General features: G+C 38.8%; 1 long non-coding RNA gene across 1 annotated transcript; it reads right to left on the reverse strand.

The window, feature by feature from the left end:
- Positions 1-38,052: 38,052 nt before the first annotated feature.
- LOC124168308 lies at positions 38,053-40,740 on the reverse strand. Its single transcript, XR_006866901.1, has 4 exons — positions 40,592-40,740; positions 40,390-40,514; positions 38,733-38,872; positions 38,053-38,387 (listed from the first exon to the last, which is right to left on the reverse strand). It is a non-coding gene; the product is annotated as an uncharacterized LOC124168308 (long non-coding RNA).
- Positions 40,741-72,089: the final 31,349 nt, after the last annotated feature.

A 72,089-nucleotide genomic window follows, 5' to 3' on the forward strand; every position in this document is an offset into this window, starting at 1 on the left:
ACAACATTCCAGTAGACGCGATTTTTCTTGATTTCAAAAAGGCATTTGATAAAGTACCCCACGGAAAGTTAATAATAAAACTGAAATCTTATGGTCTAGACGAAGATGTCATTTCCTGGATAAGAGAATTTTTGAGCGACCGCGTCCAAAGAGTAGTATTAGACGGTGCAGTCTCCAATGAGGTTAGAGTCACTTCTGGCGTTCCTCAGGGTAGTGTCATAGGCCCACTCCTATTCCTTCTTTATATAAACGACATTGGCGAAGTAGTACACAGTAAGTTACGATTATTTGCAGACGACGCTGTAGTTTACAGAGAAATCCGTTCCAGCAAAGATGTAGATGAACTAACGAATGACCTTGCTGCTATCCAAGCTTGGTGCGATGCTTGGCAGTTAGAATTAAATTTGGAAAAATGCGTCGTAATGAATTTCTGGAAGAAGAATAACTCCCTACAGCGTAACTATATCATTCGGGGCACCCAGTTAAAGGCAGTTGAATCCGTGAAATATCTAGGGGTTAGACTCAATAATTATCTATCGTGGAATAAACATATTCGAGAAATAACCGGTCAAGCTAATCGTAAAATGGGTTTTGTTAAAAGAATATTAGGAAAGTGCGACGACAAAGTGAGAGAAATTAGCTACTTTTCCCTCGTTAGACCACATTTGGAATACGCTGCCAGTGTTTGGGACCCTCATGAAAAAGGCTTAATAACAGAGTTAGAACGCGTGCAAAGAAGAGCTGCCAGGTATGTGAAAGGTCGTTACGATAGTCTTGTTAGTGTAACTGACCTCTTAGATAAACTCGGATGGGAATCTCTGTCGGACCGTAGATTGAAAAATAGACTAAACCTTTTAGATAAATTCAAGAGCAGTGTCTTTTCTGACGAAGTTAACCATATCTTGCGGACGCCAACATACTACGGAAGATCAGATCATATAAATAAAATAAGAGAGATAGATTGCAGAACAGACAGATTCCGAATGTCATTTTTTCCACGATCGATAAGAGATTATAACGGCAGCAATATAACTCGTAAATAGATTGCATGACTTGTAGTGTAGCCTACTAACCTATGTAAAACTTAATGCATGTTTCTGAATTTCTATTCTATATTCTATTTCTAACAGCATATAGTAGTATAGTTTGTTATTATACGGGACGTTTTTTGGACGGTGTGGTGTGCATGTGGGAGTCCAAATGCATGCTGGTGATTGATCACCCCCTGCCAAACACCCTAGAGGTGGCTCGCAGGGTATTATGTAGATGTAGATGTAGATGAATAATTAGTTTGCGAAATACAGTAAGGAAAGACAAGGTTGGCCACAATATTGTTCGTGACGATAAAATTCAAGACGAAGATGCCGAGTTTGTAGCAGTTACATGTTTAGTGATAACCAAAAGTGCTATATTCATTTACATACTGATTGGTCCTCTAAAATGCATGAACAATACCAAGTTTAATCAATATTTTGGGTTAATTATATATTTGGGTTACAATAAAAGCGAATTATTTGCAAAAATAAAAGAGTTCCGAAAGAAAAGCAAAACGGCTCATTTGACCTGGGGAACTCCCAACGTTGCGTATACGCAACGTTTCACCAACCGCAAACTAAAAACAATAAAAATATTAAAATCGATAATTTGCCTTATTTGAGTCTGTTTTATTGCTAATTCATCAAAATATTTGGAATTTTTAAGTTATTACCATGCTTGGGATTTAATGGGTTAATGTACTAGTAGGGAATGTTTTACGTAGACACTCATCACTGGGCGAAATACCATTGTCGAGTTTGTCGACGGCTTCGGACCCCAATCCGTACGACTTGAGGCCAGAAGATTTTGAAGATGACATGGAATCTTTTTATTGAACGCCTCTTTCATTTATGTATTATTGATAATTATGTGTATTTCAATTTGTAATTTTCATTACTTCTCTATCTCTGTAATGTATTTAATATTATTTTTGTGCTATGTATGTTCATATTTTATTCATGCACACAAACATTCTTGAATAAATTTTAATTCAATGCAAAGAAAGAAAATGTTGTTTTACATCGAAAAAACTGACATATTATGTTTTTTTCACTTTCCGATAATCTTAACGTACAGAGAGCGAAAGAAGAAAGTGTAAGGAAGAGAAAACAGAAAAGTACAGCTCAAAAGTGGTTCTGATTTTTAGTAGTTTTTAGTGTTATTCATCGGAGAATTTCGCAGTTGTTCACAGCCCTGCATGTCTATGCCAAAAATGTCTCCAAAAACTATCCCATATGGCCCAAAAACTGCGCGGAATAATTTATAAGTGCTCTCCAAAAATGTTTCAAATATAGTTAAAGTTACTAGTCATTTTATATTCAAAGTTTTGCCATTTCTATCACTTCTACAGTTAACTCTTTCGCTGCTGTTCAATCTCCGAAAATCTTCTCCTCACATGCGGCGAAAATGTTAAAATGCGTTTCGTGGGCCCATGGAGCAGGTACTTCCAGGATGGGTGCGGTGCACACTCCGAAGGGTCGCTAATCCGCGGCCCTATCCTCGACGAGCTCATCCACGCAGGACCGTCTCCTCGACCCTATCAGCGGGGGCCTACCTCCCGAAAAATGACCACTCTGACTGCGATTTCTAATTCAATTACTCAATCTGATCATCAAAAGTAATTGTTTTCATCGCACTCCTGCCAATCAAGCAATCAAGTACGTCTTTGAACCGTGTTTCTACGATGAAAAATAACGATTTTGTTAACTTTTCTCGAAACGTGGCTGCGGACAACCGGAAAAATGGCCAATTTAGCAAAGTTAACAAAATCTTTATTTTTCATCGCAGAAACACGGTTCAAAGGCGTACTTGATTGCATGATTTTCGGGAGTGCGATGAAAACAATCATTCTTTGATGATCGGATTGAGTAATTGATTTTCAACTTGCAGTCGGAGATGTCACTATTCGGGAGGTAGTCTGCCTGCTCGTAGGGTCGAGGAGACGGTCCTGCGTGGGTGAGCTGGCCGCGGATTAGCGACCCTTCGAAGTGCTTCGGCGTAAGTGCTGACCGCATGTCTCCACTCTGTCCAGAGCTTTGCCTCATGTGCCGTAAATACTTTTTTTGTATTGCTCTAGCTCATTTGGGAGGAAACTCTTTTCGGAGGAAAGCCTTTTCATTCTCCTCTCGACATATGTTGGAGGAGAAAAAGAACTCTGGGAGTTTTTTTATTTCCTCTGAACAGAGTTCTCCTCCCAAGAGTTTCGGAGGTAAGGAGTTGGGAGGAATCCCTCCTGACTTTCCTCCAAGGAGGACTCCCAAACCCTGTATAAAACTACATACTTCCTCGTAAGCCGCCTCAAAAAGCGGTGTGGTGGTGGGTGTTACACCAGCTGCTGACAAAGAAAAAGGAAATGCTTTAACGGTGAAATTCGCATGGATTACCATGAAACAATATTCCTCTGGGATATATATCGGGAATCGAACCACGAACCTTTGGCTCTCCGGGGTTGTTTCCTTCAACATTTTGTGTCTTCGTGGAGGTCTTTTCTCCCTCGCGTTGTCATCTAGGATGGACAAGAATAGCCTAATATCAAGTACCATGGGCATCGGTAAAATAGAGTAGTTTCCTTCATCAAAGAAAACGAAAGGCATTGATTGCGTTTCGTTACCCACCATTAGTGTATTCAAAATATACAAATTACTTGGTTTTAGAAAACCCAGTCTAAATGAATGTTAAGGGTCAATTTTAACCGCGTTTGAAAAAGGCTATATTGGCGCCCATGCGATGCCACTCCACGTGACGTCACAGGGACTAAGTTTTTACACGAGTAGATAGGAGTTTTACATCGTCTGAGATTACCAATGCATGCATGAGTCACAGAGCTCAGGGAAACATCTCTTAATAATCACTTAATAAAATTGTCTAAGGTCGAAAGTTTTCTTCGTTTGATATGGTAGTAATAATCCTTATTGTAGGCAAGCGCTATCTGCTATCAGGGTACTCTGCTACCTGCTAGCAGCCTGCGTCGTATCAGCGCTGAAGCCTCGCTTCAAGGTCACCTCATAGGGCGGCAGCAGGAACCAGAAATACGTCACACGGAGTTTTCCCATCATTCGTACTTACCCATCGCGTTTTCGTGCGCTTGAAAATTTTCACTTTTCATTTAGTGGCGAAAAATTGATGTCGTCATTTGAAAATCTAAGAGGGTGAAATGCATACTCCTGGAGTAATAATCTTTCGTTGTAGGCAATAAAAAATAATAGGAAACCACCCTATTCCTACGGGAAATCAGGAATCTGGATAGAATAGTGCTCTGCCCAGCGACCCGTAAAGCCAAATGTCCGCGGTTCCCTCCATGATTCAGGGGAACTTTTTTCTCGAAGCTTTATATCCCATCAAATCGCTAGTTATCCTTATAACACCGGAGGCAATTCTATCCCACGTGATCTCTCACCATCCTGCGCACCTTGTATTTTCGTGTGCGTGTGTCGTGTCCACTTGTTAGCTGGACGGCTGGCGCTCCTCACTTGGCGACCGAGGTTAAATTGGCCCGAGGCTGGGACGGCGGTTTGCCGTGACGGCCGCGCAAGCGCTAATTGCCGCCCTCTCGCACGCGCCTTTGAAGTCGTGAGAACGTGGATGTGAAGGCACGCATGCACCTGGACCCAGCAGGGCAAGAGGATCGGGTCGTGGAAATAATCGCCTGTTCTAAATACCAAAAGACGGGGGATGAAGCTGTTGTTGAGCAGGCTGGCTTCTCTCGTTCACCGCCTCGATGAAGATTAAAAAAAAAAAACCTTTTGACGAACTATATCATGATCAAGGAAAAGATAAGTGATGGGAAAAGTACTGAACATATGTAATAGGTACCAATTAAAATAAAATTACCAAATTCGTTCAATTGTATTAGGCTCAACTATGTGGAAGTTAATGCTCGAAAATGAAAAGGAGACTTCGTTTTTTTCCACTAATTTATTTTGTCCGTACGACATGTTTCGAACCATAGAGGTCATTGAGGCAATATCAACCATAGAGGTCATCAAGAATTGATAATGACCTCTATGGTTCGAAACATGTCGTACGGACAAAATAAATTAGTGGAAAACATCTCCTTTTTATTTTCGAAATTACGAAATATTTAATTGATTACAATTACAAATTTTTCTATGTAAGAGTAATCAATACGACTAGTTTTTTTTTAAATTTTGCTTCTGTACATGATGCGATTGCTTTCATTATTTTACTCAAAGAGGGACTAATAAAATGCAATCCAGAATTATATCTAATATGTAATAGCTTCGAATAAAATAATAATCAAAATATTTGAATCAGATACTATAGGCGTAATTAAATATTTTATGCCAAAAAAATCACCTGTGGATGAGGTTAATTTAACTGCCTTCCGATCAGCCAGCAAGAAAATCAAATTTTCACCTTTGATTCCTAAAATTTAGAGATTACTATAACACGTTTTGAAGTAAATTGCAAGTGAAAATTACTTCTTAAATGTATCAATTACGAGTTAACAATACGTGTAATGTAACAGTTTGCAGTGATACGATTACTTTAATTCGTTACAACACATCACTGCCAATGACATGGTTTAAATATGACATAATTTGTGGCAATCTGGATCAGTAAATAAATAACAGTGGACCATAAAGACGTTTGTCAGTCTTTATGCTACCTGTTACATGGTTCCAAAAAATACTGCCTCCCTCTCTTAATTTCGCAAAGCCCGTTTTACACGAGTCATGGAAGAAAACATTTCTCTATCGAGAGTAAATATCTTTCGTGCTAAGCAGGCATTTTTAATTCAAATCACCACACTTTGTAACACTGTTCTGTCTAATGCTCATAGTGAATTGTGTTTTGGACTTCTTTGTCAGCAATGATAATTAAGCCAAACTGGGCAATGTATCTCAGGAGATTGCATTATTTAGTACCTAATTAATCAAGATTTTTTAAAACTAACTACCTAGATGATCTCTTCATTCTCTTCGGGTTTTCACCGCGTCCGTTGTGTTTTGACGACAACAGTCTCGCTGACATTGCATTCAGCGTCTTCAGGTCGAAGGTGAGGTAACTCGGAAAAATGTCCGCCTTATATAGGCGGAAAATTTCCAAAACACAGCGGACGCGGTGAAAACCCGAAGAGAATGCAGAGATCATCTAATCAACGCCGCGAAAATCTTCGAACCTACATTAACTAATACCTATGTATTATCCTTTGCATTATATATGTTATGCTTAAGTGCTTAGTGATATCTTTACCTAAAATTTGAATTGTTGACCGATTAAGGGTTAAGAATCAACTTAAACCTTTTCTTTCATGAGGTCTGAATGAGGCCTAAAGGTGATACCAACACAGTCCAGATGGGATGTTTGCCGATGAATAAAGTTCTTGGCGGGAGATAATAATAAAATGTGGAGTGGGTGAGGGGGAGACAGCGAGCGGAGACAGCTCGGATTATAATGTTTGAGGAGCAGATTGCGAACGAATGATGTGTCAGCCGGGTGCCGTGGAGGAGGGGAAGGGGGGCGCGGCAGACGGGTGCAGAGGAGCGAGGAAGACGGAGACACGCCGCCGCTATCAAGACACCAACTATGGAAGGAGGGAAGGAGTGTGTACACACAAATACGCCATGTTGTCGCTCTCGTGGGCCTATCAGCCAAAGAAGCGGTACGGTCATCCTCATTTCCTTCCAGACTTTAAGACGGGCCCCTGTCCGAAGCTACGCCATCACTAGAGACTACTAAAAGTCTTGAGATTAAGTCTTGAGTCACAAGTGGAAATGGCAGTGAGACCACAGCGTGTGACAAGTCTCTGAGACGTCAATCGAGTGGGCGAGAAGGTAAGGGGTACAAGTGATTTCATTATTCTAGACAGATTTAGGTACAGAAATTAGGTTACGAAAAAGAACGAGATCAATTGGATGTTTAGTAGTGCATTTTATTTTCCACTCGATGTCAGCACAGAGCAGACTCACTCGTATCCCTTGGAAACCAAGTTTTTGTGTATTTATTCTAACAATTAACTATACATAACTCTGTTTAGAAAAAAACTACTTGTATCACACGGTTTCTTAAACCCTCAATTGTTGCCAGTGGCAAAGCCACTAACCCAAGCGAATTAATTTTAGCAGCAAAATATTAACCCGCAAAACGAATTTAATTCACTCCACCAACAAGTTTTAGCAAAATAGCTTACCGACGACCACCGATCAATTGTGTAACTTTAAAAGACCATTAAATGTGATTTCTAGAGATAAAAATTTTCACATTCTCCCCAGTGGGGGGGGGGTCCAACCCTATGATCCCCCGGGTGGTGCCCTCCCAAAAATCGCCCTGGCTAACAGGGGCGCAGCTTGGAATTAATGCTGGGAAGGAGGCAGGTACAACTAATACCGAGGTGTGTGGGGGTATGGAATACCCACCAGGATAAGAGGTAGGTGCGAGATTAATAAATTGCGGAATTTTAAGATAAATGGTTAAAAATGCGATTGATTGCGATTCATTACCCACCATTAGTGCACTCATAATATACAAATTAGTTCGTTTTAGAATACCGGTTTAGACGAATGGCAATGGTCAATTTTATCCTCATTTGAAAAAGGCCAGATCGGGGCCTTAAAACCTATTAAAACCTATTAAAGATACCTATTAAAACTGGCTATGGTCGAAAACTTTCCTTCTTAAATAAGGTGTAAATAATCCTTATTTAAGCCAAGCGCCACCTGCTAGCAGGGTACTCTGCTACCTGCCAGCAGCCTGCGTCGTATCAGTACTCAAAGCCTCGCCCCAGGGTCACCTCACACGGCGCAGGGGGAACCATAACGACGTCACACGGGCTTTTCCCAGCATTCATACTAAGCCGTCGCGTTTTCGCGTGCTTGAAAATTTTCACTTTTCATTAAATCGCGAAAAATAGGTATCGTCATTTAAAAATCTAAAAGCGTTAAATATGTACTCCAGGAGTAATAATCTTTCGATTAAGACAATAAAAAAATAATAGGAAACCACACTATTTTCTGTATCCACTTTTAATGAGGAAACACACGGTAGCAATACGCGAGTGAGCCAATAAATCATATGAAGTACAAATCAAAGGCAAACGAGATGACTGTCAACTAGAAGAGACTACTTCTTCGCACGTGAATAGCGAAAGTCACCCTGAACGGGATACAGCTGCACAGTGGCGCCGCCGAATAAAATGCCCGCGAAACGGCAACTGATATAGAGGTGAACCACCACATTCTTGGGCCTCTTTTAATGGAGTTCCTTTTGGTTAGGGGCTACCGTGGTACGGAACCGTTTACGGTCGATGTTTTGTAAACCTTTTTCATGCAATCACTTACTCCAAGACAGGTCCTTGTGGTTTTGTTTTCAAAGCTATTACATCAACACATGTGCGTACAGAAATATATATCTATTTTTCCTCCATCAATAAGATAACTCCGACTCGATGAACTTACGTCGATTTTATCTCCACGATTCTTGAGGGCTTTCCTTGGACACGATTTTTCGACAGCTAATCAGAGTGATAGATGATGAGCAAATAGGCATTGGTCTATCTGTAAGTCAATCTTATCTCTGGAGTTGAACGGCAGCATATACTTTGAAGTGGTCGCCCCACACGAAGGAATAGAAACATCAGCGTAAGGACAGTCATGGTCGACCGGAAAGATTACCGTCGCATAGAGTAGCATCTTCCACGATCATGCCATTGAAAGGGACGAGACAGAGACGCTTTGCTGTGAAGATAAATTCTTAATCCTTTCCCGAACGCGCCAAACATTAACTTCCTTCGTATTTCGGATTTGAGGTTTGGGGACAGTCATTTCGCATGACACTTTCTTAGTAGATACCAGTAGCGATGGAGACGCCGCGTGACCATAGTAACGTAAAAAATCAGCATCGAAATGCTAACAGTATAGAAGTCAATTACCTAACGGATATTTGAATACGCTATCCTAACCTTCGTGACATTAGCCGCAGGTGACGAGGACCACAGGAATAGGGTAGTTTCCTTCATCAAAGAAAACGAAAGGCATTGATTGCGATTCCTTACCCACCATTGGTGTATTCATAATATAAAAATTATTTGGTTTTAGAAATCCCAGTTTAGAAGAATGGCAATGGTCAACTTTAACCTCATTTGAAAAACGCCAGATTGGCACCAATGCGATGCCACTCCACGTGACGCCACAGGGACCTAGTTTCTATGCGAGTAGATAGGAGTTTTACATTGTCTGAGATTACTAATGCATGCATGAGGCACAGAGCTCAGGGAAACATCTCTTAATAATCACACATTAAAAATACCTAAGTACGGAAAGTTTCCTTTGTTTGATAGGGGAATAATAATCCTTATTTAAGCCAAGTGCTACCTGGTAGCAAGACACTCAGCTACCTGCCAGCAGCCTGCGTCGTATCAGCGCTCAAGCCTCGCCTCAAGGTTACCTGACAAGGCGGCAGCGGGAACCAGAAATACGTCACATGGACTTTTCCCATCATTGCTACTTAGCCGTTGCGTTTTCGCGCGGTTGTAAATTTTCACATTTCGTTTAATCGCGAAAAATAAATATCGTCATTCGAAATCCTAAGAGCGTGAAATGCGCACTCCGGGAGTAACAATCTTTCGATTTAGGCAATAAAAAAATAATGTGAAACCACCCTATTAACTAACGGATATTTGAATTCGCTATCCTAACCTTCGTGAAATTAGCCGCAGGTGACGAGGACCACAGGAATTCATCTTTCGCTCGACCTTTTGACAGTAACCACGAATATTGCAGATAGATATTTTCCAGTCAAGCAATAAATATGCTGTTTATCTACCGGCATTTAATTAGATTTACATAGTTTCCACTCGCGTCGCTGATAGGGAGAGAGATCCGAATTTCGCAGTGAAATAAGCTATGATCAGGGCTGTTGACTAAGGCTTCCGCGGAGTGGTGCAGTAGGTCCAACAAGTTTACCGGGTTGTCCTCCTCGTTGATTAATCTTCGTGTCGACATCTTCGCCGGCGTTGCAGCAGGTGTCTTCAAGTTTGAACATCACCTGGTTAACAAAAGTCTCAAAAAGTCTTGAACTTCAAACCTGAAGATTCCTGCGGAAAGGCCGGCAAAACTGTCGTCATAAATCGACGCGGAGGTCAACTCAAAAACCTACCTACCCCTATAATCAGGGCTGTTAAAAAAATTATATTCGTCAAAACTAGGGATGGTCGGATCGGATACCTCGGATCCAAATATCCGCGGATATTGCCCTTCATCGGATGCATCGGATCCAAAGTCGCGGAAGACATCTGATCTGGATCCGAAATTTTAAATAATAGCTTCAGTGAATGCAACGCGTAATAAGGGTGGAAAGAGTTCCGATTCTATCTTCGAATGAGCCGACGCATGCAATTCTTGTCCTACTCATGAACCGTTTTGTTTGAAAGCTCTCGCAGAAGTTGCGTAGGAGAATTTCAGCCGCGGAAAATAAAAAAGGTAAAATACGACTGGCATATATCGTGACTCCTCCCAAGATATTTAATAATCATCGGGGGAATCTCAGCGTTAGGAATTTGAAAATGCATTTACATCCGAAAATATCCGATCCGAAAGATCCGGCTCCGAAAATCAAGGATCCGATCCGAATCCGTACCCGAAAAAAATACTGGATCCGTCCATCCCTGGTCAAAACGTGATCAACTGTATCCATATTTTGCCAATGCTATCAAACGCTACTGTGAATATGATATAGTAATGATATTGAGAATAAATGGATGGCTATGCTCTCATCGCCGCACTGCGCACATTTTTGAAAACGATTAAAATGCGCCAAAAGTATTACAAAAGTCAAGACTACAGGACGGTCTGGTGCCTCATCTACGAATTCCCCTTGGCAGTAACTACCCTAATTGATGCACAAAGGGTAAGAAATAAAAGACTTTGCTGTTCCACGAAATAAAATATATATTTGCGACCGGTTTCGATACGGTGTAACATCATCTGGCTCGTGATGGCCAGGCCAGATGATACGCCGTATCGAAACCGGTCGCAAATATATATTTTATTTTGTGGAACAGCAAAGTCTTTTTTTTCTTACCCTTAGTGCATCATGAAAGAGTTCGACCATGTTACGCGACCCACCATCGCATTTATCCTAATTGAATTTCGATGCTCATTTTTTTCAACAAGGTGATGACGCCGTGATGTCTTTTCCCATAGATTTTACATTCCTACATAAAATATTTATGTTTTTTCCATCGGGAGCACATAATGCGATAGCGTCACACGAGATGGCAGTCCTCGAGTCATATACGAACTCGAAAGTCAGTTTACTTGATATTCGGCGCTTTCGGAAACAGTCTAAGAGAGACTGAGCGAACAATCGATAAAATGGAATCGTACTGCAACGCGTCCACTGGAGACAAAATACTTTTCAGATTGAGTCTCAAAATTCGATTCATAATTTTAAAAAATGGGAGTGAGACCACTCTCGGAAACAACGTGAGATGGTTTCGGGGACTACAATTGTTGCCAAGCATGCTCCCCAAAACTCGAGACAAAGACTGAGCGTTCGGAACAAATTCGTTCTGTTGACAATGGTCTCAGAATAAAAATAGCAGTATTTTCAGTATTATTCCCCCAGTGAATTCATTGATGAAATTTTAGTCTCGGAGACCTCTCGGAGTCTAAGACTAGTCTTTAATGGACAGAGTTGTTAGATAAATCCCAAAATCAAGTCTCGATGTTAGGCCACCAATGGACACGTAGCTTAAAACATGTTCCGGGACTTTGAAAGTTGAGTTATTCTATGCCCTGTCGAAAAAATGGATTAAATATATTGTTGGATCGTTGGCAAGAGAAATTAGCAGAGAAGTTTTACCATTAGCGTAAATTTTTCGAAAAAAGTTCAAAAGTAAAATGAATGTCGATGAGATGACAAGACATATTCTAACAAAGGAAGGTCCTCGACACGCTAAAGCTCTCTTCAATTCCAACATCTCTCTTTGGCGCGTGGCGCCTCCAAGTGCGTCGACGCCAGCGCCAATTCCTTACGAGAAGGCGGGCGGCCAAGGAGGCAATCACTACCTCCCCCATTCGCCGCCACTGTTTACGTGTGGGAGGGAGGGCGCGCTGGCATGTTTGTGTTTTCTCTGTTTTTCACTCGCGCGCGAAAACGCAGAACGCAAAGAATCAATTACGTGCGTTCTTCCGCGCAAACATTTAATGAATCCCTATCGCGTTTTACTGAAACAAGCCAATTTGCGTGCGAACCGCTAAAGCAAACGCCATAGTAATTAAGGAAAACTTAATATTGGAGGTACTCGTTAAGACGTATCGCTTTGCTCAAGGAGGCGGAGTTGGCTCGGAGGGTTTCCTCGCGATGAATGCAGCGTGGGAATATGAATGGAATCTATCGATCGAGGAAAGGACGACAAAGGCTATGTACGACGCCTCCTCCAGACATCAGCTGATATAAACAAAAAGGAGACTAAGATATGCAGCAACAGGGTTCCCACTCTAACTAAAATATAAAATTCACGGCTTTTTCCAGGTTTTCACCGTCTAAATGTCATCAAATTCACGGTTTTATGCATTAAGCATAAAGCAAATAAGGCATTTTAGGCAGAAATATTGATCACGTAACAATCATCGGCCGCACGTAACCTAAAAATAAAAAAAAAACGCGGCAGACACTGAATGCAAACGCAGCAATGAAAGTTCTCTCTCTCCTGACGTCACATATCGTTTGCAAAATTCAGCTCCGGCAAAAGGTTGTGAGGGGGAAAATGGAGGGACCAGGGAGCCAGGGAAGTCAAAAAAGTGTTTGAATTTTCGCAAGTGCTAATGAACACTTTGGCTACCAGTCTTCCGGCTTTGGTACAGGCTTATGGTCAATGTGTCATCATGGCACACGGAAAAATAATTGCGCTTCAAATATACGTGTCCAGAAAAATCCATGGCCATATCTGCGGGTGACTACCTTGAAATATGATCGAAATATCCATTTTTCTTTTAATCTGTCAGTCGAAGTTCTACGATCGTAAACTCAAAATTGAGAGATTTTTAAGACTTCAGAACGAAATTCACGGTTTTTTTCCAGGTTTATTCATGGTATACGAAATTCGCGTCTAATTCACGGTTTTAAGGTTTTCAAGGTTGAATGGGAACCATGAGCAAGGATAGCTATGCAGCAAGAGAAAGGACAAACATTAAACTTGGAAAACAAAAGCTTGATGATGTACGTGAAAGAGTTTTGTTGTACAGAGAGCGGAATATCCAACCATGGACGAAGCAAGAAAGAAATAAGTTCAACTGATTCAGGGGTGATATAGCGTAAGTTTCACGCAATGAAATATTGTGCAGCCAGTAACTTATATTTCAATAGAAGAGAGAAATAGCCAGTACACTAGGACAAGTGAGGATACATTTATGCAGACATAGAAGTGAGACAACAATTCACCGACGATAAAAGGAGCAGAGAAGTCAAGATTGAAGGCATTCGAAAGGTAGTTTCATCGAAGAATGATGATCGACCGAATTATAATTGAGGATGTGTTAAGACGTTATTATATCTGCGGGTTTGAATAACGCTTAATGCTTCGGGTGGCACAGGATTTATTACCCACTTCACAATGCACTACAATTAACGGTCGTGAGCCAGGACTGCATCATGCGAGCCCGAAAGTTCGTTAGTCACTGCCACTTACTCCTGCTGGACAGGCTGGTATACATACATAAACAAATGAATATTAAAAAAACAATAAGCGAACATACATAACAGACGTGTTGGAGAAGAGAAGTTTTCTATATACCTTAAGCCTTCCTCAATAAAATTAAGACTTGCCATTGATCTCCAGGATGGTTGAAATAAGGGTGCCCATTTTAGGTAACTACCTTTAAATGAATAAATGAGTGACTCTTCTAAAATTTTAAGAAGAAGACGGGACACCTTAGTTAGCTATATTCTACGGCATGTTGGCCTGATGAAAATATTCGTAGGAGGACAGGTGGAAGGGAAGAAGGGCAAGGGACGCTCCCGAATGAGTTACATGAGACAAGTTATGCAGGACTTAAAAGAATGCGTCGCTATGAAAAAGCTATCGGATGAGAGAGAGGAATGGAGAGCTGCCTCGAACCAATCGTTGTATTGTTGACTTATGATGATGACCAAGCCACATCTTCTTAGCATTATCATAGGTCTAATGCGGCCGATCAGTCAAGGCATTGATTGCGATTCGTTACCCACCATTAGTGTATTCATAATATACTAATTATTTGGTTTTAGAATACCGGTTTCGACGAATGGCAAGGGTCAATTTTAACCTCATTTGAAAAAGGCCAGATTGGCGCCCATGCGATGCCACTCCACGTGACGTCACAGGGACCTAGTTTCTATAAGAGTAGATAGGAGTTTTGCACCGTCTGAGATTACCAATGCATGCATGAGGGAAAGAGCTTCGGGAAACATGTCTTAATTATCACCTATTAAAACTGGCTATATTATTAATACCTTATCAAACGAAGGAAACTTTCCGACCATAGGCAGTTTTAATAGGTGATTATAAAGACATGTTTCCCTGAGCCCGTGTGACGTCGTAATGGTTCCCGCTGCCGCCGTGTGAGGTGACCCTGGGGCGAGGCTTTGAGTACTGATACGACGCAGGCTGCTGGCAGGTAGCAGAGTACCCTGCTAGCAGGTGGCGCTTGGCTTAAATAAGGATTATTTATACCTTATTTAGGAAGGAAATTTTTCGACTATAGCCAGTTTTAATAGGTGATTATTAAGACATATTTCCCTGAGCTCTGTACCTCATGCATACATTGGTAATCTCAGACGATGTAAAACTCCAATCTACTAGTATAGAAACTAGGTCTCTGTGACGTCGCGTGGAGTGGCATCGCATGGGCGCCAATCTGGCCTTTTTCAAATGAGGATAAAATTGACCCTTGCCATTCGTCTAAACAGGGAATTCTAAAACCAAATAATTTGTATATATTGAATACACTAATGGTGGGTTACAAATCGCAATCAATGCCTTTCGTTTTCTTTAATGAAGGAAACTACCGTATTCGATTACATTTTCTTCAACGTCGACTATTTATCGGTCTCGTGCCGACGACATAATTTACAACTCATCATCAGACTTCAGACAACACGGAGGAAGGCCCGGACGACGTGATCGCATCAACTATCCGGAACGGAAGACTTTGCAAGATATCCCGACCTTCTTTTGAAAAGTTGGAATTGAGGAAATCTCTATGGAGGAGGTTCGGCTCCGACCTAGAGATCTTTGCGCATTCTTGCGGTCTCTTCCGGCGTTTTCCAAGTAGTCGACAACGCAATTAGCGATTCTCATCACGGACCGAGACTCTCGGATTCACCATCGGCTTCCAAATGAGGCGAGTTCTTCTTGTGTTGGGGGTCCACCTGGTGTTAATGGATGCTACTTCCGAAGGAGAAGCCGTTTTCGAGAGAGAGAGAGGGGCTCCGCGCCTGTCGCTGCTCTTTTGTCGTGGGCCGACTAACAGGTCCACCAATTATCGCCTCGATCTCGCCGCGCCGAAGTGAAGTCAGGTGACGGCGACCGAAGCGACGCGACGCCCGGTCGGCTGAGTTGAGAAGGTTTTCATCTCAGTACGGAGGCTCCCTCGATTATTTAACGACCGAACTTTCAAAATTTAATCTTTCTAAACGCCTTGCTAACCTTTTAAGTTCCAAATGCTTACAAATTCCAAATAAGTTACAAAAAAACTTTTTTTTTCAAATGTCGCATAAAATTTGGGAACGAAGGAAGATACGTTTAATATAAAACTTTCAGAATTACTTACGAAACGAAAAATATAGCTGATTTAATGAAATGTTTTATTTATCGATGCGTGCGGACAGACAACAAAATATTAGTGTAGGCAACCTGAACACCACCCACACACCCGTTTTAGCCCACTGTAAGTCGGTCATACAGGATAAGGTTGAGGGAAGATGGTAATGTTGGCAGCATTGGAATTCGTCCGGTCGCTCTCCGCTAATGTGGTGCCACAGCCTCCACCCACTTCGGTGTCGTCCACAAGACTAGCCTGACGTCCGGCGTCGTCTCCGAGTCGCGGCGGGCCGTCTCAATATCTGCTGCGACGGTGACAAACGGAATATCATCGAGAATTTTCAGAGCCCATTTACCCCAAGCCATGCTTCAAAAGCCAGCCAAGAGTCAGAAAAGGGGTAATGAGGTTTAGGGACAGTTATAATAGGTATGGTAGTTTCCTTCATCAAAGAAAACGAAAGGCATTGATTGCGATTCGTTACCCACCATTAGTGTATTCATAGTATGCAAATTCTTTGGTTTTAGAAATCCCAGTTTAGACGAATGGCAGTGGTCATTATTAGCATTTGAAAAAGGCCAGATTGGCGCCCATGCGATGCCACTCCGCGTGATGTCACAGGGACCTATTCTATACGAGTAGATAGGAGTTTTACTTTGTCTGAGATTACCAATGCATGCATGAGGCACAGAGCTCAGGGAAACATATCTTAATGTTCACCGATTAAAACTGCCTATGGTCGGAAAGATTCCTTCGTTTGATAAGGTATTAATAATATATTCTCGCCCCAAGGTCATCTCACTCGGCGACAGCGTGAACCAGAATGACGTCACACGGGTTTTCCCCTTCATACATACTTAGCCGTCGCGTTTTCGCGCGCTTGAAAATTTTCACTTTTCATTTAATCGCGAAAAATAGATATCGTTATTTAAAACTCAAATAGCGTGAAATACGCACTCCAGGAGTAATAATCTTTCGATCTAGGCAATAACAATATAATAGGAAACCACCCTATTGACAGTGGGAGCAAAAAAAACAAGAGAGAAAATGTGGTGCTACAGAAGAATGATGAGGCTCAAATGGATCAACCGAGTTAGTCATGCGGAAGTCTTGAGAAGAGTAGGAGAGCAGAGAAGCCTCATGAAAATCTTAATAATAAGACGGAACAACCTTAAAGGCCACATCTTGAGACATGAGGGCCTGATGAAGACAATCGTCGAGGGACAAATGGATGGCAAGAACGGAAAAGGAAGACCTCGAACCAAATATATGGAACAAGTGAAGAAGGATGTGAAAGAGAAGAAATACGTAGGGGTGAAAAGATTAGCTGATATGAAATTTGAGTGGAGAACTGCGTCAAACAAATCCTAGGACTCTTGAACAGTTATGATGATGTTGAAAATAAAAAAAGAGTATGCTATATCAATAGTGGTTAGAGGAAATGTTAGGGTGATTACAAATTCACGAAGTTACGAAATATTTAACCCTTAATCGGTTAATTATTCAGATTTTGAGGTGAAGATATCATTGAACATTTAATAATAAAAAATATAACTTGAAGGACACTACTTATTAGTTTATTTGTGAAAAAGTTGATTGATTATTAAAAAGTGCAATGCATTTCTTGAGATACGTGGCCCATTTTGGCCAAATAATCAATTTGCATTGGCGGAAAAGAACTTCGAAAGGGACTCCATAATAAATATGTGGCAAATGGGCATGACCTTTCGCATGTCCATATACGACATACCATAAACTACATTAAAAACCTAGCAATGAGTCACGAGGTAGTGATGTGGTCTTGCCATGTTGTAATTCGTGGATCATCAACGTAAATAGGGAACACTACAAGAGATGGCGGTTGTTTATTTTGACTTTATAGCACGTGTATCTTCCGAAATACATCGCCTATCAGGTTAAAAAAGTATTTGGGGATCCCTTATGCTAGCTAGATTGAATGGTCAATGGCAAGAGATTCAATTCAATTAATTTACTATCATGGGCCATTTGGCCCATGAGATTATTTAAAAGTGCACAACAATTAAGTTAAAATCATTGCACAAGGGTTCAAAGAAAAAAAGCACTACAGGAAGACTCAGTAACGGCAAAAATTAGAGAAAAAAAAAGAAAAAGAAAATATAAATCTATACCATGTATGCCTATACGTGCAATTGCATCCCGAATGCGGATACCAGGGTATTTAGCCACACAACATTTTCAGACATATTGAATATATTTGAAACAGTATCACTATTTATTCAAAGAAAAATAGAGATTGTCCCATTGATCGTGAGTCATTTTTTACCTCAACTTTATTCACTTTCCTTCGAACTAAATTCATAAAAATTGGTACACCCGTTGGAAAAGGTCATACGTTTCGTTGAGTGTAAGCTAGGTTTTACAATTTCGACCTTACGGCCTCACAATGTGGGCCCAAACCAAAATATGGAATTTGCCTTATGGGGTTTCATTATTAAAAAATTGAGATAGAAAAAAGTCTGCATTTCATTGGCAAATATGTCAATTCTTTTGTTTCCAGACACAAGAAAAACGAAAAAAGAAACAATTTTATTTACGAAAATTCAAACGTACTGAACGTTATACTGGTCCATACTCGTTTCCATACAGTGATCGACGCTTTTTGTTGAATGAACTCCAAGCATTGCGGTGAATTCATTCATCTTCTGTTCCTTACCTCTTTGTTAATCTTCCATTGTGTTTTACCTAATCACGTAAGTAACAGGGGAAAATTACAATTCTTTCCCCATCCGTGGAATGCTGCATAATGGTCATGACACCTCTTACGTTTCCTTATCATACGTCAAATAATGATAGAAGAATTGTGTATACTGCAATAAAAATAACATATTTTCCGATAAATTAGCTTTAAAATTTTTATGTTAGGTATCTCTAAAAATAAAGCTTGCATCGTAAAAATACACCTTTGAAAGTTGAAATATCAATGATTATTCGGAGCCCAACATAAAAAAGCTACCATTTTCTTTGTGTATCGTATAAAATGAAGGTGACATATCTCAAATACGATAAGCGCAAGTTTCGGATCCCTTCCATCACTGCATATTATGTTATTCAGTGTTTTCATGGTAACTCCAAAGTGCATCCAAGAAATTGTCTGTGTTACCATAGATCAGTAACTAAGCAGTTGTGTGTCCATGTTTATAGGACGAAAAATGCTTAAAAGTGTCTCCCCTGCCACCTTCTAAAGTATTGTAAATTCCTTCTGAAACGCCATTTATCGGATTAAGGGACTTTGTGTATTTTTTTTCAAATCTGCTAAAAAATAAAGATACAAAATTTGAGCTCAATCGGAATATGGTTAGAGATCACGGTTGTCGTCATATCGCAGCAGAAATATTTTTGAATCATCCGAAAAGCGGAAGACCCCTGATCGAATTCTGTCGCAAATTTACAGAAACAAATAATAAAAACGTCAAGTTTTAAAACTGCTATATCCTTGTCGTACAAAAATATGAAACTAGCGATAATGATAGATGTTTAAAATAGTCATTTTAAAAATATTCACAATTTTACAACGCAGCGGTCTCACAGGCCGATGCCTTGGTTACATTAAAGCTTATATGGCACGTTTCAATCGATTTATTCTAACGCGTGAAAAAACAAAACTCACACAAGAAATCTATTAGCGCGTGAAATGCATCCTCTTTAGTTCTTCAACAGGTTTGAGCGTAGCGAGAATCAAGGTGAAAAGGCTAATAAGCTACCTTACTCTGGTGCAGGGCCGGCCCTAGCAGGTGCGGGGCTAGGGGCGAACCTTCAGTGCGAGGCCCTTCACTTAAAATATTAAACTCCATACCCAATCTACAAACTCGAGCATTTTGAATCCCTACCACTCTCTGGCTAAGTATGTGTTCCCCTCCCAAATTCAGACTTCGTAATTACGCCGTCGTTCACATAAAAACATTGCGCAATAAAAATTACTGCATTATTGTTCCTTTTTCATAATTTTATTTTTTGTCTAGCACGGACTTAACAATACAGTAATAGTTGAAATTGCGTTTTCAAAACTATCGTATATTTTAATTTTTTTTTCACGAACGCGGGGCCCGGGGCGGTCGCTCCGGTCGCCCCGCACTAAGGCCGGCCCTGCTCTGGTGTTTAATTTGAGCTGCATAGAAGATACAGGGAATGCGAGCTTAATTGAATGGAAAGATACGCCAACTGCGGCCACTAACAGGGAATATTGAAGCTGTTTATTCGTGGAAATTGATGATTAGGTGATAAGAGGAAACTTTTAGAGGTGGAGGTGGATATATTTAGACCCGTGATGTGAATGACATTGCTGCGAGGATGATATTCTTTCAAGGTGGAACGAAGTCGTCTTCGAAGGATAAGGTGAGTTCTCGGCAGGATCAAAAATTTCATTTCTATTACTCATAACGTATATCAGTGAAGGTGCAGTATTTTTTTCATAACTTAACTTTTTCTTAATGTGCATGTATTAAAATTATTATTTAAGGCAATGGCACTAAATTTTAACCAAAATGCTGTATTGAAAGTTGGCACTCCTCGTTAGGGAAAATAATGACAGCGATTTTATCACGTACAGCAACACAATTAAATGTTAAAGCATATTGGAATCTTATGGATTATTTCTCTAATAGAGAATTGTAAGGGTATTCATTAAAAAAATTTAGGTGAAATTGTTATTGCCCTCGATAAACGTTTTTCACTACTTTTCCCATCGATGGATATATATGCAAGCAAAACTTTAAAATAAATGTGCCAAACCGTATTGTTTTGACCAATCCAGTAGAGTGTGGCTTATTTCATTATTTTTTCTCGGATTCTTCATTTCAACCTATGTTTTCTTTCAATTTCTGTATCTAACTCTGTTGAGAAAAAAATCACCTGTAGAAGAAATAAGAAAAGAAAATAAAGAAGTTTGTGAAATATTACGAAAGGAGTTATTTCGCAACACGGAAAAATGGCTTCAGGATGTGAAGGATGATTTGAAAGCTTGAATGGGAGTTAAACAACGGAGGGAAAAAGGAAGAAGACTCTCTGCCACATTGCTACTTTCTCAATTGTGCCGACGGATAATACACTCAGCTTATCCAGTAGCGCACACAGAAAAAAACTCGAGGGGGGGGGGCGCAAGGGATATCTTGAGTTACCTTTTCTTTTATCCTAATAAAAAATTATCAAGTCAAATGCAGAGTTTAAGAAAACTTTAATTAAATTTATATAAAACCCGCTGTAATAGTTTTGACAGAAATTTGGGTTAATGACACTGAAGTATCTATGTATCAGATAACTGGCTATCGGAGTTTTGATGTGTGTAGTAACAACTATAGGGCTGGAGGAGTTAGTGCATATGTGGTGGATGATTATGAGTGTTTTTCTATTGATTTGGGTGAATGAAAAATTGCTGATATAGTTAAAGTATCAGTAGGAATAAATGATTCTTCTTCGATAAGCATCATTGGAGTACATAGACTTAATTTTAACCCTGTTGAACATTTTTTGAGAAAATTGGAGAATGTACTAACCATCTCTCGAGAGAGGAATTTAATTGTAATTGGTGATCTAAATGTATGCATATTACAATCCAACGATATTTCCTTTGAATATCAAACCCTTATGGTTAGTCATCGACTGGACCAGCTTATTCGAGTTCCAACTAGAATTCGCAAAACGGGTAAAACATGTATAGATCATATTTTTTGCAGACGTAGAGATAACTATAAGTATAAGGGAAGAGCGGACAATTGGGGTTTAACTGACCATCTTGCTGTATCATGTAATTTAAATATTAATGTACCCATTAACATATACGAACGAGTTTATCGAAGCCATCGCCGGATAAACTTTAACTATCTAAATAACAGTTTGCAAAGATGCGACTGCAATGATGTTTATTCACAAAAAAATGTTGATGAAGCCTATGAAATATTTATAAATAAATTCAAATTCTGAATTGAAAAAGCTGAATATGTCTCAGACAGAAACAGATCGGGAGGGATGAAAAAGCCATGGATGACTTACGCTTTGTGCGTGAGAATTTCTAGTCGAAATTTTCTGTATAAAAAATGAGGAAACACCCTAATAATGAGAAGCTAAATAGGACCTATGAATCGTACACACAAAGATTAGAATGTGATATTGAGAATCACAAAGAAAAATATTACAGTGACTTTTTTGATAGCAATGTTAATGATACAGCTGCTCAATGGCGCATTTTAGATTCACTCACGGGAGGAATGCAAGGAAATGAGAATTATGTAAACATTAGATCTAGTAATGGTATCGTTGTCACTGAGTGTCAGGACATTGTAAACGAATTCAGTTCTCATTTTGGTAAAGTAATTCAAGCATTGACCCAGAACAATTATTTAGAAAGTAATACGAATAAATACAAAGAAATGTTTCCAACCTCTAATTCAATTGACTCACTGTTTTTTGTTCCCACTAATGCGAAAGAGATAAGCAGCATCATCAAGGAATTAAAGTCTAAAAAATCTAAAGGCGTTGATAATATTTCTGTACAAGTTATTAAAGCAGTTAATGCAAATATTTTGGAAGTCCTTGCTAATATTGTTAATTTAAGTATGTATACTGGAATATTTCCTAAACAATTAAAAACTGTGATAGTGATACCAATTTTTAAAAAAGGTCATAAAATGAACGTAAATAATTACAGACCAATATCCTTATTATCTGTGTTTTCTAAAATAATAGAAAAAGTTGTTAAAGTCCGACTTCTTAAATTTCTAAATCAGCATAGATTTTTTACTAAAAACCAATTCGGGTTTATGAGAGGAAAAATTACAGAAGATACATTATTAAAATTCTGTTCAGAGCTGAACGACGGACTGAATAAAAACTGTAGAGTTGCTGGCTTGTTTGTAGACATTACCAAGGCCTTCGACTCCGTTAATCATAAGATACTAATGAATCGATTATGTGAAGCGGGTATACGTGGAACCGCATATGATTGGTTTCAAAGTTATCTTTGTGGTCGAGATCAAAGTGTGCGTCTCAAAAATTGCTACAGTGAAAAGATCCGACTCACCTGTGGTGTGCCACAGGGTTCTGTGTTGGGAACAATACTGTTTTTAATATATGTAAACAATTTATTTGCTGGCAGGTTTTAAGGTCAATTAACGTCGTTCGTAGATGACACTGCACTAAGTTACTCTGTTAATAGTGTTGATGATGTATATGAACATATACAAAGTGATATTTTAACACTCAATATGTGCTTTTCGGCTAATTATATGTTGTTAAGTGAAAAAACGAAATATATCATGTTTAGCATGAATAAATATATCTCAAACAAAAATAAAGTATACTATCAATGTACCAATTGTATAAAAGATAATGTTACTTCCTGTGATAAATGTATTTTGATCGAACAGGTTAGTCACATAAAATATTTAGGCATATACTTTGACCAAAATTGTAAATGGAAGTCTCACATAAAAAAATTAAAATCAGAAATGATTTCCATTGTAAGAAAATTCTACTTCCTCAGATACATATGCCCTGAATCAGTGCTAAGAATGGTATATTATGCTCTTATTGATTCAAGATTGCCATACGGAATAGCCTGCTGGGGTGGAGCAGATTTTATCAACATCAAACCATTGATAGTGGCGCAAAAAAGGGTTATCAGGGTTATAACGCGATCGTAAAGGAAAAGCCACTTATTTCCTCTGTCAAAAAATTAGATATCCTCCCACTAAGGCATCTATTTATTTATAAAGTCCTTAGAGTTTTCTATAACCGAAGCGGTGAAAAGGCCAGACCACAAAATTATGACATCAGATCTTGGAGAAACTTTGATATACCTAGGCCGACGACTGAAATTTATCGACAGTCATACAAATACTTAGGGCCTAAATTATTCAGTAGGTTGCCAAGTAATGTGGCAAACTCGGAAAAAAGATGGGGATTTGCACCCGCTGTCAAAAAATGGCTTATGAGGTATGAGGAAGTAGAGTTTCTGTTAAGAAAGGTGACATAAAAAGTTTTCAATAAAAGGCATATTGTATATAGTATGTATGTAATTATGCGTTTACGTAGAAAGTTTGCTATCCTTGTGTACATTTTTTAAACATCACAAGTGAATGCAATCGGTAAGATAACAAATAACTGAATGCAAAGAAATAAATTTACTTCTCATGTACGTTAGCAACAGACCTGTGCAAAAAGTGTAAGATGACAGCCCCATAACTATTCAATAATGGGTACCTATATATTCCACAATTATTTAAGTGTTTTCTAATGTAATATATTTGAATGTAAATGAAATAAAGTTATATATTATATTATATTTGTTCGAATATCGCTGCGCAACTGTCTTCGGGCCACGTCACATGCTGCTCGACGGCAGGCAGACTGACCATCTCTCACTCGCTTACGTTTGCTCCGTGTTTAAGGTTGTGCGGAGCGAGAGACATACCTGTGGCCTCGACTACTCCGATGGAGAAGGCGTCGATCCGGTCACATAGCCCGACTCTTTCGTTGTGTTGCTTTGTGAACTTGTATCGTAATATCACGAATATGGTTGGTTTTTAATTAAGTGAAACGACGAATTTCATTCCGATTGCCTCAACCACAGAATACTAATTCTTAAACTATTCTAGCGTATTCCGAGATACTGGTTCCGTTTGCAGAACTTAAGATTCGGCGCGCACTATATTATTACACACGTATACAAGACAATGCCATCTTATGATATAAAAAAGCTATAATTGTGGTTCTGCAATGTTTGGCAATACGGGCGGGCCCGCAAGAGGGGGGGGGGGCGCACCCCCTGTGCCCACCATCTGTATCCGCCACTGAGCTTATCGGAATTGTCATCAATCACTTCAAAGGATTTAAAATGTCCATCTGAGATGATCATCTCCAATAACACTCGTAGAAGAAGAAGAAGTGAATGGAAGCAAATAACAGAGGAAGCAAACGCCCACAGCGCGCCGTAGAGCTGCTGCTGATGATGATGATGATGATGATGAAATGAAAGATATGGTGGGAGTTGGTGGATGCGATGGAAGGGGGTTCTCAGCAGTTATGTGCAGCAGTGATGAGAAGGCGTCAATTAGGAGATAACTGAACTGTGTACCGAAACCCCAACGTTGTTAATTTGCTCACTCCGAGACGCCGAAGCGGTTCCAACATCGTTCAGCACCGTCGTATGCAACAGCAACATTACAAGGAGAGGAAACCGCGCTACTTGAATTTTCGGCAGCAATTATCATTATTACACCCGCTGATAGATTGACTACACATTTTTTTCTTCACGCATTAGAATTAATAGCTTAAAATGTGCAATATTATCTCAAATCAGGGGCGCAGCTAGGAATTAAGGCCAGGGGGGTTTCAGGCGCAACTAATACTGGGGGGCTTGGGGTAATCCATACCCGCAAGGGTAAGCGGGAGGTGCGGAGGCCCTTCGCCGGAAAAAAATTAGGATAAATGGTTCAAAATGGTGATTTTTACGGCCTTCTGAGGGATATTTAATTAATCCTCTCACTATTCCTTAAGCAATAATAATCCAATTCAGTAAAATAGGTTTAACTTAAAAATTTCTATGAGGTCTGAGGTGGTTTTTTTATCCCCTAAAACGCCCCCCCCCTCTATGCGCCACTGTCTCAAATGACGTTATGTAACGCAGTAGAAGTAATCAAATTACTGTTGACTAAATCATCTTTGTTAATTTCACCTGTATTCCATACATTTTCCAAAAAATAATTTTTACTAGTAATCTATTCTAAATCTCGTCCCAGCAATAGTTACATTTAGTTAACTGCAGAAAAATGAGAGGTTAAGGACAAAACATGTACTTAATAACTCAAGAAATCCATGGAAAGCTGAGGATTACCATGATCGTTTCACCGAAATTCAATATATGCCAACCGTATACAGAATATGCCTTCAAATTTTAAATACAAAAACTGACAATTTTTTCACATTTTTCAAAGCCAATAGGGTGGTTTCATATTATTTTCTTATTCCCTAAATCGAAAGATTAGTACTCCTGGAGTACGCATTTCATGCTTTTAGATTTTTAAATGACGATATCTATTTTTCGCGATTAAATGAAAAGTGAATATTTTCAGTTTTAATAGTTGATTATTAAGACATGTTTCCCTGAGCTCTGTGCCTCGTGCATGCATTGGTAATCTCAGACGATGTAAAACTCCTATCTACCCGTATAGAAACTAGGTCCCTGTGACGTCACGTGGAGTGGCATCGCATGGGCGCCAATCTGGGCTTTTTCAAATGCGGTAAAAATTGACCATTGCCATTCGTCTAAACCAGTATTTCTAAAACCAAATAATTTGTATATTATGAATATACTAATGGCGGGCAAGGAATCGCAATCAATGTATTTCGTTTTCTTTGATGAAGGAAACTACCCTATTAGCATATTTGATGGTCTATCTGTATTTTTTACCTCAATATAATCTTCCAAAACAGTAGGAACTTATAAAAGCTATGGTAGTATGATTTTAGATTTATTTTTAATGTTCTACAGACTGTTTTACCATTACCTTTGCATTTTGAATATGGCCCTGATGATGTTCGCATTAAAGAACGAAACGTTGGCGATAAGTTAAATGTCTTTTTAATATTTCAGAACTTTTCTTATGCAGTAAGAATAAGGGCACATTAGCACACTGCCTCTCCATTTACCTATCCGACTCCCGCAGCTTCTTACGACAATAAAGCCTAAATATTCCAAGCGATATCTTTTAAATTTATACTCCAACGGTTTAGTTAGAGATGAGTTCTGACACAGCCACCTAGAGAGAAGGCCCGTTCACAGGCGTGTGACGTCACTCATTGTAGTGCTACCGCCAGAGCATGGCAGGACTGAAGTAGTCGTGGTGCTGCCTGCGACACTAGTTTAGCCGCCGTAATGAAAAGATAATTGATACCTAATTTACTCAGTCAATAAGAAAGTAGTCAGCGGGTTCCGAGAAAATACCTAAACGCATGAATAAGAATATTTTTCAATCTGAAATAATTCGTTAATATTGCGTCTAATCCACGATCCATATAACCCCACCGTTCTCCAGAAAAAAAACATATAATAACCGATTCATAAATTGTCGTTGTGAGCTAGAAGTATTACATAGCAGGATTAAAATCTGAAATAACTTTCTAGAAAAGGGATTTTGAATCCAAAGAGAATTGCTTCTCCGACACAAAAGTGCCTCGAAAATCAATAGCGTTAAGTGGTGATGTCAAGCATTTGATAAAACCTGGTTGGTGATAAACAGCTTAGGAATCTTGAGAGAACTTCACGCAAATAAAATAACGAAACTAATTTTTTTTTTATTATCGCGAGTTTGGAGAATCCGACGGTTAAATAATTTTATCGTCTTGTTGGTAAATATGGCCCAGAAGAATTTTAAAAAATTCAGCTGTATACACTGTTAACTTTATCCGTAGCAGCCTTAAAGGTTAGATGTGTTTTAATGAGCCGTGCGATTTTCGACTAACGCTTCATTTCTTGTTTGTGAACTTTTTGCTAAATTCAATACTGTAACGATCCTCTGCAAGCCTATGCAATCGCCAGGTTTGGCTTTTTGTGACTTTTTCATATTTCCTAAAGTAAAGAGAACCATGAAAGGCTTTACAAGTATAGATAGCATTCAAATAAATCGCTGACAGAGCTAAAGGCTATCACACAGTTTGAGAAGTGTTATGAGGATATGAAAGAGCGCCGGCATAAGTGCACAACATATAATGGGGACTATTTTGGAGATGACAAAATAAATATATGGAGATGAAAAAATAAATATTATTTTCAAAAAAAATTAAGTCATCCGTCGAAATGTTGGTGATACCACGAATAGGGTAGTTTCCTTCATCAAAGAAAACGGAAGGCATTCATTGCGATACGTTACCCACCATTAGGGTACTCATAATATACAAATTATTTGGTTTTAGAAATACCGGTTTAGACGAATGGCAATGGTCAATTTTAACCTCATTTGAAAAATGCCAGATTGGCGCCCATGCGATGCCACTGCACGCGACGTCACAGAGACCTAGTTTCTATGCCAGTAGATAGGAGTTTTACATGGTCTGAGATTACCAATGCATGCATGAGGCATAGAGCTCAGGGAAACATGTCTTAATAATCACCTATTAAAACTGCCTAAGGTCGGAAAGTTTCCTTCGTTTGATAAGGTATCAATAATCCTTATTTAAGCCAAGCGCTACCAGCTAGCAGGGTACTCTGCTACCTGCTAGCATCCTGCGTCGTATCAGCGCTCAAAGCCTCGCCCCATCGTCAACTCACTTTGCGACAGAGGGAACGAGAACTACGTCACACGGAGTTTTCCCAGCTTTCCTACTTAGCCGTCGCGTTTTCGCGCGCTTGAAAATTTTCACTTTTCATTTGAGCGCGAAAAATAGATATCGTCATTTAAAAATCTAATAGCGTGAAATACGTACTCCACGGGTAATAATCTTTCGATTTAGGCATTAAAAAATAATAGGAAACCACCCTATTACACCGGTGGAAACCCCAAGAAGACTTCACGCGACCTGTGTACGTCATTTCTGACCCAAAGCCTACCCGTACTACGACCAAGTATATATACGCTGTACTTAAGTCCCTGTGATTCGTTGTAAACGTCCCCTTCCCTGAATTCAAATCATCCTCTCTCCCAGTTCGAATGTTCTCTCCCCCCGTCCCCTTCCATGAAAGCGGAAGCGACGAGGACACGTCGAGGGGGATGAGGGGGTAGGAGGAGGGGGGGTAGGGTGCTCCGAGCAAACAGAGCTTATTGATTATTACGGCCTCCCTGATTGGCTGCCTCACTAATTTACGCCTGATTGGACTACACCCTATACCCCACCTACCTCGCCTATACTATACATACTATGCTCACTGTCTGCTCAACCAACTCACTGTGGAAGACGTATATCATACTATACGTACTCATATACCCGAATGCCCATGCAAGTATCATGTAGCAATGCTAATGGAAGTGATAACGACGAGGTAATTTTCCGCACAAATTTCAGTAAAGCCAACCGGTTTCGACACTTAATGTGTCATTTTCAAGGGTACAGTTCACAGTTGTACCCTTTGCTGACACAGAATGAAATGACCTGTCAATACTTGCGAAGATAGTGTGGAAACATGTTAGAAAAAATAAACGTGGTGTGGAAAATTAATAAGTCCTCATTATATCCATTAAAATGGTATTGTTTCTCAAAGTTGAGTCGGTAGCGATTGAATCATCACGTAGTAATCCAAAGAAGTTATAAGCCACTCCGTTAGAATAATCAGCATCACTGGTCAAAAATTATAATTTCTTTACGCAGTTCTCCCCTAAAATCACCCATCAACCACCCATCTTTGTACACTTACATATTTATTATCTTACATATTTATTACATCCTTTATTACCTGACTCATATGTTTTATTCGAGGTCGCCTTTTCCGTTCTTGCTATCCACTTGTTCCTCAACGATTGTCTTCATCAGGCCATCATACCTAAAAATATTGTTAAAATAAAATACCTAAAAATATTTTTAATAAATAAAAAATGTGTTCCGGCTTCTTATTAAGGTTTTCGTGAGGCTTCCATTCTCTCCGACTCTTCTTAGGACATCTTGGTAGCTCATTCGTTAATCTATTCATCACAATCACTAATCAATTAAAACAAATTTCCGAAGAACCCGCCGCCGAGAATACTGCCGTGATAGGAACATTTTACCGCAATATGTGTCCTATTCTCGTAGATTTTTCAAAAAGATATTTTCGGGAATTTTCAAAACTTTTCTTTAAAAGCTCGTTTTGGTGCGGTAACTTAGGCATTCGGTCAGGTAACATTCGAAAAATTCGTATGGTCATAAGTCGCTGGATATACGAGTAATTGCTTCGATTAGAGTGCGACAAATATTCTTGAGTAAAGCGATTCGGGTGCTTAGAAAGGCAAATGTACCCCACACAAGTATTCTAAAAGGAAAATCAACTAAAAGAAGGGGCCATATGACCTTGTTTACATTATTTCGAGTACTTAGATGAGTAATCGAATTTGCATATAGTGAATAGAGACCCCAAACAGGCGGGTATAATAGGCAATGTGCTGAATGTACTAAGGTATTCAAGCACAAATATATTGATATTATGAAACTAATTGTTACAAGTCGACCATGTGCTTGGGTGGAAACATGCAACACAAAAATATATTGAGTCCAAAGTACAGAACGTTAGATACAAAAAAATACAAAAAATTCCTTAACAATTCAGGGCTTCAATATTTTTTTTTCGGGTAAACCATTTCAGAGTTTTTTCCTCCCATGTAGGAACGCGAATCCCCTTTTTTCTTTTTTATATCCTTTTTATAGTTTTTTTATAGTTTATATTTGTTAAAGCTGCAGATTTTATGTTTTTTATTCAATGTGAAGGCTATTTTTGCTGTGTTTGAATAATTTAATAAACAAATGAATAAAATAAATAAATTGAGTGAATTTGAGAGTTACCTCGAAGGCTCTCTATCTTAAAACTATGACCCTTCTTCGCCAAATAACTAGGTTCTTTTAACCTGTTAGATAGTTCTCTTCACAAAGGATCACCAATAGATACCCTTAATTCTTGCTTCTCTTCTCCTTGACCCTGATGATCTCTTATCTCTTTAGCACTTGCCTCCTTTAAAAAATTCCCATAAAAAATCTTACAGCTTAGCGCTGACATTTTGCCAGTAGTTTTATCTTCCCAATCAGATTAAAGAAATCAAAAAGAAAAAGAATCAGAAGGATTCTAAACTGACTGTATTCTAATACAAGAATATCATCTACTACTTCGATACGAAGTAGTTTAGCGATGCAGGAGATATCATAGTGAGACTTGCTTCTTGGAAAGACCTTTTGGTGCTGTGCTGGTTTCGTCCACGGATATTTTTTTCCTACAAATTCCTTTGCATTTAAGGTAAGATTTCCCTTTACATTCCTTCATTTGCAAATTTTTAATGACGTATGAAACAAAATGAGAGTAGGTATCCGGTAGTTTAAAAAGTTGACGTGATAAACAAAAACTGAGACAATTTTCTTATTCGCAGGCGAAAATTTAGTAAAAAAAACAAGTCACTAATCTAAGACAACAAAACGGCTGTTCCCCAGTGATATCAAACTCATATCCCGATACGATCCCTCCTGCCTTAAGCACCCTCCTCCCTGCCCTTCCCCTGTTCATGATTACACCAGGTTTAATGGATGAAAATTTGAATATGTATCATATATGATACATTATGGTAATAGACGACTTTTACATCAAACGTGGGTATCAGGTTGGTGTGGTGGCTAGAGTGTTGGCTTCCCACACCACAGGCTCGGGTTCAAATACCGGCAGTGGAAGAGATATTTCAGAGACTACCCGATTCCAGCTTGAATGCTGTGAGGAGGGAATTAAAAACGCAAAACTCCGTCCGCCGGATGGGACGTTAAGCCGCAGTTCCCCTTCGCCCCTTTAATGGTATGTTATGATATTTTGGAGGAGGCGACCGACAGCTGAGGTCATTTGCGCCATGAGGGAAGGGTGGGCAAGGAAGGGTGGAGAGAAACCCGGCGTTGGCATCAGCCTCCTCTTAACGAAAGGCACCAAGGTGACCACGGCTTAACGTCCCATCCGACGGACGGAGTGTTGCGCTTGAAATGTTCTACACACAACATTCAAACAGGGATTGGGCAGTCTCTGAAAATTCTCTGCCACCACCGGGATTTGAACCCGAGTCCGCACGGTGGGAAGCCAATACTCTAGCCACCACACCAACCCGATCCCCCTGGCACCTTTCATTAAGCGCAGGCTAATACCGACGTCGGGTTTCTCTCCACTGTCCTTTGCATTCCCTTCCCTCTTAGCGCAAATGATCTCAGCTGTCGGTCGCCTATTCCAATATAACATACCATGCCAAGAATTAAGACATCCTGGAACTATGAAGAGTACCCGAAGATGACGCATGAACTCGTCGAAACTTTTCGTAGGAGTGAACATTAAAAGAGGTCAAAGGGGAATGAGGGGCAAGAGTACGCACCTGAAAAACAATTATAAAAATTATGCATTCAGGTTTCAGCAACAATTTTTATTTTTGCACAATTTGTTTGCTGTAACATGTACTACATTACTTATCTTCCATTTCTGCATAAAAAATAAAGAACTGTTGTTATTCATCAAAATGTAAGAGAAAAACAAATATGAATCTTGCCCCTCATGTGGGACAAGAGCCCTCCCCTGATGGGGCAAGAGTCCTAATCACAGTTTTCGCACGTGAACTTTTCCTTTCCAGAATATGTGGTGTAAGGTTCTTTCCTGCATGTTTTAAATTCATTACACTCTATCCAATCAACAATTGGGGGATCTGAGTACAATTTTCCTCAACCTCTGCGGTGATAATCAGTTTTTCCGGTGAAGTGAATGCCCAGTTTTCCGTCCACAAACCGCCGCCTAGTACCGCAATCCTTAACCTTGTTTTTAGATATTATCTTCATGCATAGTTTCTGGGAGTAGGGGGGGACTCGTAAGAATTTCAGAACGAGTTTTTACGCCGCTATTGCGCATGCCATGCTTTTGGATGTGGTCTAATTTTCTCAGGAGAAACATATGGCTGTATTATGCATATCTACGAATAATACGCACCTAAAATTATGGAATTGAGCAATATTTTCTAATCCCGATCATTACATTATACATTTTCTATTCCACATAAGTACCACCCTAAGATGTTCTCGCAGAAAAAAATTATCAATTTCTGGACGAGCTGCAATAGAACGTATGGATTCTCCATTGCTCCTCCTCAGTGTAGCTACCTCCAAAAATTTGTTGTCCTAATGATTTCCGATCGGCTTTTTTCCCTACATTTCCGCATTTTCTTTCAATCGAACAATCGATAAAGAAGATAAGATTTATAAATATATCTTCTTCTATAATTATATGATTTTATAAGGCTTGCAAGATTCATTATCATATGAAATAGCAATAATTACGCACCCAAACAACAGATTTAAAGCCCTTAACATGTAATTCATTAAAATTCCGTAGCGTTGGTAAAGAATGATTGTTCAATCACCGAAACTGTCAAGCTTAACCCGATATTATTAATGGATATATTCTGATATCTATGACGAGGAGACAATGGATGATTATCAATCAGGCCTCTAGATGGGAGCAGGGGGGAAGCTCTCAATAAAGTGGGGGCATGCGATGAAGCGTGCGTCGTTTTCCCTCTCCGTGCGACCAGCGGAAAAGGCGTCGAGGCGTCCAAATGACTGTTTTAATCCTTAATCCGCGCGGAGCGCCAGTCGGGGGAAGGGGAGGGGGTATAGTTTGCTTCGAGCGGCGCTTTTAATCAACAGCAGCCGCGCGGTAGGAGGAGGGGAGTGAGAGAGAGAGAGAAGCAGTCGAGGTTTGCATGTCGAACAGGTTTAACGAACTTATCGCACCGATTCGGCGGTCTTCGACTCTCAGAGAAAGAGAAAAAAGGGTTAATTACGCGAGGGTGGAAAGGAATAATTTTCCGTGCTGTCTTTTTTTATTATTCTCTTCACACCATCGCAACTCCGATGTCCTCCAATTCGTCCCCTTCTCCCATTCTCCAGCGAGCGAGCAGAAGAGGTTAACGAAGCAAATAAATCTCTTCTTTTATCCTCATACTCCCATTTAACTTCTCTTTCCCATCCCCATTTGACGACTTCACCCCATTCGACGCCTTAGTCGATGCAGTCAAATGGAGGACGCGATCAAATGACGCGAACTCCTCCACACTATGGACGCTGTTTCGATGAGGGATTTTCACCATTAAAACTAAAGAATTAACAATGTAAAAAAAAAGTTTTGGTACGTAGGTTTCCATGGTCATTTAATTCTTTAATGGGTTTAAATGTCAAATTAAACGTTAAGTTGTGCCTCGATTTCAATTTTATCTAATTACGTAATAACATAAAAAGCTATACTCAGCTCGAAGTCAGCTGTGTACGTGTATTGTTAATCATCAATAATGGTTGTCTTCAATTATGTATTTCTACATTCTTGGTATTAACTCAGTCCTAGCTACGAAGACATTTTCTTAGGGAGGGTATCTGTACCGGACATAACTCATGTATGAGCGACAGGGTTGACTCTAACTGCTCTCCATTCGAGGATATCGGAATTAATTGAGAGCCTAAGTTATCTCGCGGTTCAGGAGATATGAAAGCGATGTAGAGAGATGGTAAAGTACTCATGTCATTTGGATGTTAAATAAATTACACGAGAGGCGCAATGCAGAGGACGAAAATATAATCGTCAATATGTTGACGAAGAATTCATTTACATTTGAAAAGAAGTTGAATGATGATTAAAAATAAGTTACATACGGGTGTATGCCACGTGTCGTGTAATGTAGGATGTTACCATTCTTATCCGTCGTTCTTCTCACGTAGGGGAGGAAGGCTGCTTTCTTTCGGCTAATGATGTCTTCTGTGTCTTGGGAATAGGGTAGTTTCCTTCATCAAAGAAAACAAAAGGCAATAATTGCGATTCGTTACCCACCATTAGTGTATTCATAATATACAAATTATTTCGTTTTAGAAATACCGGTTTACACGAATGGCAATGGTCCATTTTTATCCTCATTTGAAAAGGACCAGATTGGCGCCCATGCGATGCCACTCCACGTGACGTCACAGGGACCTAGTTTCTATAGGAGAAGATAGGAGTTATGCATCGTCTGAGGTTACCAATGCATGCATGAGGCGCAGAGCTCAGGGAAACATGTCTTAATAATCACTTATTAAAACTGGCTAAGGTCGGAAAGTTTTCCTCGTTTGATAAGGTATTAATAATCCTTATTTAAGCCAAGCGCTACCAGCCAGCAGGGTACTCAGCTACCCTCTAGCAGCCTGCGACGTATCAGCGCTAAGCCTCGCCTCAAGGTCACCTCACCGGGCGGGAGGGGGAACCAGAAATACGACGTACGGAGAGATTTCCCGGCATCCATACTTATGCGTCGCGTTTTCGCGCGCTTGAAATTTTTCACTTTTCATTTGATCGCGAAAAATAGATGTTGTCATTTAAAAATCTAAAAGCGTGAAATACGTACTCCAGGAGTAATAATCTTTCGATTTAGGCAATAAAAAAATAATAGGAAACCACCCTATTGTTCCTGTTGTCCTTGTTGATAATCATTTTAAAATTGCGGGATATAGCTCCGTTGTCGTAACCATTAAGACGTAGGATGGATTTCAGCTTAATAGTTTCTGAAGATAGATTCTTCGGGTCGGGATATAAAAATTTTAGCAGAAAACTTATCATTAAAATCCATGAAAGTTGGACAGATAGTAAACAAATATGAAAAACAGTTTGCGGAAATATGTAAGGAAACGGAGAATGAAGTTAAAAATGTGATAATTTAATTTTTTAAACGGATTTAAATATTTAGGCGGAAAGATAGGTAGTAGTAAGAGAGAAGAATAAGAAATTCTAAACAGAATTAAAACAGCGCATACAAAACAAGATGCTGAGTAAAAATTACTAACATAAGTAAGAAGTCCAAAATCAGAATTTATGTACTACCATGTACAACTTTACTACACCTATAAAACGATGGACGTTTTTTTTCAACCTCCTTTGGCTCAACAAAAACACCATAGAAGCGACAGGCGGTTACTGCGCGCATAGGGCAACTGCGCATACTCCGCACCACACGCTCAAGTCATTTTTGGTCTTGAGTTTTTAGTTTAAGGTTAGTAGGAATCTCATTAACTACACTGCCTCGATGGATTCTACCGCCAAGTGTGCACTGCGGAGCGGCAGCCAGAAAACTCGCCGAATGGCTTCAGCATTGACATGTCTTTATGCCGATAAAAGAGAATTTTTCTTTAATGAAATATGGCTAGAGTGTGAAACAGAGTGAAACATTACTCCCATTCCCATTAAAAACAAAAGAGGGGACACGCTGCCTTCTGGAAGTGTTCTGATCCATGACAACGACCGTCATCTCAGCGCTGATGCAGCCCAACTGCTCCTTGAGCAATTTCGATGGGACATTTTCGATCATCCGCCGTGCAATGTCGACAAAGTGCCGTGTGACTTCTATCTTAACACTGAATTGAAGAAGTGGCCAGAAGGGAAGGGCCAAAGATTATATACTCTAGAAAGATGTGTATCTACGTGTTAAAAATGACGTAGCAAGTTTTGGCCGCATACAGTAGCGCCATCCTGTTTTTGCAGCGGCCAAAAAAGTAACTTCGGCTATGCTAGAGCGCGAAATTCAAATTGGATAGCCTTTTTCCCCGCCCCCCTTTCCCAGGGATTACTACTTATTAACAACTCGGCCCAATGACCCGCTATCATAGTTGATATCCATTAAGGTTCACTAGGGTGAAAACACTAAAAAAAAAAATAATTGAGTAATACTAAGCATATTTATTAAGATTTCTTGCATATTACATTGTGATCACACTGCAGTAGCCTTTGACACAGAACAATAAAATGATGCAAAACAATTATACAAAAAGATGGGATTATATCCACAAATGTGAAGTAACAATCAAATGTGCAACAGAAAATTTTGAGAACTGCACCTCAACATTAATAATGAAATGAATCCCTAAGGGTGCTATTCGTAGACGGCACTTTAAGCTAAAGTATACATTAGCTGGGCTAAAGTCTACTTTAGCCAGGCTAAAGTTGCTTTCTCTGTTTCATAAACACCACTTTAGAAGAAAAATGGCAGAATTGTCACTTTACCGTAAAGTGCCCAACCGGAGCTCACTTAGGGTAAAGTGTTCTTTACGGATGAATAAATATGGCTGCTTTTGAAGTTGAAATATGAAGATATTTGGGTTACGGAAATTAATAGGAATTAATTCTTTGGTGAGAACACAGCAGAAGACAGGCATATTTCAAGAAATAACCAGACACGTAATGTGTCTCTCTTTCCGGAAAATATATCGAGTCAGTATTGCTGGAGATGACCCATTACTTCTGCAGTTGAACTCTATTGGTCGTTATACTACCTAGGACATTTTTACGATTATGTGATAATTACAGCACAGTAAGTGGTTGAATAGGTTGGCATAATTTGTGTTGATTTTGAAAACAAGCTAATTATGTTCTTAGGTTATGCATGTGTTTATATTCTAGAATTTCCCTCCTAGAAATGATAGCAAATTTCTGTATATATTTGAGCCAATGGTCTTCGTAAGCAGACTTGATATTCATTGTATTTTAAGCGTTTTCATTCCATAATTGCTTTATGTACTCTTTCCACATGCCTCCATATCATGTTTAACATTTTCCTGTTTCTGTCATTTTGAAACTAGAGAGTTTTTGTTTCGTTTTTCGATTAGTCATTTGAATGTTTACAATGATGAAATAGTATCTTGCCATGAAAGGCAGCAATAAAAAAGTAAAACATACTTTCCTTCATAGTCATATTATCTGCAGCTAAGCAATATTTTATCGAGGATTTATATACATACAGCCGCATACATCAACATCCCAAGAATTAAAATACTGGTAAGAACAAAAAAATTCAATAAACACCCATACCTACTTCAAAATATGCGTCCACCTGAGGAAACCACTGATTGGAAAATCTTCAAATTGATTGCGTCAATTTCAAGTTAACGTGAGAGAATTTCACTATTTCACCCACCTTCAATGAACTTATACCATCAAACTTCGACTAACATGTAGTCCAAACAACCGTGTGCAGTTAAACATGCAAGATTATCATAAAATGATGTGAAAATATCAGAATTTGTATCTTTACTTTGCTGGAAACATGGAAGTGCATTTCCAATGCAGGAAGCTAATTAAAAGTGAGCTTTTATTCACCTAACTGTCATTAGCATACAAAAAAGTTAGTGGGGAAAAGCTTCCGACAACACAGTATTAATTTACATCTGCACACAAAATGAGAGAACGAGAAAATGCAGCTTAATGAAATCTTTGCACAATACAACAAGGAAACCTAGTCACCAAAAACCTGTAAACAACTTAGCAATTCATATCCTGAGTCAACTTTTTGCTAACCTTTACAAAGCGTTCATTGCCAACACTCAAAATTTCAATGCCTGATCGAGACTTTAGCAGCTAAAGTTCCACTTTATAAAGTGAGATCCTGGGGATGCCTTTGAAATGAACTTTAGCTAAACTCTCACTTTACCATAAAGAGATTTCGTAAAGTGAGCAATTTCAGTGCCTCTATGAATAGCACCCTTAAATGCTTTTTTACCTTAAAAACACTTTGTATGGCACTGCATAACATGATAAATAAAAATGTTAATGAAATGCAAAGATTTCTTAAAAATCTAATGGCACAATTAAGTGGTAATAATCACAATTGGTTATGCATCATTGTAATTCCAATTACACATAGCTACACCATTGATATAAAAACACTGGCTATAAGATGGCCTGTAGGCAAAGAAAAGGAATACCTTAGATGAACACCATGGCAAAGTCAAAAATTTTACTTTTGCATATTTTCCTATTGAGGTTATCAATTTGGTTAAGAGCAAAGCTTCATTTCCATGTCCATTACCGCGGGAGAAATCCACAGGTTGAACCACTTCAGCAACTTCAGTTTCAAGATACTGTCAGAGCAAACAAAAAATATATAAAAATATGTCACCCAATAAAAAGCAGGTACTAATATAATTAATCGTAGAGGGCGTACCTTGGTGGAAATCCATAATAGCACGAATACAACGATCAAGAACTTTGCTATTTCCACATAATATTTTATTAGCACCGACCATGGTTTCGTTACAGAGTAACATTATCAAGGTGTATAACACTGTTACTCTGTAACGAAACCATGGTCGGTGCTAATAAAATATTATGTGGAAATAGCAAAGTTCTTGATCCTTGTATTCGTGCAGGTACTAATAAATATGAATGCTAAGTACATTAGCAATCCCATCAAGTTGATTACATACCTCTAAGCTCCATCCCTTGGAATGTTAGAAATCCAATGGAATTTTTCAATATTCAATCCCATTCATCAGTTTTCCTGTTCCATCATCCTGATCTAGGGTTTCACATTGTACTTGGGTGATGAATGACATCAATTCAGATACTGTCAAGGTAAAAAAAAGATAAATGACAATATGTTATCTGGTAAAAGAGAGATGGCCATAGAGATGAATATCAAAGTACATAGTCAATTACATCAAGTTCAACACGAGCCATTCCATATCAATGCAACACACTTAAAATAAAGTGTTTACCTCACCATTTTAGATTTTGTAGAAATTTGGTACGATGATAGCAAGTGCTGGAGCAAAAATTAGCAAATTTTCAATTTTGTATCTGAAGCAGTTACAGAAATATGGCTAAGTAATATTTTCATAAAACCGACAAAAAAGGGAGAACAAATATTTTTAATCACTCTTTGTGCTGTCTTAATTGAGCTGCAGAGATGGGAAAGGTGTCATATACCAACATTTTGTATGCTATTTCCAGTGAGATACAAGTATTAGATAGGTTTGGCAGAAGGGTTTTGCAACATTCTTTCAAGTTCTCTGCTGTATTTATCCATCTGAATATGGCATGTATAACAGGCATTCCAGTCTGCTACTTCAGGCTGGAAGTCAAGGTTCAAATGAAAAAAAAAATGTCAACTGAATTAAAAAATCAGCTTGAGTTGACATAAATAAAATAGACAAGTGCCTATTTAGAAACACCTAAAGTGGGGGAACTTGAAAATTTGGAGAGTGAGATGTTTCAAATTTGATGACTCTCAACATTTAAACAATATTCTTTTGACAGGTGGAATATCTAAATTAAGTCATAATTTAGGAGTTTGAGACATAATGCAATAGAACCTCTGATGATAAAATAGATGCACATGACTATGGGCCTATCTGAGGAGAGTAGCGTTATTATTACGTACTTCACAAGACTTAATCTACAACCAGATAAAAATAACTTAAGTAATAACAAGCAATGCAGTGCAAAATAGCATTTAAACTGATCACCAATTGATTGAAACATACGTACATAATTCTGAATATTGCCCTCGAGAAACTGTTACACCTAAAACTTTGCAAGACTCCCTTGAAGTAAATTTAAATTTAACATGTTCCACTCAGACTGTAAAATTCAGTTCATTACTGTAACCTTACTCAGACTAGATCATATAAAGTGATCAGTAAAACTGGAATTAGCATAAAAACCCTGCAACATGGCCAGCTCCATTAGGACTGCCACAAGTATAACTGAAACAACACCATCACATTTATGAGCCAGTTTTTCCAAACATAAGAATCCTTATTCTATAAAGAAACTGATATAAATTTTAAAATTTGGTAGATATTTAGTATCAGAACCAGCTATGAGTGTACCACTTTTGAACAATAGGAAAATTACGATTTTTCAACAGTAAAGGGCACCCAACAGTTCAGAACCTCCATCATACAAATCCAATGTCTCACGATAGAAGAGGATAATGAATGACACCATTGACTACACTAAGAAGAAAAAGTTCTACTAGAGAAAGACTCCAGTTCCAGATCAAAGGGGATGTAATCGTCAAATTAAATTTCAAAGATCATTACCTATTCCGTTGCGTTGAAATTGATCCAAAATTCACACCTTAACATGATAGAAATCCAAGAGCATTTTACAGCAGATCTTGCCAATAATCACTTAACCATGTCCAGCATACAAAGCCAATGTCTCATGCTATACGCGACTGATGAATTATAGGATAAATCACACTGTGAAGAAAAAAAGAAAATAAGATAGGTTCCCATTCGAAGAGGTCATATTCATAGAATGTAATTAGAATTCTTACCTATTCCATTGAGATGATTTTTATCCAACATTCACACCTCAAAGTGATAGAAATTGAAGAGCATTTTTCAATAGATTATGCCAATATTCACTTAACAAAATACACCATACACGTCCAATGTCTCATGCTGTATGTGACTGATGAATAATAGCATATATTACACTCTGAAGAAAAAAAGCAAATGACATAAGTGCCCAATCAACGAGGTTCTATTCCTAGAATTTAATTAAAATAATTACCTATTCCATAGAGTTGACCAAGTCCAACATTCACACCTCAACCTGATAGAAATTCAATTCAATTCAAGGACACATATTTTCTTTCTCAAATGTCGAACATCCATAATTAATTCCACTTATCTTCATGTTTTAATTGTCCAGATAACAAGATAACTCGAGCAAAACGAATGTTTCTGTCAACAACTACATGGACAATTGAAGCAACAGCACAATGTTCGCATAGTACAGTGGCGTAGGTTACTTTTGCACAATATGCATTAATCCGTATAAAACATCGTTCATATATATCAGCAGATAACATTACACAATTTTTAAATATGTTTCTTTCGCTGCAATGCTCTTTATTTTGCCAATGAAAAGTAATTCACACTAAAAGAATTATGTTGGTAATAGCATGAAGGATATCGAATAGGATGCTGAACTTGATGACTTTTCACTAGCGCCCCAGGTCTTCACCCGTTTCTTATTTACAACATTAGGTAAGCCGGCGGCCTATACTTCTTTCAGAGCCTTGGGAAGGGCTTTCAAACAGGCTTTGAGCTTCAGAACTATGGCAAAATTCATTGGAGGTCACTGGCGTCAACATCTTCTGAAGAGGGTAGAGTAAAACTTGTCCACAGGCACGACCCATACCTCAATTGACGAGGCGATTATGTTTAAAGGATACCATAAGTGTGCTCAAAATTTAGCAATGATATAATTTTTTAAAGGAAGACTTCGAACAAATATGTGCAACAAGTAAAGAAGGATGTGAAAGAGAAGAAATACATAGCTGTGAAAAGATTAGCTGATAGGAGAACTGAGCGGAGAGCTGCGTCAAACCAATCCTAGGATTGTTGACCGGTGATGATGATGATAATGAAAATTTTTAATCTTTCACTTCGTCTTCTGCTCATGACCCATCGGAAGTTGGAAAAAAAGTCCCTCGTACATTACATCGTCTGAGATTACCAATGCAGGCATGTGGCACAGACCTCAGGGAAACATATCTTAATAATCCCTTATTAAAATTGCCTAATATTAATTTAACAATTAATCGCGAAAAATAGATATCGTCAATTAAAAATCTACGTACTCCAGGAGTAATAATCTTTCAATTTAGGCAATTAAAAAAATAGAAAACCGCCCTATTTTCATGCATAATTTAATACAAAATAGAAAACCACCCTATTATCGCATGCCTAATTTATACATGGCATTATTTTTAATTAATGAAGTCACTAAGAATTGAAATTGAATAATTTACTTATCTAAGTAGATTACAGCACCCAAGCCATCGATATACCTGCTCATTATCGACCGTCAAGAGATCATCCTCAGCAAGGTTTATACGTAAAGGCTGACGGAGCGGGTTGAATCCAACTTCTCCCCATCCGGAGATTTGGGAATTAATTGGGAGCTTAAGTTCTGCCGCGGGTCGTCGAGAGGGAAAAAGGACTCTCTCCTATCGTTTGGGACGCTAAATAAATTACGCGAGAGGGCCCAATCCAGCGATAAATTCAATTTCGCTCTCCCCACTCCACGGGCTTTAATACCTCTACACCCTAAACTCAGTCTCTCTTTTTTTTATATCCTTCACCGGACTCTTTTACTCACAATCTCTGCGAACCCTTTTCCAGCACCTCTTCGAAAACGAGTGTAGTGAATAACTGGAGAGCCCAATCCGATAGGAGAGACAGAAGAAATAAAAAACGCTCAGGAGTGATGTATTAAAAAGAATTAAAAGTTGAATGAATAAAAAAAGGAGCAGCGAAAATCCTCCATGGGGATGTAGACACTGTAGAGTAGTAACGCGGTAGTTTTTTTTCCTCTCCCTCCTCCTCCTCCTTCATCGTCAAAGAGAGAGTCTTAATTCCTTTTTATTGCTATCGGGGGCGAATTCCATCGCTTTCACCTTCCTTGTACACACACAGCGCGGGGACACTAAGGAATGACATTGGAAATATTCCCTCTCCCCAACCCTATTCGCGGCCTGTGAAAGATTACACGGACAGAGAGAGCGAGGAAGAGAATATTTTTTTATTCCCCGAGCTCTCAAGCTCCAATTGTTTGAGTTGAAATCCGATTTAAGACATTATACCTAATGTCTCTTTGTTGAGTTCCAGCTCCCCGTAAAAAAAAATTAGATCGGGCGATAAAAAAAAGAATTCAGAGTGGCTGTAAATTAAGAGCTTTATGTGAAGATGAAGTAGGCAACCTTACTGGGAGCTCTCTATTTTTTTTGTCATTTGAAAAATGTCTGTTTGAAAACGGTTTATCAAGGCCGATATTTTACCTGGGAATTGATACAATCAGGTTCTTTACGATGCGCTACGGCGTCCATTGTCCCCAAGAAATATGACGATTGGCATATTGTTGGAATTGACGAACCGGCGTGTTTGTATATCTAAAAATCCGAGGAAATGAATCAAACTCTTTAAACCTAGTATTGTCCTGGGAAGAATTTCAGTTATTCCGGCGACTGGTTCGGAGGAGGATTGTTTCAGGTTACCCATCGGGTGATAATGTCGGAGTATACCGACGTCTCGAGGGCTAAAGTCGACCATGATCTATAGGACATATATTATTATTCCTCCTTGAAGACCATGACGGAAAGTATAAAGAAATAACGTAGAATCAGTTGATTGCGTAATATTTTTTTTTAAGAACAAAATCTAATGAGTAGGGTGAACAGTGGCGGAGCGAGGGAGGAGATCCGGGGGGTCCAGACCCCCTTCCCAAATATAAAAACGCAAATACTTTGATCTCTGCATTCTATTCGGGCTTTCACCGCGTCCGTTGTGTTTTAGTGACAACAGTCTCGCTGACATTGCAGTCAGGGTCTTCAGGTCGAAGGTGAGGAAACTCAGAAAATTTTCCAGCCTTTATTGGCATAAGAAAATTATATTATAATTTTCCGCCTTTTATAGGCTTTTTTTATGCCGATAAAAGGCGGAAAATTTTCTGAGTTTTCTCACCTTCGACCTAAAGACGCTGACTGTAATGTCAGCGAGACTGTTGTCGCCAAAACACAACTGACGCGGTGAAATCCCGAAGAGAATGCAGAGATCATCTAATCAACGCCGCGAAAATCTTCGAACCTACGCAAATACTTTCCTTCATAAAAGAAAACAAAATGTTGAAAAATCATGAATTTACAAAAGATTACTTCAACAAATGAAGTTTTTTTATCATGAAAAGTGTTAAAATTAGTTAAAAACCCTCCACCCCCGAACGAAATTCGTAACTACCTCACATGGTGTGGACAAGTTATTGCCTTCATTTTGCAGATGCCGACATCTCATGAAAGAATAAATAACTAATTCATTTGCATTCCCTTACACTAATATCCAATATCGATGATACCAAATTTTTAATTCGTTCATGTCGTCTTGTAAAGGTATTAAAAAAATTAGTTCTCAGGATATACTATTTTGTATTCCCTGAAATTTTATATATTTTTAGAGTACTGTCAAGCATATCCATGTATATTTCCAGCGTATCAAAAATATGTGTTAACCAGACTATTTGATTTACTTCCATCCATGATCCATACCAGAGTTATTTAATTTATTAGTTTTGCAAAATAAGTTTCCTTAATCAACAGCACTCAAGCGATACATATGTGTTATTGATTTAGACAAGGAGCCGCTAGCGAGGCTGTGCGCCAGGCTTATATTGCTTGAGAAATTGAGAAAATTACCTTTAAGAGCGATACGGAGATCATCGTATTATAACCTTGGATATTTCCAGGCAGTGTCGTAACTAGGAATATGCTTTGGGGTCCTGAAGGCGAACTCCCCCCCTGGCAACGCAGGGTCCGGGAACATTTTTTGGGAAATGACATGCCTGGAAATACATCATTTTGACACTTAAAATATAACTTTAAGCAGATGCAGTTATTATACGTTTAAACTATATATAATAGTTATAAATAATTTCTTTATTTCTCTGAGGCTTTGGGGGGGATCTATCCCCCATAGTAAGGCACTGTTTCCAGGTATATCTGAAATGATAAATTAAGAGGCATATTTTGCTTAACGGATACGTTTACCCAAATCGTTTTCCCCCAAACAGTGAAGGACTTAAATAAATCTTAGTCGCAACTTCGTTAGCATTGCCGTTTTATTTGTCAAAGGCAGGAGTTATAACAACACGCTTATTTACGCGGCTTACTGGGTAACATGTAGATGTAGAATACAGCAACTTTAGCATTATATAGACCGTATTGTCTACATCAAAGGTTTTGCAATTAAAAGATATGGTTGCATAGCCGTCCAAATTCACAGTTAACGTTTCACCTTCCTATTTCACCTGCAATTAAAATTTTACCTACTAGTCGATAATACAGCATCATGGAAATGATTTTCAAATTATTTTAGACGTCTACTGATCGCTATGTTATCCGAATAAATACAACAGAATAAATTACGATCGGGAATCGTTTTCTATAGGTGCATGTCCACTTCCTTTTATCTTATAAGGCACATAACATCAGCGGAAATCTTAACGATTGAATTGCACTGATTGGCTTGATATCTTCAATTGAAAGCATTTGATAACGCTGTATTTGCAATATACATGAACCGTAAAGAAAATTAAAGTGTGGATTCGATTTGTTTCACGAATGGCGAGGAAAATCATAATCATAATCTCAGGTGACGATATATTTCATATTTCCAGCCTACCATGAGTAATTAAAGCAATTCAGCATGTCCTCTTACGAATATCATTCATATCAGTGATTCAGCCCGAGATAACATTCAACACAAACGTTGGTTTTAGCAGACAAAGCTATAAGTAAGTTAAGTGGGAGCGAAGCCAAGGGGTGCAATCGATTTTTTTAAACAGAGTTTGGTACAGAAATTGGTAGAAAAAATGTACAAATAATAGGGTAGTTTCCTTCATCAAAGAAAACGAAAGGCATTGATTGCGATTCGTTACCCACCATTAGTGTATTCATAATATACAAATTATTTGGTTTTAGAAATACCGGTTTAGACGAACGGCAATGGTCAATTTTATCCTCATTTGAAAAAGGCCAGATTGGCGCCCATGCAATGCCACTCCACGTGACGTCACAGGGACTTAGTTTCTATACGAGTAGATAGGAGTTTTACATCGTCTGAGATCGCATGAATGAGGCACAGACCTCAGGGAAACATGTCTTAATCCCTATTAAAAATGGCTAAGGTCGGAAAGTTTTCTTCGTTTGATAAGGTATTATTAATCCTTATTTAATCCAAGCGCTACCACCTAGTAGGTTACTCTGCTACTTGCTAGCATCCTGCGTCATATCAGCGCTCTGAGCCTCGCCCCTAGGTCACCCCACTTGCGGCAGCGGGAACCAGAACGACGTCACGCGGAGTTTTCCCATCATTCAAACTTAGCCGTCGCGTTTTCGCGCGCTTGAAAATTTTCACTTTTCATTTATTCGCGAAAAATGGATATCGTCATTCAAAAATCTAAAAGCGTGAAATACGTACTCCAGGAGTAATAATCTTTCGAATTAGTCAATAAAAAAATAGGAAACCATCCTATTGTTGGCCAAGAGATACGATTGAGTCCCTGCTCTGTGCTGACATCGAATAAAAAATTCAAATGCACTGCTAATTATCTAGTTGATCTCGTTTATTACTAACTTGATTTCTTTTTTGGATGGGGAGAAGCTGGATTCAACCCGCTCCGTCTGCCTTTACGTATAAGCCTTGCTGAGGATGATCTCTTGACATTCGATATGGAGCAGGCATATCGATGTCATGGGTAGGTACTATAATCTACTTTGAAAAGTAAATTATTCAATTTCCATTTTTAGTGGCTTCATTGATTTAAAATATTTCCATTTATAAAGTAGGCATGCGATCATTGCTTGGAAATATGTGTGAAACTGAAGTTCTAAAAGGGGGTATCACGAAAAACAGAAGGTGTACATAGCGGGAGGTACTATTAGGCCAATTATTTATCGTCATCAACTCCAATAAGGTATAGTGCCTCGTAATGATCGCAGATAACCATTATTTATGAATTAACTGATAATATTGGTGTCCTACCGCCAGATTTATACAAAGAGAAAAGATTGTGATGGCCCGCAGAAACGATTCCCGCTGAGAACCTAGTTGGCCTCTTCAAGAATCGTCATTTCACTACCAATGAATGGAAGAGCATTTTAATCCATTAGCAACGGTGAAATTTCACGTGTAATCGTGAGGGCCCCACTAAGGTACCGCCACCAGTACCCTTGTTATTGTTATGAAGCATCATCACAATGCCTTTTGAAAACAGGCTACAATAATATATATCCCCCGCTGCGACAGTGCGCGCGCTTTCATTAAATGATCACAGCGTGAAATTTGCTGAAAACCGATCCGACACGTGCCTCGAACGCTGTCGGTGTCCCGTGGATTTCAGGGAGGGGGTTGCGGATGGTTTAACAAATGAAAAGCGTTTCACAGAAGAAAAGAGCAGCTAGGGCCGTGTCCCAACCCGCTCAGGATCGGGATTATACCCTGTAGGGTTTTGGCGCGCGTTCAAGGGTAAGGGGGATCACAAGGAAAAAGATGGGACCGAGGTGGCACCCTTGTGGAACACTCAATGGGGCCGGTCAATAATTACATTTTTTATATAATATGTTAAGAGATAATTTCTTTTGGGTGTAATCTCAGAACAAACTTAAACACATCGGACAAATATTGATTGATTAAGTCATTCAGTTAAAAAAAATAATGTTTTCAATGTGAATAGTATAATTTAAATAGTTTAGTTATATGTTCATCTACTTACTTTCTTATTGCAAACTATTAATAACAATAAAATGATCCCTCTCTATTGCAGCGATCCGACTAGTTGACTTTGGATATTTTTTTAGTGTCCGCGAATCAGTTTTAAAAATACTTCTCAGACAATTTTCTGGTAAAATGTCATTTGATTCATGTTGTATGGCATGAACAAAAATAGTTGGCAAGATTTCGTCGATCTGCTTCCAAAAATATAGAGGATATGATTTTTGACCAGCTTCTTAGTTTCCAGCTCAGTATGGGGCATTTCAGTCCACTCAATCCTGAAATAGCGATTCATTGAGGCAGTTCTGTAGATATTTGAGAAAGATAAGTTTTGACGAAAAATAGAAAAATTCAACCGTTTCCTCGTAACTTAAAAATGAATAAAAAAGTCAAAAGTTGGCACATGTTTCATGACTTGGTGACGTCATTACAGTTCTGGTTCATTAAGTCGTTCAGAGAGATCCGATCCTTGACGGGAAGAATCGCTCACTAGAGTGTTTATGACAACGAACCACTCATGACGCGCGAGGTCGAGAAGTAGCGAAGAGACGGTGAGCCGATCGCCAAGAGACTGTGACGTCAGTGGGGTAGCCAGGAATTTCGTTCTGGGCGGTCCAAAACCAGGGTGGAAATTTTTGAAAAACAGGGTACTATGTAAAGGTTTTTCAAACTAATTTTAACACTTTTCATAATCGAAAAACTTCATTTGTCAAATAAATCTTTTTTCATTCATGATTTTTCAAATATTTTGTATTCTTTTATGGAGAAAATAATTTTTTTTATATTTCCGGGGGGGGGTGTCAGGACCCCCCGGGCCTCCCCCTCGCTACGCCTCTGAGTGACGTCATTAAATTTGCAGTGAAAGGCAACGAATAGCTCGACAAGTAGGTGAAGGAACGCAAAACGGAAAGAAATGCGCGTCTAAACTTTTTAAACTCTCTCTCCCAATCGAAAATAATATAAAAATGGTGAACGAGCCCATCACCCCAGTGATGCAGCTTGAAATTCATTTCGGGGAGCGGTGGAGTAGGAATCCATCGCTAAATTTCAATGCAATGAAGCTCTTCTCTTTGGATGCCGAGTCCTAAAAAGCTCAATGGCTAATTCACTAATAATGCATATTGAATGAGAAAATGATCTTGTCATTCATTTTTTATAACGTTTAGACGTAGTAACCGATATGTCTTAAAATAAAACGAAAAAAAAATCCCAAGGGAATGCTGAAGTAGTAACAGCCCCACATTAAGCTTCACGTCGCTACCATCCCTGTGTCGCAGGTGAGTATGTACCTCAATTTTACGGGTGACGTTTGTTTCATAAACAGATTTTATTCTTAGATGAAGCAATTCCACAAAGTAACGCCTGAGACCGTGTCTTAAATTATATGAACTTCATCTCCATAACCTTCTATGTACTCAATTCAATCAACTACAGACCTTATAATAAAATAGTAAGTTGATGACACGGAAATATTCTTATCTTCGTTATGTTATTTTCGTACAATATAACATCACTAGAACATACATTACCACAGTGATAAGATAATGTTACGAATAAAATGTTTACACAGAATGAATGAACTTTTAAGCATCACTTTATCTTTTTATTCATATGCATGAGGAATTTGAGGAAGGGGTGGGATACAGTGGTACGGTGAGGAGACGGAGAGAAAATGAACAATCAAGGCAAGGACATATGAAATAACCAAGTTTATAAGGAGGACTCTATGACGGCTGTAGAGGAACGACACCGGGGGAAAATAGGGAAACGGGAAGACCTATGAGGGATTAGAATAGAATGGAAAGAAATATTGGATAAATAAAAAGGTGGCAAAAATGAATGTGGAAAAGTGAGATTAGATTTAATTTTAATATACCAAACTGTGACTGAATAACGCATAAATCGGTTGAATTACTTAGTAAATTTATGCACCGGTTGTGGTAAACTAGTAATATAATACTTACATCTTGAGAGGAATTCACTATGCGAGATCTAAATTGAAATGATTCACACAGCAGTAAACAGAAAAAAAACTGCAGAAGTCCAAAGTCCTCTTCTAAGGTTGAGATTCAGAAGTGTGTATTCACAAACTAATAATATTTCGAGTTAATTAGCAGAGCTAAGAATCGTTTAAGTTGAGATGTCACGCGCCCACGAAGTTGTCGCGGTTCCTCCACGTCCTCATTGAATTCAGTCCCGGGATTCTCCTTTTAAACGATCCACATCAAACGCAGGGGGGGCTAATGCCACCCTATTGTTCGATGGTCTGGAATCGACCCCAATTGGCATGCTGGAGGGGTTGCAGCGATAGAATCACGACCAAGGGGGTGCGCGCTTATAGAATAGAAGAAGGCGACGGAGTGTGTCGATTGTTAATTCGACACCGGGAACGATTTGCCAGTTTCGGCCTTGTAAGCCTTCCCTTCCCCCGCTGTGAGCCTCCGCTTAGCTGGCTGGGAGGGGGGTGAGGACTGTGATAGGAACAGCCACCATGAGGTCGGTAGAGGGGGGATGCGCGGAAAGAAGAATAGCCCAGCATAGCAGGGATTACTGGAAACACGGACAGGGGTGGGAGGTGAGGTTTGAGGGTGGTGTCTCGTCTAATAGGGTGTCATAGGGAATGGGGTGAGAAATCTTTTCGCTTGTGTTTTGTGTCCGTGGGGGTGCAAGGGGTTTTTCTCTCTGATGTCCCTCTGACGACGACTGTGGGAACGGTACAAATGTTTCCGAGGTTGGAGGGCCGCCGTTTGGTGCTGACGGATTAGCCCCTGCGGATGCCCGGGGTGCGACAGGGGGGATTGGGGATGATTGGGGGTGTGTAAGGGAAACCAGCTGTTTAGCGCCCCTCACAAAGGGGATTTCACGCGGCACTTCTCCCCAAATCCCTTTCCTCGCCGAGGTCATCCAGGCTGCAGGAAACCCTGCGCGGCCCTTATTAATACTCAGCTCCGTGAGATTTGGTGCAGCAGAGCGATCATGAACCCTAGGGCGGGCTGGACAAGAAATTTATATCGCAAACACTAGCTGTCTCTCAAGCAAGAAGAAAGGACGAGGGCTAATGAAGATTGAGTCTCGGTGCAGGTGAACGATTGTGAACTTTAGGACGGACAGGATACGAACTTTATATCGTAACACTATCTTTCCTTTGAGTTAGATGGAAGGTCTCGGGTTAAAGCTACGTGTCCACAGGAGGTGAATAAAAGTCTCGAAATAGAGTCTCGAAAGTCGAGTTACAACAGGAAATGGGATTGGGACCACTCTGGGAGTCTGATAAGTCTCGGAGACGTCAATTGTTGTTAGTGGACACGCTGACTTCCCAACTTTCTTAAGGCCGTTATAAACGGGGCACGGAATTGCGCAGGTTAGAGCTGCATTTATTTCTAAAATGGCATGGAATTGCGCGAATGCACGAACGAAATAAGAACGGGCTATTTTGCCGTCTCGCATCCATGCATTCTCGCATGTGTTCTAGCTATTCACCGCTTTACACGACGCAATTTTGATTGCGCCTTCGCACGTACGTCAGATTGCGCAATTTCGCGTACCGTGTAAAACGGCCTTTAAGGTTTGTTCAGAAAATAGTGTAATTTTTTCCTTTATTTTTAATATGCATGTATTCGTCTACATTAAATTTGTTGCATTCAAAATAGATTATTTAATAGAATTATGTTGATATATATGTTATGCAGTCGTGCCAGCGCTTCTTTCAATACTTGAAACTTTTTTCAACCTTGATCTTGACGTCCGAAATCAAGTTTCAAGACTTAGCTACATTTCCGTCAGCGAAATATTATAATGTCATTTATGCTTGTAAAACGACGGCCCTTGAAGGATCTCTATATTTTTTGAAGTATGAAAAGGAAACGTATACTATACTTCCCAACTGTCTAGGCAAAGTGTCACAAACCAACACAATAGGGTGGTTTACTATTATTTTTTATTGCCTTAATCGAAAGATTATTACTTCTGGAGTACGCATTTCACGCTCTGAGATTTAAGAATGACGATATCTATTTTTCGCAATTAAACGAAAAGTGAAAAATTTCAAGCGCGCGAAAACGCGACGGCTAAGTAAGTAGAAATGCAAGGAAAAGTCCCTGTGACGTATTTCTGGTTCCAGCTGCCGTCGTGTGTGGTGACCTTGGTGCGAGGCTTTGAGCGCTGATACGACGTAGGCTGCTAGCAGGTAGCTGAGTACCCTGCTGGCAGGTAGCGCTTGGCTTAAATAAGGATTATTATTACCTTAACAAACGAAGGAAACTTTCCGACCATAGGCAGTTTTCATAGGTGATTATTAAGAGATGTTTCCCTGAGCTCTGTGCCTCATGCGTGCATTGGTAATCTCAGACGATGTAAAACTCCTATCTACTCGTATAGAAACTAGGTCCCTGTGATATAACGTGGAGTGGAATCGCATGGGCGCCAATTTGGCCTTTTTCAAATGAGGTTAAAATTGACCATTCACATTCGTCTAAACTAGGATTTCTAAATCCAAATAATTTTTATATTATGAATAGGTACACTAAAGGTGGGTAAGGAATCGCAATCAATGCCTTCAGTTTTCTTTGATGAAGGAAACTACCCTATTATCAGATAAATCTCGAGATCAAGTCTTGAGATTTGTTCAACACTGCACTCGTTGTTTCACAGTATAATGTTAAACTATATTCATTTTATAGCAAATGCACTTATGGTAACATTTCCTGTGCTTTTAATTTTGTAATAATACTTTTAATTTAATCATGTGCTAATGTTTCCATGCTTGAGGCACAGGCTAATTTGGACAAGGTCATTTCAATGTAACCTGAAAATCACATGATTATAGCATGTTATGTAAGTTTGAAATGAATGGTACTTGACCATAAAAGAAAAAAAGAGTCTTCAAGACAAGTGAATGGCCTCAAAGTTTTGTAATTCCTTTCCTAAAAAACTTAAAAATCCTAAAAAAACTTTGATGCCAAAAATTGCAAAAGTCCTCAAGACTTGAGGCCAGGAGTGAGTCATCCTTGGGGGGTTTTACATACTTAGATTATTTCTATTGTAAGTTTTCATTATACCTCCCCTTTACTCATCCCATTGTACGCTAATACTATGAAATCCGAATTACATTTCATCATCTGGTTTTGATTGGCTCCGGTCCGCACAATCAAATCCCTCCGTTTCTATCAGCGAGCTGTCTTGCATTGAGGCGTCATGGAGCACACTGGGTTCACGGGGAATGAGAGATTAAATTCAGTCTCCGCCCGATCACTTGACGTCTTCATGGTGGAGAGTCATTCATTCATTCAGCAGCGAGCAGTGCGTCCGTGCCACCCCGCTGCCCTCCTGCGACAGCTGCACTCACCAATGATATCGTACTTATTTGCGCCAACAATCGATTCCCGATCACTCTACAATGCAACGGATGTATCAACGCATCCAAGGCAACGCAACTGAATGTCTGCGTGTTCCTCCATACGACCACCAATTACATTAGATTGTCCAAATTAATTCGAAGATATACATCTACATCAATTATAGAGCAAAGAAAATCAAATATGTGCCCATTTATTTCCGAGTTTTGTGATGTAAATGCAAACTTTACTAATTTTAATTAGAATTTAACGGATAGTCAGGCCAGTTTTATGATTGACGGGTAAATGCATCGTATTTACGGCTTCATGGCGTCAAAAAAATTGGTTTACCAAAATGTATAATAATATCCATAACAACTAGCTTAAGACTTACATAATTGCTAATATGGGTCTGCATATTACCCCGCAAGCCACCTAAAACTCGTGCGGCAGGAAGTGTTATGACACCAGCCGTTTACAAATAAAAAGGAGGTGCTCTAAGGGAATTATGAATAACATTTATTAACGTCCCCTCATTTCTGGGAAGAAAAACGAATTCCCATTACTATCCGTTCGGCAAAATATCTCTCTCAATTTATCGCTTCTGTCAGACCTGGATATATAGTGAGTCTATAATATGATGTTCTCCGTGTCGCTCTTAAAGATATCTATCCTCAATTGCTCAAACAATCTAAGCCAAGCGCGTAGCCTCTGAGCCTTTAGGGGCTCTCATCCTACTCTACTTGACATGGTATCTAAATGATTGTTTACGCTAAATTGATGAGATGGGAAAAATGATCGTAGCTATTCGAAATTGAGTGGAGCTGCTAATAAGCGAAAGTGAAGTTTAGAGTTGTATGCCCTACAGCCCATTTACAGGGCTTAAGGTGGCTAATACTGGTTTTTTAGTTTGATAGGTAACCTATAAACCGGTTTCTTGTTTAATGGGAAACCGGAAAACTGGTATCGGAGACTTAAATTAGAATATATAGGTACTTCTTAATTTTATGATCGTAGTTAAATAATGGTAAATATTCACCGTTTACTATTTCTTCCGCTTTTTCATGTGATTTTTCTTTTTTCATCTATATTAAAAATGTATGTATGTTCGCCAATGATCATCGTATTTTTTTTGTTTTCTTTCCTCTTTTTTACATTTAAAGAATTAAAAATTCAAATGTATTTTGATGGATGAAAATTGCATTATTATAATTAGCATGCCTCAACGGTCAGAAAGGTCCAAGGTAATAAAATTAATTGAATCAGCATTACTGACTGATCCGTTACTTTTTTTCTCGTTATTAACTTGTGATATTTTTTCTTCTCGGTTAAAACATGCGTACGTTCATCAGTAATTTTCGTATTTTTTATCTGTTTTATAGTTTCTGTTCACAAAAAAATACTTTTACCATTAAGTACTTTTGTTTGCAATTTAGCATAGATATTTTTTTGAAAGTAAAACATTACCTTATTATAGTCGTCATACCTCACGGACCAGAAAACCCCATGGTAATGAAGTATATCGAATTTAATTACCAATACTAGATGCGTTTGAAGGCAGGAAATCCGAAATACTCTTCCCAAGATGACCCGGCAGTAGAGACAATCGTTGATACCGAAGGAAAAAATTTACATCATGAGATAACTTAATTGAGTAATGTGTCTTAGCATTTTTTGGACTGTGATCCAGTAATGATTCTTTAAAATAGCTTCTCTTTTTCACTCAAAACATCACACATATGATATAATGTTATCATCATTACAGGACAACTATCTTGATATGGATCTCCACTTACTCCTTCAAGCGGCTCATCCGTTCACGTACACGCTGTTTATTTCCTTTATACCCTGGTTAACTAAGTAACATCACCAATTCAAGACCTATCATTCATTGCTCAATTTGTTTTCATACGATTCTTTAAAAAAAGTTAAGTAAGTGCGATTTCTTTAGCAAGCTTTAACTCCATAAGTAAACCATCACTTTTCAATTAGTTAGGGAATTTTATAACCACTAATGGATTATTTAGTGTAGTATCTAACATATGTGTCAAATAGAATATTTTTCTAACACGGATACAAAAATGGAGGAACTGCAAAACGAAGAAATGTGAAATGAAGAAATTGTTCAATCCTGAAGTCTGTAGAGACAGAATGTGTAATTATTAATTTAACGTAATATCTTCACTTCTGTTATAGCGCCATACTTCTTTTGGTTCAGTACTTAAAATTACTGAATAAATACCGCAATAAGAAATGATTTACGAAGGCCACCATAATTTTCTCAAGGCATTCGTCATAAAATGGAAATTACGGAGCTTTACCCATCTACATCTAAAGCTATAATTACTATAGTATTTGTCTTACAGCTGACATATCTATATTTTCTATTGTATTAATAATTTTATGTAATAGTGTGAACCACAAATAGTAATTAGAAAAAGAGAAATTATGTCAACATCCCCATTTCAAAAGAAATTCTCCTTTATTTTATTTGAAGATATATTCATTCTCTCATATGATATCTTATCCTTTATTCTCCTTTATTTTATTTGAAGATAAATCAATACTTTGTTATGATATCTTTCATGGTAAAACTGCATATTAAAAGGTACATGACTGTACCTACTCCTGCTATGAAATTTCCCCCGAGGTTAGTATAAACTGGATTTCTGTCCAGCCCTAATAAAGCGAATCTTCTACATTTTTAAAATAAAGGCGAAATCGTTCTTTCTATCCTCAAAGGCTTCAAATATATCTTGTGTTGACATTCGGAGGACGAAAAGCAACATCCCCTCCACAGTCTTCCCTAGCCCAAAATCAAATGGGACCGAGGAATATTTTTTTCTCTCTTCCCCGCGACATATATCGATCAGAACGAGTCAAATGACGCCGAGTCGTCATATAAAAATCGAAATAGAAAATCGGAAACATTCGAAGCAAAAATCGTCGTCTATCTGCTCTAGCCTGATAATCTCAATCACCATGTTCCTCCATATCTACAAATTTCTTTCATTTACTTCTTTTATTAATTTTTACTTTAGCCGTTAAATAAATTCCTCGCTTAGACTTCCTTTTTGCCGTTCACTTTTAATGACTGTCTCTACATATAGTGACGTAATGTGTGCGAACCCAGCGAGGGGCAGGGTGGGGCAGCTGCCCTCCCCCCAAGCAGTAAAAATCGCAAAAGTCCTTAATCAAAATTAGTACTGAATTGAAACGAAAGCATTCATCAAATTTTCTTTAAACCCAAGAAAAATTGATATGAATTAGTATAAGATATGTAACTAAAGTAAAACTATGTCTTCAAGGAAATAATCTCATAAAATAATGTCACAACTTGGTTTGCCCCTCCCCTAGACCATGTTTTGCCTACTCCCTAGATCATGGCTTGCACCCCCCCCCCCCTAGTTATGATCCTTGGTACACCCTTGTACCGTAATACCTCATTATGTGGCTTACTAAGGGGCTGTCGTCTTATTAAGGTTTCCATGAAATTTTTAATTTTTCCTTATTTACAAAGGGATGTCATTTCACGAAAACTCTAGCATTTATTTTGCTCCCAGAAATCTTATTTAGACAGTCTTCTATTAAAAAAAACATAAAAAAGCACTTCTCTACATGTCAGAATAACATTAATTTCTGACGATTTTTATATCGTGAACCTTAAACCTATTAAAATAAATAGGAAGGATCATGGTCGACATTTACAAGAAATAAGATATTTCAGAGGAAATACACATTTTATTCATTTATACTCATATTAACCTTAATATCGCAAAATTATCTATAACAATATTGGATCATTTCTCTAAAAAGATTGCATGAACTAGATTTCCGTTCAAACAGGCGTATAAAAAAAAAGGAAGAGGCGCTGTCTCCCTTTTCAGCAACTTCAAATATATCCCGTGTTGATTCTTGAAGGACCGACCTTCTCCCCCACCTCCTCCTGTCTCAGATTCGAATTGGGCCGCCGAATAATGTTTTCCTCCTTTCCTCCGCGACCCAAATCGATCAAAACAAGTCGAACGACGCGCGGTCGCCATATTCGCATCGAGTTTATATCGGGCGGTTTCCGAGCATCGGCAAACAATCACTACTTCGAGGATTTCACTCGGCTACCTGGTCCCCCAGTTTATTTCCACCACCCGCCTACATTTCCCTCTCCCCCTCCCCTTGCCTCTCGGCTGCCTTTCCTTTCTATAATTCAATATCTCGTTACTTAAGCCCTATTTGCCAGACGCCCGAAGAGTCCCCAAGATTACTCAAGGACTCCCAGAATGAGTTGGAGCAGTTTATTGGCATTTTGTAAATATACTTCTTTGTTTGCATTCTTTCTCGTTTAAGTTTGACTTTGGGAGGGCTTGCGGAGTGGGGTTCGCGTTGTGTTTGACATACAACGCTCTTGTTTGTATCGCCAAAGCGTGACCGTGTTATTTTTTTCCGTCAGCAAACTCCTTTTCAGTGTACGAAGGGAATAACTAATATGCTAGGGCAAACATTTTCCAAAGGATAAGTACTCAATCCAGTTAAATATCTTCGTTTACTTTCCGGCTAAAGGTGTCTTAAATGCAATTTGACTTCTTTTTTTTAACTTCTCCTCAAATGTATCTACTCCGACCACTCTTTTTCCAAGTGTGTAACGATTTTGTGAGAGCAAACATCATATAAAACAAATGAAACAGCAAATAGATCCCCTTTGTGTGACTGTTAACCGATTCCGAGAGGGGCTCAACGTGATAAATTAAACTCCTCTAAACAAGTGAAACTTAAACGGCGGAAATGTGGAAAATATTTAATTTCATTAAAACCTAAAGTTGGGGAGGTGTTATTTTTTGGGAGACTAAATTGTTCTAAGTTCAATGAATACAGATGCGTTAGAAATCGAAATACATTTTTCAAACTCTGACCAGCGATTTAATGACCAGAGAGGTTCCTTAGAAACATTGAGGATTATGACCACTTTGTACTCAAGCGATACAATGGCAAGTTTAGCATCGACATTTTAAGAATATCTTTGAATAAGGATAATATTAGGTTAAGTAAACTAAGAATGACTAATAACATCCACAAAACACGAATTGTATCAAATATTCACTCAAACCGTTAGATATAACTAAAAAAACATCGATTCGACCTCATATGAACAAATATTTTATAGTAATGACGGCTTGAATATGGAATTTCTTTCCACCTCTCATCAGAATGATAAAGGCAACGAAATTATTAAAAAATAAGTTATAATTATATTCCATTAAGAGATCAGGTAGTTACCTCGTAAATAAACTCGCTGTACTTTCTGCAAAGGAATGACTGTAATCTTGCATTTGCACTCTTAATGCACTTATGACCAAATTCTTGTTATCTTACCTCGAAAAATTTTTATATGTACCTACTTGAAATCATATGCTTACTATTTTTTAGATATTAGATGAAATTTTATTGTTTTTCTTCCCAGCTTTTCTCAAAGTTTTTATGTTCACAAATGAATATCGTATTGTTCCTTTATCCATCTTATTATCGCATAACTCACTCCTTTAGTAAACTTAATTTTAGTTGTTTACTTATCACGCAGTGTAAATTTAACTTTTATGTTGATAATGCCTCAAAGGCTAAAATGGTCCACGGTAATAAAATGAACGGAATTGAATCAATTGTTCCATATATCTATCGCTAGCTACCATTCACTTCTACACTTCATACACTTTAAATAATGACAACCAAATAACTGTTCGAAAAGTGGCAAGTCGATATTTATTATCAAGACAGGTAGATTAAGACAAATTAAAAGTCAACTTCCGAAGACTGAAACAGACAAATATATACAGGTTTTTTTAGGAACATGATGATACATTAGAATACAAATATTTCCTTACACTTACATTTAATCAAATATGGGAGCAATGGCAATGTATAAAAGATGATTAATCGTATAAGGACGTTCTGACTTTAAAAGTTGAGGGGCCACACATCTACTCAATGTTTATTCTTAATTTCTTTATCCAATGTTTTGGAAGTTTCCAAGGAAAAAGAGCTTTAGCTTTCCCAAAATTTCAATCAAAAATATAAAATGAGGACCTTAAAAGAGGTGTTTACAAATGTCTCCATCGAAACTAGTGATAAAAATACATCGCTGATGAGAAGTCCATCATTCATGATAAATCATCGCTGAAAGTTTATCACCGAACTTTTAACTATTTAAACCTTTTACTCTCTATTCATTTTAATATTCACGAGCACACATATTTACATTACCTCATTAGACCACCAAATACATAATTTCAAACGTCATTGTGCCACAAATATCATTGAAATAACAACGAATTGTTACTAACTCAATGTGAAAACTGAATTGGATCACAATGCTTTTCATTGTTTACGCTACGTGATAATGATCCTCGTCAACATGTTTACAAATTTACAAAAAAATTAAAAAAGCCATTTAAATAGATAAAAAAGATCTTGAATGGGATCCATACAAAATATCACAGCTTTCAAATTGCGTATCTTCAAAGTTTTATTCATGCTTTGTAAGCTTGAGTCTGTAGGCTGGAATACATTTTGTTCTGTTATGAAATTTTCGTCAGCTTTAAAGAATGAGAAAAATCTCTTCATTGTCATCTAAAGACATGGCATTGTTAAGAGAACTACATTCCAAACTTTTAATTCTTTTTTATAATTGAAATATATATAATTGAAATATAGAAATGTCAATTTCATGACTTCGACAAAATATGCACGCATCACTCCTTTCTATATTGCATAACGCTTTAAGAAATGGTGACAATTTACCTAAGTTCCGACGCTATTTATCTAAAAAATATAATAAAAAATACAACGAACTGTTGCTACAGTACTCGGAATTATTCCAAACTGTTTTCACTTCGAACGGTCGATTCCGACTGGTTTACAACGCGATCGTAACTTGTTGCTATTGAAAATCTTTATTCCGATGACGATATGAGTCCTCTTAGAGAATCGTCGGAGTGATAATTTTCAAGATCGGAAGACGATAGGCATTGAATGCGATTCGTCGCCCGCCATTAGTATGATTAGTATTCATAATATACAAATTATTTGGTTTAGAAATAGCGGTTTAGACGAATGGCGATGGTCAATTTTAACTGCAATTGAAAAAGGCCAGATTGGCGCCCATGCGATGCCACTCCACGTGACGTCAGTTGGACCTAGTTTCTATACGAGTAGATGGGATTTTTACATCGTCTGAGATAACCAATGCATGCATGAGGCACAGAGCTCAGGGAAACATGTCTTAATAATAACCTATTAAAAGTGCTTAAGGTCGGAAAGTTTCTTTCGTTTCATAAGGTATTAATAATCCTTCTTTAACCGTCGCGTTTGAAAATTTTCACTTTTTATTTAATCGCGAAAAATAGCTATCGTCATTTAAAAATCTAAAAGCCCTAAATGCGTACTCCAGGAGTAATAATCTTTCGATTTAGGCAATAAAAAAATAATAGGAAACTACCCTATTATAACTTTCGCTATGACAACCCATTGCAATATTTCCGAGAGCCTGATGCACAGTGAAACATGTAGACCGTTGATTTAAAAATGTGAACCCCTACATAACTAACTCCCTTCACCACAACAATCACACAAACGTTAAATTCTGAGGCAGCTTTCACTACCAGGGTGTAAGTGATATAAATACGTGGAATTCAACCATTTATTTGGCACAGAGAAGCTGATATAATTAATACTTTTATCATTACCTCAATACCCATTCCTGTCAGATTAGTCAGATTTAAATTACACCACCGCTAATAACTCAATAAGCAGTTCAACGACGAGGCTATTTAATGTTATTTTTTCTAAGTTTCGCAGAATTAAAATACCTCTTGACTTAAAGTCCTTAACATAAGAATTTTCCCATGAGCTATGATTAAAAATACCCCACAACTCAATGCAAGGAATGATATAATTTACTATTGACCAACATTATCATTTATTTTCTCAAGAAAAATCGAACAAGGCCCCAAAATATTGACTTTTACTATGACAATTTCTTCAACAAAAAGTATATCTTATTTTTTGTCGAATGATGAGTGTATTACAGCGTCGATTATCATAACTGTAATGATGAGACAAGTATTGCCATAAGTACTGTATAAAACTGCAGATTTTTTGCGACATTTCCCTATAAATACAGCACCCATAGAAAATGAAACAAATCGGCCAATTGATCAATGTAAAAGCCTTGAAGAGAACGAGTAAGGAGATCTTAATAATCTTTTGGCGCAAGCTTTCTCCGCCCGTGGAATAGGTTGGTTTCCTATTTTTTTTTTTATTGCCAACATCGAAAGATTATTACTCCTGGAGTACGTATTTCACGCTTTTAGATTTTTAAATGACGATATCTATTTTTCGCCATTAAATGAAAAGTGAAAATTTTCAAGCGCGCGAAAACGCGACGGCTAAGTATGAATGCTGGGAAAACTCCCGTGTGACGTCATTCTGGTTCCCGCTGCCGCAAGTGAAATGACCTTGGGGCGAGGCTCTGAGCACTGATACGACGCAGGATGCTGGAAGGTAGCAGAGTACCATACTAGCTGGTAGCGCTAGGCTTAAATAAGGATTATTAATACCTTATCAAACGAGGAAAACTTTGCGACCTTAGCCAGTTTTAATAGGTGATTATTAAGAGATGTTTCCCTGAGCTCTGTGCCTCATGCATGCATTGGTAACCTCAGACGATGTATAACTCCTATCTACTCGTGTAGAAACTAGGTCCCTGTGACGTCACGTGGAGCGGGATCGCATGTGCGCCAATCTGGCCTTTTTCAAATGAGGATAAATAATTTGTAACATATAACATATAAATGTAATAACCAAATAATATGTATGTAATGAATACACTAATGGTGGGTAACGAATCGCAATCTATGCCTTTCGTTTTCTTTGATGAAGGAAACTACCCTATTACGAAAAGTCTTCATTCACTCACTCATTTCTTGAATACTCATAAATCGTAAACTCAATACGCAGGTGCGCACGAAGCTTTTCGTATTGAGTGGACGAGAACGCAAAACCCAAGAATTTTTCTTTGAATGGATCAATGAGGTCGCGGTATCCTTGGAACTTAGTGACCTAAAAAAAACTTTCGTGCATTTTTCTTGTGTTTCACGAACAAACGCGTAGTATTTGCCGTGCCAATAAATCCTTATCCCGCTCTCCATCGCCGTCAACCATCCATTCCGCGCCTGTAACCGTGGTTATATCCGCCACGTTCCGTTTTGCGTGTTCGATTCGATCTTCGTTTGTTTACATGATGTGACGTGGACGTGACTCAATGCCACCACGAGGGGATGCGTCCCTCAATTGGACATTCCAGTTCCAATTCCACCAACATGTCGTGGAAAGGATAATAGCGCGCTCCCGAATTCGGTGTGCCTAATCCCCACGCCTTATTTAGGCATATTACCTTTTTTGAATCCGAGAGTAGAGTTAGATTTTACTATGTTCAAATCACAAATTTTAGTTTATTTATTTAAGGGGCCGTTCACGATCGTCGTTACAATAATCATGTGATGTTACCTCAAAACTTTCGCTGCTGTGTTTCCAAGCCAAGCGCTCTAGACCAATTGTATATCTACAAGTAAAAAACATTAGACAATTGTTTCCACGGAATGTTAGCTGACATTGACGAGAGTTACAGGATTAAATAAACTTCGTAATTTTTCAACGATATGTTTCTCTCTCTATGTGGAAAATGATCGTGCCTCATTAAGACCTCTATCTTTTGAACGAACGGAAATCGTGCAAAGCATTAAATGCACGGAAGGGTTCAAGGAATGTAAGCATAGGTACCTACTTCGCCCACAATGGGACGAACACTCATCCACAAACAAAGAACCGGCCTCAAGCCGCTAGGGGGCGATACAGGGTTTTGAATCCCTCGGAGCAGTATTAAAACGATCTCCCACTACGAATATAAAACCCTCTTTGTTCTCGAGGGTTAATATATCGATTAATAGTTGGAGAGCTCAGGGTCCAGACGCGATAACGCCCGCGGACATTGACGGGGGTTGAAAATGGCAGAAAGGGTGCGGATGTTCATATGGCATGTAGGGATGGAGGGTTTCAGGAGATATCTGGAATGATCAGATTGTTATTTAAGTATTCTACCGATTAAGGTAGGCTGGAAAGGATTATTTAATAAGTATTCTGGCAGTATCCTCTCCCTTCATTGACTTCTTTCTTAAATTCACAATAACGCCTACTCCACTTCGTGCTATCTAAAAAAATCCTGTTCTCTTCCTTCCTCCCCCTCGCTTACCTAACATTCTACCTTCCAACGCTGTTTTCAACTTTCCCTTCCCGCTTAAGGCCGTCTTACATGGGGCATGTCATTGCGCAGGTTAGCACTGCATTTAGCTTCCACGGATACAAAGATGAAATGTTTGATGACGAAATGTGAACTTAGATCTAAATGATTATCTTTTGCCTTTTTACTTATTACCTACTGTTTAATCCTGAATTCTGCAGAGGCAAGATTAGGAATGAATGAACGTAATACCTTCACTTCTGTTACGGACCCACCCTTCTTACTGTTCAGCACTTAAAATTATTGGATAACTACCGGAATTTACGAAGGCCACAATAATATCTTAAATCGTCTTTAAGTGACAGTCATTGAGCAGTATCCATCTTTATCAATAGCTTTAATTACGAAAGTATTTATTTTCTGATGGAAAACCCATTTCTTATGCAATGTTTCTAATTTTATTTAATAGAAATAACCATAAATTGTAATTAAAAAATAAGTAATTTCAAAATCCAATTCTCAAAAAAAGTATTCCTATTTTTTTAGTTGAAGTTTCATAATGCACTCGTACTTGGAATGTTTCAGAGTAAAGCTGATTATATAAAGGTAACTGAACATATGACGGCTATGAAATGTACACAACGTTTGGTCTAAATTGGATTTCTGTCCATCCTTAATAGAGCGAATTTTTTTAATAAAAAAAACTGTCAACAGTGCCACAAATAATGAATCACACTGATGTTAGTACTTTGTAATACTCCTAGCGATAAACGCTGAAAATAACATTTTCATTTTCACATATAAGTTGCGAGGGTGGTAAGAATTGTGTCCCTCCCTTACGTAGTATTCCCCAAGCACTCTTCTTCCTTTGATGGCCAAATCAACCCTCCCGACGGCCGTCCGACCCCAATCACCACAACGGTCCACAAAAAAAGCCCCATCAACCCCCGCCGAATGCCCTCATGAATACTTAAAGGGCTTATCACCAAGAATATTTCCATGTCGTCCCCCCGAAGAAATGAGGGACTCGGCATAAAAGTGCGGATACGCCGAGTGAATCAATACGGTCGCGTCCGGGTCGAAATGCTTTTTATTGCCGTTTGATCTGACAGGAAGTCACAACTTAGTTAGCCCATCAATTTGATGTCGCTGGTCACTCGGTCGTACTTCCTGCTACGATAAAATTTATCAGAAATCATGAAATATCGAGATGAAAGAGTTCTGCTCTAATATGATCGAAGAATTTTACACACTCAATATAAAAACCTAGCAGCGGTGATAAATTCTGGATCCAAAGTAAGAAGAAGCAAGAATAAGGGAAGGAGTGAGGCAAGGGTGCGCATTTTCCCTTGTGATTTTTAATGTTTACACCGAGAAAGCTCTGAATGAAATCATTGGTATACACGGATTATTTTTTCAAGTTTACCGGTACTAGCCACGGTATAACTATAACAGTGTCACCCACAATGCACAAATTGTGCGTATTCCAGTGAAAAAAAACTTGTTCGGTTAATTCCACAAATTTCCGCAGGGAGGAATGGCGCCTCGGTAGCTTAACTGGCTAAAGCACTCGACCGAAATTCGGGTTCGAATCCCGGGCAATGGCGAATGATTTTTCTATTAGGAATGTTCGCACAATATCAACGGAGTAAACATTACTTAATATATTGCGATTTGAAAGCGGCATAGCAGTCATAGCCTAGACAGAGAATGGTTTTCAGAAGATTTAGATGAATATGGCCATATATTAACTGAAAATCAACAAAATATATTGCATTAAGATATTAGTTTGCAGCCAAAAGAGAGGAGACAGGGACAAACATTAAACTAGGGAAACCTATGCCTGAGGAGTTGAAAATGTTGTCTGTATGGATGATGAAGACTCTTCGAAGACAAGTGGCTCATAGACATTCATTAATTACTTTTAAACGCGTATGTTAAGAAGGTGTAATAAAAATTCCGTTGGAGAGACACCGAATACATAACGACCTTTTCAATTTTTACAGAAATTGCAGGGGTCGGCCACGAACCATCAAGATATATTATGCTACTTATGTCCGATGTCTTGATCGTGTTAACTATCGTAAGAGTGGGCATATGGGGTCCTGCGTAAGACCCCATATGCCCCCTGCATATTAAAGATGTGGACGGAATGCGATATAGCACATATCTTTCCCTCTTTCATCCATAAACGATCCCATGTTTGACGAATCCTAGCTTCTCCAGGGCTCTGCCAAAAATATTCTTTACATGTGTTTGTTCTCTACCTTAGCAGTTTATCGTTACTCCCACGTATTTAACTTAATCTGACGTTATTATATTAACTACATTCACAATAAGAACATGGGGCCACTTTTACGACTAAATCTGGAAGAGAGGTCATTGCACCCACGACGAATTGAAGGGGGCCGATTGCGCTTCCTTGAGGAACTTCCTTTTTTCGGAATTACAGTTTTTACCTCTACATTCATGATTGAAAAATTCATAAAAGAGATGATCGAAAATGATTTCATAGTCTTTATTAAATAATGCGACTCTAAATGAGTTTTTACGACATTGCATATAATTCATAATACATTAAGAACGAAGGATCACCGAGACATTTTAATCACAGGATATCGCAAGTTAATAAATAATTCATCTATAACTAATTTTCCCAGTCAGGCCCTTCGAGATCTCTTCAAAGTCAGCGCACGGCCTATAGGGTTAGAGGTTACGTATGGCACATGTGTGATAAGACCATCAAAGCCTAGGGGGATAGAAGAGTAACATTGGGATCTGGTGCCAATTAGCTACGACGTATGGGCACCATAGGTAACTAACGATAGAGTACGCAATATTGAAAACTAAATTGATATATTTGCCTAGCGTTATATTCATACAACTACCGAGATTAAACTTCCATTGTATCTTTCATTCCCTAATAACTCAAGGCAATAGGATGACGGGTGCAACATCTGGATTGTATGGTTGATACTTCATGCTGCTGAGCAGAGGCGAAAGGGTCGTGAATTAAATACCTTTTATGTGGAATGGAAAGGTTTCATCATTCCTATGAAACCATTGCATACCATACAAAATATCAAAACTTCCGACACTTAATTATTTCAACGGGAATAAATGAGTTGAGTAACTGATTGAATTTAGTCACAATATCTGAAGACATTAAATCAATATGCTAATTCAAGCTGGAAGGAAAATATTGTTGTTGTCCAAAGTTGTAAGTGAGTAGGGAGAAAATTTTTTTCCGTCCAAATTGAACTGGCTATTTGATTCCTCGTCTTCGGGCATATAGAATACTGATGAAATTCTTATCTACGGTTAACGTAAGTTGCTAAATAATTTATCCATTACTACTTGTCCCTGCCGGTAGCGTGGAGATCTCTTTAATGCCAGCACACGGCGTACAGGGTCAGAGGTCGGGCATGGCACATGTGAGATACGCTCATTGGGGCTGAGAGGGGGGGGGGGATAGGCTCGTAACATCGGGATAGGCCGTGAGAGGGGGCTGATAAGGCACCGACGACAGCCAGGGCATATCGCTCGTACTCTACCCGAAGTCACGTGATCTGGCAAAAGCCGATCATGCTCCCGTCCGCCGGGGCCTTATCTGCGTTTCCCTTCGGGACCCCCGTTAGGGGACCACGCGCGTCCCGGGTTCGCTGCGGAGCTAGGGAAGGGGGATTAGTGCGCTAATGACCGCTCGATTTGCATCGACCGCAGTCCCCGCGAGGCCGGCTAGTGGCAGGGGGTGTACGGTGGTGGGATTAATTCATACGCGTGCAGTCAGTTGCAACCCCCGTGGGGATACGCGCAAATCCCTATTGGAATGAAAAGCATGCGTGCGTATTCCCCGAGACTCGGCACATATGTGACTTCTGCACGATATTTCAGATCCACATTGTCCCACGGGCGGTAGAGTCGATTCTCGGTCTCCAGAAGGCTCAACAGAAGGGCTGTTCCACTGAGATTGCATTACTGACAAAACAAAAATGGTATCTCGCTCATACTTTTGATTTCCCATAATCTTGACGTCCATTTAATTTATATAGAATTGAAAAGAATATTTTTATTATGCTCTAGGTAAAACCTATGAGCAAAAAATAGAAAATACAGAAAATGTTCTACTCTTAATAAAAGGCATTTTGACAAAAATAAGGCATTATGGAGATTATTGCTAGGCTAACAAGTAGTAGATATTTATACAAAAAATGTAAAATATTCAATACTAATAACACAAAAATATAAGTTTTAATATGACAGTAATGAACCCACACATACATATACACATTTATGTAGAGAGTTTTGATAACATCACAACTTTAAGATGATAACTGTAATGAGTTGAGGAGACTGAATTAAGCCCCAGACTTCAAATAGGAGTACAGCCCTCTTTTAAACGACTGAAGTGATTGTGACGTCTTTATATTTGGCGGAAGAGAGTTCCAGAATCTAGACGCAGTTGGATGAAATACATAAATTGAATATCCATATTGGATAAAAGCGGAAGTAGTAACCGAGATTAAAAAACATGAAACTTTCCACGATTGTACACTTTTACTCCCAAATAAGGTTTCAATGTTACTACATCATCTTCAAGGTTCAAAATAGTTCGCGATACCTTGAAGATGTTGTAGTTACATCGGAACGTTGATCGGGAGTAAAGGTTTATAATCGTGGAAAATTGAAAGTGTTTATTTCAATATGTAGAAATTCCACTCCATCACTCTTGGACCTTCGGCTTTTATTAGTATCCGAGAGATTAGCAACAGAATTACGAATAGCAGATCTATCATTAAAACTCAAAATTCTATTTTATAGGACCAACATACTTATTGGAAGAAAAACGAAAGTAAGAATTTCTAAAACAAAGGTAGAAAGCGTGATAACATGTGGAGTAGGGTTATGAGATGTTAAGGACATACACATAGATACGTTGTTGAAGAGATACATGATAAGGACCTGTGGAGGGAATAGAATTTATAACGTTACAAGTGATACAATAATGAAAATGATGGAATTGGGAACATATGTAGTCGGCGAGGAATAAAGGAAGCAAATACTGTGGTTTGGCTATGCTAATAGGATGGATGACTTCTGGCCCAGAGAACCAGACAACCAGAAAAACTGCAAAGAGGAAGAACAAAAAATAATTGGAAACATGGAATATAGAGAGCAATGGAAACAATAGGAATAGCATAATAGAGATGTATGTCTGTGTATCAAGTGCTAAATATGTAGAACTGAGGAAATAGTGGGGAAAAAATATATTTCTTAACAGGGAATTATTACTCAGGGTCTATTTAATCTAACCTGAAACCATAGGTGCGCACTCACAAACGCCTTGAGAGTGCCTGCAAGCAACTTTTGCTCCATGTTTAAGCCACAGACCCACGGTGGGATTGGGCTGCCAAAGAAAGAATAAATTAACTCACTTTTAAGATAACGCATGAATCTAACTCGACCGCGGCCATATTTTTCTTATTACCACCAACTTAAACCCATGATATTAAGTTTTACGTCCTTGCTTTAGCGCTGGAATAGGTTTCTCCACTAGGAGTGGCTTCTTAGAAGCCCATATTCCCTCGCAAGGCCATCCTCAGCAGACCGCAAGAGCATCAAGGCAATTAAAGCAATTTTACGCTTTTTTTTTAACACGCGGCTGGTGATCGATTACCCGAGTTTGAAACCTTCGACTGACTTAAATTTTTGGAATAATGACGTCGTTTTCTTCATCAAATTTTCTATGCTTTGGGCTGATTAGTAATCATCGATATTTTCGATTCCCAAGGCGATATAAAATGATGAATCTGACTTTGAAATTCAACACGACTCATTAACCTGAACGAATCAATGTCCGATAAACTCATTCTTGACTTCGGTGGACCGGAACTTGTATGAATACATTAACCACATTAGAACTCACCCTCTTAGTGATCTATGCGAAGGCTGATTCGGTTAGGCGAGGGTAGAGCTTACTCCAAACTAAACCTCAGTAGCGTGAACTTTACACATTCAAGGTAGGGGAGTCAGTTCCTTTCCCTGGACCACCTCAAGGATTTTTGTTGGGGGTGACCGAAGAAATTACCCGGTTTTCGAACCTGTGACGACTCGGTCGTCAGCCAAGTGCTCAACACACTAGTCCACCATGCTCCGCCAAATTAAAACAGGTTTTACTTTCTGTGAATGCATTTGCACAATTTGGGTAGTTACTCTGTCCATTTTTGTCTTCATTCACGCATTCAGACATTTAGGAATTAACTCGTGTAGGTATTCACAGGTGCGCCGTGTAATAATATTAGATTAAAACTGGAAATTTTCCTAAATAAATCCATTCGCCTATTCCTTAACCTCTGAATGTCTGTCTGAATGTCTGACACCCTTTCTGCCCACAAGCTGCCCACACTTAACAATTTCATCAACAAGCTACTCAAAAACTTCAAATCCAGGCTCGGGGCAACCCAGAACACACACTTGACAAACATCTGGAATTAAAACCCAGCAATTCAAACAACATTTAAACTGTCTCAACAAATTACTCATCTATAAGCCTTTTATATATCTTTCCTTCTTGTAAGTTTAGTAAGTAAATTACAATGGACTAACTAATTATATGTTTCAATGTATTTTTCTTGTTGCAAATTAAAAAAAAAAACAAAAACAAACAACAAAAAAATATATACGGAACGGGGTGGCGGGGCGGAATGGGGTAAGCGATTTTTTTAAGTGCTAAAAAAGGTATTCCACAAGCGGCAATAACTATATCTAATCCAGATTGGTGTTACTTATAAGTTAAGCAACACCAATCTGGACTAGTTATGGCTATTACCGCTATTTTCGCGCTTAAAAATCGCTTAGGTACCACTTTCCGCCCCGCCACCCCGTTCCGCCCCGGGTTCCCCTATATATGTAATCAAATTCAAAAAAATAATCACAAATAAGCAATAATAAAAAAACAGATTAAAAAAAGAAGCAAAATTAAAAAAGAAAGAGAGATAGTTTAAAAATCCTGTCATTGAAATAAGTACATAAAATTTTTCAAAACAATTATTAGTTTAAAGTTTCTGCTCACACAAACACAGCACTATACACACAACACTAGCAAAAGCGCACAATAAATATTGTTACGGAGGATTCCGCGGTGAGTTAATTGGTGATTGTTTTTCGGGTTCATTCTGCGTTGACTCATATTTTGCGGACGACAGTTTAGGGCGCGTTCCAGCTCCCGTCTTCGTGTCCAAATGATTGGATTTCAGCTCTGCAGATCATTTGGACCCGAAGACGGGATTTGCTGGAACGCGCCCGAAACTGTCGTCCGCAAAATATGAGTCAACGCAGAATGAACCCGAAAAACAATCACCGCATTAAATATTGTTGACTGGTTGGTCATTGTGAACTTGTATTACCGGGACAGCTGTAACGCGACTGTGGCGCGTCACTTAAAGTGATGAGTAACCAGGTCCAGGTAACTCCTAGCAACCATGGACGTAGGATAATATCCACATCAAGAATCGTTAAAGGAATCAAGAAATTAGGAATGCAAAGTAACATTCGTAGTTCCGAAAATTTTTTAACACGTGGCCGGTGATCGACCAACGCGTTGGTAGTTGGAACCTAGCCGCAGACTTAACTTTTCCATGTGATGACGACATTTTCTTCATCAAATTTCTATGTTTTGTTCTGTTAAAGTAGTCAACGCTATTTATGGTTCCTATGGCGATGTACTATTAAAGTGATCACTCCGACATTCAAATTCTATCGTTGACTTTAGAATGACGTTCATCCGTGGATCCAAGAGCGAGGATTAAAAATTAATGAGAGCAAATACAAGGCGGTACATTTCTATCGTAGATCGTCCAACTATACCCATGTACATTTTGTGGATGTTGTAAACCTAAAGACGACAGGTGAAGTGAAATATCCGGGTGTTACGAAAACTTCGAACATATCGGGGAACAATCATAAGAAATATTTGAGGCAGAGCTCTGAATAAGTTACCATTCGTCAATTACCAATAGTTCGATTCCCAGACAAGATAGTGTATTAGCGTTGTAACATAAATCTACACAATACCTTGCAAGCCACCTCTAGGATTTGGCATGGGGTAATTAATCACCAGCATGCAGCATACAAGATGATTCCCTCATGCACACCACACGGTAATAAATATGTTAATATTCTCGTTTTAACCTAAGAGAAAACTGGATGATTTTCGACGTAGTATTACCACAGCAAAGTGTTTCAAATAGATCTCCATATACAATCCAATTCATTTATTGCACCCGTTCCCCGTCACTATTTTAAGGATGAATAATAAGGCGGTTGAATAGGATTGGTATGAGAATAATGCACCCCTTCTGTGACAGCCCCTGCGATGCGGCGACCCTGAGGCACGACATCTGGCGTCCAAGGAACGAACGAAAGAGGGCATCGGCCTACTTATATTCCCCCTCCTCTCACGCCCTCTTTTCGTGCGATGTTTCTATCAGTGTGTGCATCTCCCTCTCCCCTTACACAAGAGAAATACCGCACATTGTCTGTCTGCGAGACCACCCATAACACACCCCTCCCAATTTTTTTCCACCCCAGGCGTAAAGTGCCGCTTTGTCAGTCCCTCCCCATTGTCATAATTTCCGAGGGGGGGTTGGGGTTGTAAAAGGCCACTGTTTCAACCCCCTGGCCCCGCATTGCTTTGTGGTCTCGAGGAGGCGACTTAGTCGTAGGGGGGAAGTAAGAGATGCATGATGTAGCCAATGTTTCCGGGCTGAATCGTTATCGAGGCATGCTGCTGTGGAGTATGGGTGGAGACTGGTGGCATATGCTTAGCGTAAATGAGGATCACAATGCATCCCCCCTCCTCACACATCCCAACACGAATTTATC

This window comes from Ischnura elegans, chromosome 11 (genome assembly GCF_921293095.1).
Source record: "Ischnura elegans chromosome 11, ioIscEleg1.1, whole genome shotgun sequence".
Lineage (NCBI taxonomy): Eukaryota > Metazoa > Arthropoda > Insecta > Odonata > Coenagrionidae > Ischnura > Ischnura elegans.